This window comes from Nicotiana sylvestris, chromosome 12 (genome assembly GCF_000393655.2).
Source record: "Nicotiana sylvestris chromosome 12, ASM39365v2, whole genome shotgun sequence".
NCBI classification, from domain to species: Eukaryota; Viridiplantae; Streptophyta; class Magnoliopsida; order Solanales; family Solanaceae; genus Nicotiana; species Nicotiana sylvestris.
The window spans coordinates 80,551,957-80,619,416 of record NC_091068.1 but is presented as its reverse complement, the minus strand read 5'-3'; the positions used below and the strand labels follow the sequence as shown (position 1 = coordinate 80,619,416).

The following is a 67,460-nucleotide window of genomic DNA, read 5'->3' as shown; positions in this document are numbered from 1 at the left end:
TGTCATCCCGTAGATATACTATTTGATATACCTTGTATCAAATTTAGAAATCATTAAAAAGCCTTAATGCTTTATCCTTGGTACTGAACATTGTCTCATCACGAGAATGGACTAAAAAAAATTTGTTGACAATGTTGAACCGTCATTAATGACTTTGTTTGATCTCCTTGAACCTAGATCTTGGGATCTCCAGTCTTCTAGGTAGAGTTACCGCCACAATGACTTGTTCTCGGCCATAGTCCCATTCCCCTCGATGATTTCTCAACTACCTCTCTAGTTAGGCCTTTTGTAAGTGGATCTGACACATTATCACTTGACTTTACATAGTCAATCGTGATAATTCCTCTAGAGAGAAGTTGCCTAACGGTTTTATGTCTTCGTCGTATATGACGAGATTTACCGTTATACATAACGCTCCCAGCCCTTCCAATTGCCGCTTGGCTATCACAGTGTATGCATATTGGTGCCAACGGTTTGGGCCAAAATGGAATATCTTCCAAGAAATTCCGGAGCCATTCAGCTTCTTCACCGGCTTTATCTAAGGCTATGAACTCAGCCTCCATTGTAGAGCGGGCAATACATGTTTGTTTGGACGACTTCCAAGATACCGCTCCTCCACCAATAGTGAATACATATCCACTTGTGGACTTCGAATCAGTTGAACCGGTGATCCAATTTGCATCACAATATCCTTCAATCACCGCAGGATATTTACTGTAGTGCAAATCAAAGTTTTGGGTATGTTCTAAGTATCCCAAAACTCGTTTCATTGCCATCCAATGAGATTGACCTGGATTGCTCGTGTATCGACTTAGTTTACTTATAGCACAAGCTATATCTGGTCGTGTACAATTCATGATGTACATTAAGCATCCCAACACACGAGCATAATCCAATTGTGATATGCTTTGGCCTTTATTCTTTGCTAGTGCAAGATTTACGTCAATTGGAGTCTTTGCAACTTTAAAGCCCAAGTGCTTGAATTTTTCAAGTACTGTCTTAATATAATGAGATTGTGACAATGCCAGACCTTGAGGAGTCTTTTGGATCTTAATCCCCAGAATTAAATCCGCAATTCCCAAGTCCTTCATATCAAACTTGCTAGTTAGCATACGCTTAGTAGCATTTATGTTGGCAATGTTATTACTCATTATCAGCATATCATCCACATATAGGTAAACAATGACTATGTGATTTGGAACATTTTTAATGTACACACATTTATCACATTCATTTATCTTAAAACCATTTGACAACATTGTTTGGTCAAATTTCGCATGTCATTATTTGGGTGCTTGTTTTAGTCCGTAAAGGGACTTAACAAGTCTACATACCTTATTTTCTTTACCTGGAACCACAAACCCTTCAGGTTGTTTCATGTAAATTTCTTCCTCCAACTCTCCATTTAAGAAGGCCGTTTTAACATCCATTTGATGAATTTCAAGACCATACACTGCAGCTAATGCTACTAATATCCGTATGGACGTAATCCTTGTAACTAGGGAGTATGTATCAAAGTAGTTAAGACCTTCTCGTTGTCTATACCCTTTGACAACAAGTCTTGCCTTAAATTTATCAATAGTGTCATCATCTTTCATTTTTCTCTTAAAAATCCATTTAGAACCCAAAGGTTTATTTCCAGGAGAAAGATCAACCAATTCCCATGTATGGTTGTTCAATATGGTTTCTATTTCATTATTGACTGCCTCTTTCCAGAACAATGATTCCGAAGAAGACATAGCTTCTTTAAATGTTCGAGGCTCATTTTCCAATAAGAAAGTCACAAAATCTGGTCCAAATGAAGTAGACGTTCTTTGACGTTTACTACGTCTTGGATCCCCCTGATTAAATGTACTTTCTTTTGTTTCTTCCCGAGGTCGTTTAGATTCTTCACCAATCGACTCACATTCCTTTTTATACGGATATATATTTTTAAAGAACTCAGCATTATCTGATTCTATAACCCTATTATTATGAATGTTGGGATTTTCTGATTTATGAACCAGAAATCGATATGCTTTACTATTAGTCGCATATCCTATGAAAACACAATCAATTGTTTTTGGTCCTATTTTTACCCTTTTGGGTTTAGGAACTTGCACTTTTGCCAAACACCCCCACACTTTAAAATAATTCAAGTTGGGCTTCCTTCCTTTCCATTTTTCATATGGAATGGATTGTGTTTTGCTATGGGGTACTCGATTTAGTATTCGGCTGGCCGTAAGAACGGCTTCCCCCCACAAGTTCTGTGGCAAACCAGAACTTATCAACAATGCGTTCATCATCTCCTTTAATGAACGATTCTTTCTTTCCGCAATCCCATTGGATTGGGGCGTGTAAGGGGCTGTTGTTTGATGAATAATTCCATATTCTAAACATATTTGTTCAAAAGGAGATTCATATTCACCACCCCTATCACTTCTTATCATTTTGATTTTCTTGTTAAGTTGTGTTTCAACTTCATTTTTGTATTGCTTGAATGCGTCTATTGCTTCATCTTTACTATTAAGTAAGTAAATATAGCAATATCGAGTACTGTCGTCAATAAAAGTTATGAAATACTTCTTTCCACCGCGAGATGGTATTGACTTCATATCACAAATGTCTATGTGAATTAAGTCTAAAGGATTTGAGTTCCTTTCTACCGACTTATAAGGATGTTTAACATACTTAGATTCCACACATATTTGACATTTTAATTTTTCGCATTCAAACTTAGGCAATACTTCCAAGTTAATCATTTTTCGCAAGGTTTTATAATTGACATGACCCAAATGTACATGCCATAAATCATTTGACTCAAGTAAGTAAGAAGAAGCTGAAGTTTTATTATTAGTTTCAACAACTATTACATTCAGCTTGAAAAGGCCCTCAGTAAGGTAACCTTTTCCTACAAACATTTCATTCTTACTAATCACTACCTTGTCAGATACAAAAACGCACTTAAAACCGTGCTTTACAAGAAGTCCAGTAGAGACTAAGTTCTTTCTAATCTCGGGAACATGAAGGACGTTGTTCAAAGTCATGACCTTGCCAGAAGTCATCTTGAGAAATATCTTACCGTATCCTTCAATGTTTGCTGTAGCAGCATTTCCCATAGAGAGCGTCTCTTCGGGTCCAGCAGAAGCATATGTAGAAAATGCTTCCCTCACAGCACAAACATGGCGAGTGGCTCCAGAATCAATCCACCACTCCTTTGGGTTTCCTACCAGGTTGCATTCAGAAAGCATGGCGCACAAGTCATCAACATCATCATGCTTTTCTACCATGTTTGCTTGACCCCTTTGCTTGTCTTTCTTCCGAGCACGACACTCCGTAGATTTGTGTCCGGTTTTCCCACAGTTGTAGCAGTTTCCACTGAACCGCTTCTTGCTTGGGTTGTATTTCGGACCAGAAGCCTTCTTTCTCTTTTTGTTATCTTCAACAATATTTGCTCCCATTATTGTTGAATTTCCACGGCCTCTCCTTTCAGCAGCTTTATTGTCCTCTTCGATTCTCAATCGAACAATGAGATCTTCAAGGGACATCTCCTTTCGTTTGTGTTTCAAATAATTTTTAAAGTCCTTCCACAATGGAGGCAACTTCTCAATTATTGCTGCTACTTGGAATGTCTCATTGATGACAAGACCTTCAATGAAAATTCTGTTAGTAAAATTACTAAAAATTTTACTTTCAACATTAGCATTCATTTGAAATATACCTTCAGCAAGTAGATCATGAATAATCACTTGTAACTCCTGTGAGCACGTGATTTTTGCTTTACGGAAACTACTCCAAAAGAAATCGGAAAAGAAATAAAACAGGTTACCTTCGGGTACAATTTTGAGGGTTTGTGTAACATTTTTTGATAATTGTTTTGTCCGTAAATGCTCACCTTGCTATAGTTAAAAAATACAAAAAATACATGTTGCATGCATTTAGGGAAAATGGTATATTTACGAATTAATTAACCATAATTTGGTTTTGAAAGCGAAAATCACAAAATATGCATTGTTATTCTATTTGTTGTCATGGTAACTTTATTAGATGTTTTAATTCATGTGATAATTGTTGTTAGGTATTAATTAATATTTGTGTGTTTAATTTTGGTTTTTAGGAATTTTTATCAAATTATAAAGAAGGAGAATACCGGATTTGGGCCAAAATTTAAATGAAAAATCAGGCCCAAACCAATTACCACAACCCAGTCCAAACCCAGGCTTCCCAGGCATGCCCCCAAACGACGCCGTATCAACATCCCCATCCTGAGCCATTGATTGATTCAAATGAACGGTCCAGATCAGGCCATTCACTTACCCAAACGACGCCGCATAGGGCATTTGATCTGAACCCTCCCTCCAGTCCAATCCAACGGTCCAAGATCCCTTTCAGCAACCCGTTTCCAAACCCAACCCAGTAATCGATTCAAACCGACCCCCCCCAACCAATGCCAAACGGTGTCGTTCCCCATTAAGTGAAAGATCCTGGCCATCGATCTCACTTCATCCAACGGCCAGGATCTAACCGCCCACTACGTATATAAGCTTAAACCTTTACCCCACGCCCCTATCCGAACACCCCCCTTCCATCGTCCCAAACACAAACCCAAACCCCCGTTCCAAACCCTAGCCGCCCCCATACACTCTCACCGTGAACCCGGCGACAACGATGCCGGTGGCCACCAAAGTAACACCCTTGATGCACCCAACCACCCTGAACACGGATCTGCAAACCGTTGGGTTCGAATCAGTCCCCATCGTCTTGAATCTTCGTTTGAAGGTTCGAGCAAAACCCTAACCTACACCAACCCACCCCAGTTTCACACCAGTCACCACCCTGGCCTCACTCGTGACCAAACCAAGCTTGGTTTGGTCCGAATCTAACCACAAATCCTCAAGCCCTAAATCAGACTGGTTCGAACCCTAGAACACAAGAACCCTGGAATCCGGCCAGATTAAATGGAGGGTTGGGGTTTAATAGACCTTAATCGAAGTGTTCTCGGTTGGGAACACCTCGATTAAAGTCTGTTCGACCTTAAATGGGCAAATCTAGTTCAGGCCTGGGTCGTCTGTGTTTGAGCTTCCAGAGTGAGTTCCCTTTCTCTTTTCTGTTTTTGTTTAAATGTTGTTTGGGTTTGTCAGCATGTTTAATTGGTTTGTTTGGTAATTTCTGATATTTCCTTCCAATTTGTTCTCTATCTTCGTAAGACCTTTTATTTGGTCGATTGTTCTTCTGTTTATGTTTGAATACGTATGATAAGATGCATATTCGATTTGATTAATATCGTTGAACAGATAATTCATATGGGTTCCCTGTGTCGTGCAAAATTGTTGAAGGCAGTTGATGCCTTATTTGTGTTGTTTGCTTGATCGACTGATTGTTCTATGTTATAATTAGTGTAGTCGATTAGATAAACGTCGTCGATTAGTTTTATAGGACTGAATGTGCAAATATTCTGATTCGTATGGCTTCTTATGACTGATCGAATCATTGTCGTTTAGCTGATTGTTTGACATTATATGTGAATGGTTTGTAGCTGCAATTGTAATAGCTAGAGTTTAGTTTAGGGCAGCTTGAATTAGAACTTTCAGAAAGTTCAAAAGTTCCTGCTGCTGAAGTAGGGTAATACAGTAATAATCAAGGGTTGACAGGGGTAGTTTGGGGGTGTGAAAAGAGCAGAAATGATTAGTTTAAGTGAGCTGACAATAGGGTACTGAAATAGCATTAAACTAATACAATAGTGGGGAACAAAACTTGATAGCATGGGGTAATGGAAGACTGTCAGCTCCCCATACCATTTGGGGGCACAAAACACATGATATTGGGGAATAAAGGGGTATGGGCAGAGTTGAGAGCTGGGGGGAAACGAGGCAGCCTGGGGGCTTGCTTGTATTTTGCCTATAAATAGGCTCATTTAAGGTAGAGTAAGGGGTTAGACATCAGAGTTTAAGGGGAGAAAATCAGAAATTAAGGGCTGGACAATTTTAAGTGTTGAGAGTTAAAAGAGTGCTGGAGTTCTGAACATAACAAGCAGAAATCACTGTGTTTCTGCACCTGCTTTCTTTCTCTGTTTGGTATGGTTTGGTTAGGCACACTGCTGGGTTTCAGTTTAGCTCTCCTAGGTTCTTTACTTGCTAAAACTATTTCAGTTGAGTATCTTGGTTCTCTGTTTGGACTGAAAGTCCACTGGTTGTTGCTGTTGGGTTTGTCTGAAATTGCTGCTGGATTTTCTTCTAAGTTTGCTGTTGAGTTTTGGTCTATTATTGGGCCATCCCTATTGTTGTTGTTGTTGTGTTGTTGCATACTATCCTGCTGATCATTCTCCTTCTTCTTTTGCTTTCCTATACCAGGTACACGATTGATACACTGTCAATGTAAGCTGAAATTTGAGGCATGAATACAAAGAAAGTTGGAAGAGTTGAAGTTATTTCGAATTAGCTTTAGAAAATGTATTGAAACAATAGGTTGCCTGCATGATAGTTTACTTTCCCTAATAGAACTATGTGGTTAGCTATGATGTAATTGAACTTTTATACCTATCATTCAGTTGGAAAACTCTATGTGTTGCTTATAATTGAAAGGGATTAATGTTGTAGCAGCCATGTTCTATTAATTCATTATTGTGTTTGCCAAGAAGCATGTTAGGTACCCAATAGTTCCTTCTTTAAACAAATGGTCTGTTTTAAGTTGTTAGGAATATGATTTGATTAAGGCAAGCAATACATTGCATTTCAGCTTCCCCCCCCCCCCTTTTTCGTTTATAAATGTTAAACACATATCAAATAAGTTGAATAGGCCCAATTGGAATAAGAGTGGCCTAGGCCGAATTTAACTTCATGCACATTAGACCTGGGCCCATAACTGCCAAACGGACTACCCGTATCTCGTCCCTCTTTCAACAAATCACGTTCGAAACTTAACTATAACAACTCATAAGTATGTAAATACAGTAGGACCTTTCCATTTTTTAGAGACAAACAAAGATATGAAATCATAGTTGCTTTTAGGTTTGCCTTTAAATAAAATTGAGATGAGCCTCGCCCAAATAAAATGCATAAATTGCGGGGCCCTCGTTAAATGTATATATTAAATATTTAGATTTTGGGACGGACCGTTTATCAAATTTCACGACTTTTCCCCAAAGTAATAACACGTTAGTCACTGTTAGGCACGTACTTTTAATAATTTACGTTCCTAAAATTGGGTGCACATTTATGTGACCCAAATCCATATCTCAACGAAGTCGAGATGTGTCGTTAATCACGGGTACATTAATTGTGACGTGGTTTGAGATGTATTTCCATGACGTTGCAAATTCCTTTTTAAAAATAAGGAATGAGACGAGCCTCGACAAACAAGAATACACAAATTGCGGGGCCCTCAACGGACAGTTATTTCAAATGCTTAGATTTCGAGACAGGCCGCATAGCGAACTTTACGGCTTTTTCTCAAAAAAAAATAACGACGCGTTAGTATCCTTAGGCGCGTATTTAATAATGTTATCTTCCTAAACTCGGGTGCACATTTATGTGACCCAAATCCAAATCTCAACAGAGTCAAAGTGTGTCGACGACCACGGGTACATTGATTGTGACGCGGTTCGAGATACATCTTCACAACGTTGCAATTCCCCGTAAAACAATAATAAATAATAATGAAAGCGGTAAAGAGTTAAAATCTGCACATAAGTTCATATTTGCATAAAATCAGATAATCAAGCCGAACATAACAGTTGAGCGACCGTGCTAGAACTACGGAACTCGGGAATGCCTAACACCTTCTCCCAAGTTAACAGAATTCCTTATCCGAATTTTTGGTTCGCGACCTGTAATATGGAGTCATTCTTTTCCTCGATTCGGGATTAAATTGGTGACTTGGGACACCCTAAATCTCCCAAGTGACGACTCTGAAACAAATAGACAAATCCCGTTTCGATTGTCCTTTAATTGGAAAACCTCCTTCACCCCTGCGGGGCCGGAAAAAGGAGGTGTGACAGCTCTGGCGACTCTACTGGGGACCTTTAACCCAGAACCACTGGTTCAGGGTTAAGAATTCGAGCTTAGATTATTATTTGGCTTTATTTATTATCTGATTTTATTACATGTTTTAGCCTAAATGTGCAAAATGTTGCTCTTACCGCTTTGATATTACTTGGACTGTATATATAAACTATGCCGAAACCCCTCTCTTCTCTCTCTTGAGGAGTGCACGCTGGTCGTGACTTCTTTCTGTTAGTGTCATATACCAAAATAGAATGAGGATTCGGAGGAGTTGCAAAACCGGATGGCCCTTTGGTTACCGGTACACATCTCCCATCCTCGGCTCGAGTTGTCCGCTCGGGTAAGCCAGGTCTAGAACAAACACCCAAGTTTTAAAACTTAGTATAACGAAGCCTCATGCCGGATCCTTAGTGGGAACGCTTATTTGCATCATGTGCATTTGACTTAGGGGACTCAACACAGGAGTTGAGTCCGTCTAGGACTAGCAACCTGAAATGAAAAGACCATCCCGCTACATCCTGTTTGCGTTATGCATTTATTTGCTTCAGACTTGAATGCTGACCGGTTTTGAAAGATCTGGAGTGTGGGAAAATTGTGAGGAAAAAGAGAGTAAGGTAATAGTATAGAGAGTTAATTGCCTATTTTAGAAAAACCATGCCCAAATGTTGTCGAAGTTTTGCCGAAATTTTGGGAAAATGAAAAAAAAGAAGGGAAAAATGTTTATATATATATAGTTTGTTTCACTCAAAAAATCAAAACAAAATAGTCTTTTATTTTGGTTTGGAAAAAAAATAGTTTGTCACGTTTCCAAAATTTGGTTTATAGTCTCTACCCGAACTACGCCAGTTTGATTCTCGCAGGGTGTGAGATACGTAGGCAACCCCCATCGAGTCCAACTTTCGTTCGGCAAGAATAATCCAAAAGAACAAAAATTTTACTTTTATTTGAAAATAGTTAGGGTGATGCCATTCTTTTCAGAAATAGCCGAATGTCCCTAAAAGGGCACCGGAAGGTTGTTTTCGCGAGAACAACTGCATATGGTCGTTTTTCAAGTTTTTCATCGGTTAGCCAACACAGCCTTAAAATCTTCGTCTTCGAGGTATTGAAAGGCCGTATTCGCAAAACCGGATTTTATTTTTGAAAAAAAGGGGAAAAGAAAAAGTGTGTCAATTTTGTCTTTGAGTCAAATGAGTCTGGATTTTTGCTTAATCACCCTAATAAACATGCAGAATGAGCACAAGTCCAAGTTTGCCGGTAACAGTTAGGAGCAAGATCCCTTTGGAGTTGCGCTTGTGGTGGGAGGATTTGGAAAAGTCAGAACAAGACAAGATCAAACTGCATCTGGGAGGTCTGACCAGTTTGTTGAATGTCAGGCCCAGATGCGACATCATAAAGGCTTTGGTTACATTTTGGGACCCGGCCCACAATGTATTCCACTTCTCGGATTTTGAACTCACCCCAACCTTAGAAGAGGTAGCAGGCTACATGGACGTTACTGAGGGGTTAAGGCACAAATATCTGATCGCTCAGAGAGCCGTAAATTCGCACAAGTTCATGGATCTACTGAAGATAAGCAAGAGAGTCCTGTACTCTGAATTGGATAGGGGTTTTTCTACTTTGCAATTCACATACCAGAGGTATGGGCATATAGGAGGGTTCGATGATCCGGAAAGCGGTGTTTGCAGCAGAGGGAATCAGACAAAGTGGGATGAACATAGGCAGTTCGCCTTCATGGTAGCATTCTTGGGCATTGTGGTGTTTCCCCGGAAAGATAGAAATATCGATTTGAAGGTGGCTGGAATTGTCAAGGTCCTGATTACCAACGACAAAAGCATGCTTGCTCCTATGATAGTGTCCGAGATATACCGAGCTCTCACAGCCTGTAAAGCAAGGGCAGATTTCTTCGAAGGGTGCAATTTGTTATTGCAGATGTGGATGATCGAGCACTTATGTCATCATCCTCAGTGTGTGCGCTATATATCTACGAACGAAGGCTGCATCGAAGGATATAACCTGAGGGTTTCAGGGCTCAGATTATCGGAAGGGTTTGAAGACTGGGTATCCTATCTCCGTGCCATCACCGCAGTACAAATAGATTGGACATTGGGTTGGCTTCCTGTTGAAGAGATTGTGTACATGCCCGCCACTAGTCCTTACTTCCTCTTAATGGGACTCAGAGGTGTTCAGCCTTATGCTCCTTATCGGGTGATGAGACAATTGGGAAGATGTCAGGTGGTACACCCAGACGAAGATCTCAGTATTTATGTAGTCGAGGTCAGCAATGACGGCCAATTTCATGAAAAAATAGTTCGTTATATATGGAGCGAATGCCAGTATTTGCCGGCGAATACTTGAGTGTGTGACCTATCCAGAGGTGAAGTCTCACCTGCTTATCTCGCTTGGCATATAAAGAAGAGCACTGCGAGAGACGAACCAGAACGGCCAACCAAAAGACCTCACCTCCAAGATTTTGTTGAGTCATCGCAAGAACAATGGGGCTGGTTTGCAAAAGAAGAAAACTACAGGGCAGAAATAGGCAAGCTAAAGCAACAGATTAGGGACCTGGAATTTGAAAATGATGTGCAAGTTGCTGCCAACAAAAGGGAAAAGAATAAGTTGGCCCAAGAAAACAAGGCCCTGAGAGCCCGAATCCGCCAAGACAGAAAGAATGTCGGTGACCAACAGAAAAATCGGTCCAATGAGAGGTTGATAGCAGAGCTAAGGAGTCAGGTCAGCAAAAGCTGAGAGGACTTGGAGAGATCTGAAGCTTGCATAGCAAGAATGAGGGTCAGATGGGCAAAAAGTACAATGACCCGGAGGAAGCATTTGCAACAAGTCATAAGGGATTCTGAAATGAGCATCGGGCTATTAAGGAAAACGAACTCCACTCTTCAGGAGCGGATCTTCAAACAAGCCCGAGATGCCCAAGCTGACAGAAGGCGCTGTTATGATGTGATGACCAGAATGGAAAAACAAATGGAAAGGTTCCAGGATCGACTCGCCGACAATGCTCAAACACTGGGACTGAAAAACCGGCGAATAAAGCACTTATTCAGGGAAAGGGACAACATCCGAGATAAGATTGACGAGATTGGGCACTACATTTACAAGAGATGCTTGGCGTGTGAGCAGATGCCTCGTGATACCCTACTCGCCTCTATCATGGGCTATGTTCACCGGATCATGAATGAGTTGAAAATCTTACAAAGAGGTCTCACACCAAAGCCCGCGGAAAAGTCGAACGATGCCTCGCGAGCACCTAAGTTGAAATCCTTAATGTATCCCTAGTTCGAGTCTTGTTTGTTGACTTTACGGGTCTGTTATCTTCCCCTATGTTGTTTTTTGTTTCTTTTATCGAGTCAGGTTGGGAATTTTGGAATCTGTACTATTGCTGTTCTTTGTTTAAAATAAGTAGTTTGTAATAGCAAATTTTGGTGATGAATTGAATGATTCCAAAAGAGTTTTGCGTCTTTTACTTTGTGGCAGAACTATGCCCGGTCTGATTTATGCGGGGACGTGATACGTAGGCAATCCACATAAGATTTGACCACCACTAAAAGAAAAGAAAAAAAAAGAAAAAAAAAGAAAAAAAAAAGAAGGAAGAAAGAAAGAATAATAGAGAGAAAAATGGGGGTCCCCAAAACACTTTAAAGGCACAAATAAAGCAAGCCGGGATGACGCATGCGTTTGGAGCAAAACATGTTAGAAATGATTAACTGCCTAGGAGCATTGCATCCCCAATGTGCTATTATTAAAATCTGTTAAACTCTAACGCTAATAAGTTTGTTGTTTTCCACAAATACCAGATAGTTAGTCGTTAAAGCGTTCTGACAACACACCCTTATCAGACCAGATCCAAGGGACTTGTACCAACAAGCATGACTACTTCAGAAAATAGTGTCGAGGAAGAAAGGCCGGTAAGCCAGTTGTTGAAAAAAGCGATGGAGAAGATAGAAAGAATGGGATTGGAGATGAATGCGATGCAGTTAGCCTTGGCTAAAGTACAAAAGAGCTCTGAACCACCCGTTGCTCTTACACCAGGGCACATGCCGGAATACCCTCACTCTGGCCCTTCAACAAGCCTCCCGAATCACCGCTATTATCAGGAGAGAAGCCCCCATGATTCCCAAGCTCCACCACTCCATCAACCTTTCCCACCACCAAATGTTCTCACCTTTATGGGACCCCCACCAGCCACACTGCAAAGATCAACTAGTGAGCCGTTGTTTCAGGCTCACGATGCGTAGTACTATCCCCCTGAACCCACATTCAATGCACCAGAACCCCATACCTATAATCCACACTTGGAGGTACCGGCGGAGATTGAAAAGCCGGTTAAGGTCTCAGAGCAAGATGAGGTAATGAGGAAGTTTAAAAGCCTGGAGCAATCCTTCAGGAGCATGCATGGATTGGGTAACCAGGTCAGCGTGGCCTACAAGGATCTATGCCCTTTTCCGGACGTCCAACTCCCGGCTGGGTTCAAGATGCCTAAGTTTGACTTATATGAAGGGCATGGTGATCCTATGGCACATTTACGGGGTTTTTGCAGCAAAATGAGAGGCACAGGCGGCAAAGATGAGCTACTGATAGCTTATTTTGGTCAAAGCTTGAGTGGATCGGCATTGGAATGGTATACTAGGCAAGATCCCAGCAGATGGTACACTTGGGATGATCTAGCGCAGACTTTCGCGGGTCACTTTCAATACAATCTCGAGATAGTCCCTGACCGTCTCACATTACTAAGGACCGGAAAGAAGCCTGGGGAAAGCTTTCGAGAGTTTGGTTTCCGCTGGAGGGAACAGGCAGCCAGGGTTGATCCTCCCATGAGAGAGGGAGAAATGATGGACTACTTCCTATAAACGCTGGATCCAACTTACTTTGGTCACTTGGTGATGACGGTTGGAAAATCCTTCAATGAAGTAGTAAAGATAAGGGTCATGATAGAGGAGGGACTGAGATCCGATAAAATCCTGAATTACTCAGCGCTCAAGGCAACGACCCAGGCTATTCAGAGCGGCACGGGAGGTGCGCTAGGAAGGAAGAAGAAAGAAGAAGTCGCCACAGTTGAGGCAGGCAGTTGGTCCAGGTCCAGCAAACCATACTACAACCAACCCAGACCCCACATGCCAAATTATCCATACAGCCCGCCACAACACTACTATCCACCTCAGGAACCACACTTCTCCTTACACCAAGCCCAAACATACACTCAGCCTCTGGTTCGCCTGCAATGGCGCGCGCCGGCTCCCCAAAACACATATGCACCACCACAAAACACATACCCTCCACCACAAAACGCCTATCCTCCACCAAGATCATACAGGAACCCTCCAGGGGCGGGCTTTCGAGGAAATCACGCTGCTAGGAATGACAGGCTACAGAGATAGAGAGCTTTTACTGAGTTGGGAGAGACCTATACCGCCGTGTTCCACAAATTTAGGCGGCTAGGTTTGGTGAGTCCTGTCGAGCCTAGAGAGCCAAACCCTCCACCCTAAAATTTGGACCGATCAATAAGCTGCGAGTACTGCTCAGGAATGCTAGGGCATGATACTGAAAAATGTTGGAGGTTGAGGCAGGCCAGACAAGATCTTATTGATACCAACAAGATCGAGGTCCAGGCGTCGGAGGCACCCAACATCAACCAGAACCCATTGCCAGCACACCACGAAGCTCACATGATCGAGTTGGTGTATAAGGGAGTAGAGCCGAGGAAACCCTCACAGGCAGTGATGATGATCCAGGCCACTCCGAAAGAAGAATCGACCAGTGGGAGACCAGAGGCACAGTTGAAGGGGGAAGATGTCAAGCCAGTGGTGATATTAGGGAAAAATCCGTCCACCACAACAAAGAAACCAGAGCCAGCCAAATTGGTAATATCAGGGACATCATCCACACCCGTAGTTGTATTGAAAGGGGTCTGCAGGGAACTGGTCACCATAAAGCCAGTAGTCCAATTACCAGTGATTGATAGCAAGGTCGTGCCATGGAAATACGAAAAGGCTGTGGTGATGTACAAAGGAAAGCAAGTGGAGGAGGATAGTTGTGATATGCAGGGACTGACTCGATCGGGATGGTGTTTTGCTCCAGTGGAGTTGAGAAGGTCCAACCCAGCAGTAGCAAAGAAACCCGTGTTGGAAGAAGAGGCAGAGGAATTCTTGAAAAAGATGAAAGTGCAGGATTATTCTGTTGTTGAACAGTTGAAGAAAACACCGGCCCAGATCTCGTTGTTATCATTATTGATCCATTCAGATGAACATCGCCGGGCCCTGATGAAGATACTGAATGAAGCTCATGTGCCCAATGAAATTTCAGTAAACCACCTTGAAACGATTGCCAACAAAATTTTTGAGGTGAACAGGGTAACGTTCTCTGATGATGATCTGCCAGTGGAAGGCACGGAACATAATAAAGCTCTCTACTTGACTGTCAAATGCGAAGATTCGGCAGTTACTCGGGCATTGGTGGATAACGGCTCAACTGCCAATATTTGTCCATTATCCACCCTGAACCAGTTGAAGATCGACCACGGTAGAATCCACAAGAACAACATTTGCATCCGAGGATTTGACGAAAGTGGAACAGTCACCGTGGGGGATATTATACTTGAGTTGACCATCGGTCCGGTCCAGTTTACCATGGAGTTCCAGGTATTAGATGTCGCGGTATCTTATAACCTTCTGTTGGGACGACCATGGATCCACGCGGCTAAAGCGGTACCATCCACCTTGCATCAAATGGTCAAGTTCGAATGGGATAGACAAGATGTCGTGCTGCACGGGGAAGACACTGCATGCACCATGAGAGGCGCCATTGTGCCCTTCATAGAAACCAATGATGACAAAGGTCCCTGGGTTTACCAGATTTTTGATGCAGTGTCAGCAAATAAGATTCCCGAGGGTGAAATCATTCCACACCCCAGGTAGCCTCCGCAACGGTCACGATAGTTTCAGAGATGCTGGGTAATGGGTTTGTGCCAGGAAAAGGCCTGGGGGCTGAGCTTCAGAGGATTGTTCAACCTGTCTCCTTGCCCAAGAATTTAGAGACCTTTGGATTGGGGTTCAAACCGACTACGGCAGATGTAAAGCGAGCACGGAAGATGAAGAAGAAAGTTTGGGTTCTTCCCATACCCGTTCCGCGTCTCTCAAAATCCTTTATTAGAGCAAGTGCCAAGGGGTCACCGGTCCCGAAAATTCTCAGACCATTGATTAGGAGGGACGGGGATTTGAATCAGAGCTTCGAAAGGCTGTTCGCTGATGTCAATATGGTAGAAGTTGGAGAGGGTTCCAGCGTAGCAGACATACAGTTTGTGGGGCCTGAGGCCAAAACCAACAATTGGACGGTTACTCCTCTTCCTATCCGGGGGAGTCCTGGTAGTAGGCTTTGATTTTTGCTTCTTTGTTTTCGGATTATTCCAGGGTGTAATCCAAATCTCATTTTATTTTGTAAAAGTGTGAACCCTGTTATCCCGCATTTTTAATAAAATTCTCTTTTTTTGTCTCATTTTAATTTTGTTTTGTTCTTTTTTCTTTCTGAACAGTTCTCTTTTTACTGGTTCTAATGACATGGCATGCACAGCGGATCTTCGACCTAGTCTAATAAATCAATCTGACTCCGACTTAATTATACAAGAGATCGGTTATGACGATGAGTCTGAATATGATGAGGATGAAGCCTTCGAAGAAATAAACCGAGAACTGTGCCAATTTGAAGAGAAACCCAAGCCTAATCTGAATGACACCAAGGCTGTAAATCTAGGGGATGCAGATAATTTCAGAGAAACCAAAATCAGCATCCACATTGAGCCAAACGTCAGGGAGGAATTAATCAAAACCCTCATTAAGTTCAAAGATGTTTTTGCATAGTCATATGATGATATGCCGGGATTAAGCACCGATCTAGTGGTTCACAAATTGCCCACTGACCCGACATACCCTCCGGTCAAGCAAAAACTGAGGAAGTTTAAGACGGATATAAGTGTAAAGATCAAAGAAGAAGTGACCAAGTAGTTGCAGGCAAAAGTTATTCGGGTCACTCGATATCCCGCTTGGTTGACCAATGTGGTACCAGTGCCGAAGAAGGATGGAAAAATCAGGGTATGTGTCGACTATCGCAATCTCAACAAAGCAAGTCCTAAGGATAATTTTCCGTTGCCCAACATCCACATCCTGATCGATAATTGCGCTGGGCGCGAGATTGGATCCTTTGTGGACTGCTATGCAGGATATCATCAAATCTTAATGGACGAAGAAGATGCGGAAAAGACGGCTTTCATTACGCCATGGGGAACTTACTGCTACCGGGTAATGCCATTCGGATTGAAGAATGCTGGGGCAACGTACATGCGAGCAATGACTACTGTGTTTCACGACATGATACACAAAGAAATTGAAGTATACGTAGATGATGTGATCATAAAGTCTTGGCGTCAAGAAAATCATGTAGCAGACCTGAGGAGGTTCTTTCAAAGACTTCGAAGGTATGATATCAAGCTCAACCCGGCCAAATGTGCCTTCGGGGTTTCTTCAGGAAAGCTGTTAGGATTCATCGTCAGTCGACGGGGTATTGAGTTGGACCCATCCAAGATCAAATCCATCCAGGATTTGCCACCGCCAAAGAACAAAACGGAGGTAATGAGTCTATTGGAAAGACTAAATTATATCAGCAGGTTCATCGCTCAACTCACAGCGACTTGTGAACCCATATTTCGGCTGCTGAAGAAAGATGCTGCGGTAGACTGGACGGCGGAGTGTCAAGAGGCTTTCGACCAGATCAAAGGGTATTTGTCAAATCCACCTGTGTTGGTCCCACCTGAGCCGGGAAGACCATTAATTCTTTATCTGACGGTCCTGGAGAATTCGTTTGTCCGCGTGTTGGGGCAACACGACATTACGGGAAGGAAGGAGCAGGCCATTTATTATCTTAGCAAGAAGTTTACAGTATATGAGGTCAAGTACACTCAACTCGAGAGGACATGTTGCGCCCTAACTTGGGTGGCTCAAAAGTTGAAGCACTACTTGTCCTCGTATACTACTTATCTCATTTCCCGTTTGGATCCATTAAAGTACATTTTCCAGAAACCTATGCCTACACGGAGGTTAGCAAAATGGCAAATTTTGCTCACAGAGTTTGATATCGTCTATGTGACGAGGACGACCATGAAAGCTCAAGCGCTGGCCGACTACTTGGCTAAGAATCCCGTTGATGAAGAATACGAGCCTTTGAGGACGTATTTTTCGGACGAGGAAGTAATGCATACAGGTGAGCTAGAATTACCCGAGGAACCAAGCTAGAAGATTTTCTTTGATGGAGCCGCAAACGCGAAGGGGGTTGGAATAGGAGCGGTACTTATTTCGGAAACATGACATCATTATCCTGTTACAGCTCAACTACGTTTCTATTGTACCAACAACATGGCCGAGTATGAAGCATGTATTTTGGGTTTGCGACTAGCTACAGACATGGATGTCCAGGACGTTTTGGTCTTGGGAGACTCGGACCTCCTGGTGCATCAGATTCAGGGTGAGTGGGAAACACGAGATTTGAAACTCATACCATATCAGCAATGTTTGCACGATCTGAGCAAGCGATTTCGATCAGTGGAATTCAGACACATCCCGAGAGTTCATAATGAGGTTGCCGATGCATTGGCCACCTTAGCATCAATGTTACACCACCCCGACAAAATGTATGTTGACCCGTTGCACATTCAGGTTCGTGATCAGCATGCTTATTGCAACATGGTAGAGGAGGAAATGGATGGCGAGCCATGGTTTTATGACATAAAGGAGTACCTCAAGATGGGGATATATCTGGAGCAGGCCACCGGAGACCAAAAAGAGCCATTCGGCGTTTGTCAAATGGATTCTTCCTCAGTGGAGGAGTGTTGTACAGAAGAATCCCAGATTTGGGATTGCTAAGATGTATAGACGCCGGTCAAGCCACGACGGTTATGGCAGAGGTGCATGCTGGAGTTTGTGGGCCACATATGAGCGGATATGTACTGGCAAAGAAGATTCTTCGAGCAAGGTACTATTGGCTTACTATGGAGCATGATTGTATCAATTTCGTGAGGAAATGGCATCAATGTCAGATACACGGAGATCTAATTCATTATCCGCCGATAGAATTGCATACAATGTCAACACCATGGCCATTTGTTGCATGGGGCATGGATGTCATTGGGCCTATTGAGCCGGCAGTGACCAACGGCCACAGGTTCATTCTGGTGACCATCGACTACTTCACCAAGTGGGTTGAAGCTAAAACTTTCAAGTCGGTAACCAAGAAGGCAGTGGTGGATTTTGTTCACTCTCACATCATCTGCAGATTTGGGGTCCCAAAAGTGATCATCACAGATAATGGTGCAAATCTTAACAGCGATTTGATGAGAGAGGTATGCCAACGGTTTAAGATTACACACCGCAATTCCACCCCATATCGTCCCAAGGCGAATGGAGCAGTTGAAGCAGCCAACAAGAACATCAAGAAGATACTGAGGAAGATGGTAGAAGGATCTAGACAATGGTATGAGAAATTACCCTTTGCCTTGTTGGGTTATCGCACTACAATCCGGACTTCCATAGGTGCAACTCCTTATTTATTGGTGTACGGAACTGAAGCAGTAATACCGACAGAGGTCGAAATTCCATCCCTCCGGATTGTCGCTGAAGCCGGGATTGACGACGATGAATGGGTCAAAGCTCGACTGGAGTAGTTGAACTTAATAGATGAAAAAGGTTGGCAGCAGTGTGTCATGGCCAGTTGTATCAGAAGAGAATGGCAAGGGCATACAATAAGAAGGTGCACCCCAGAAAATTCGAAGTAGGGCAGCAAGTATTGAAACGGATCCTCCCACATCAGATCGAAGCAAAAGGCAAGTTTGCCCCAAATTGGCAAGGGCCTTATGTCGTGACCAGAGTCAAAAGATATTATGCGTAATTTCTTTGATTATGATAGTTATTGGTTCGTTTGCTTGTACTTGGTACCTATTGGATAATGAAATGACGGGGGCAATTCTTTCTTCTACTCAAACACTTTTAACCTTCGCTTTCCCCCTTTGAGCCTTATTTATGCTTTCATACCCCTCCTTTGGAATCACTAATGGAACAAATATATATATATATATATATATATATATATATATATATATATATATATATATATATATATATATATATATATAAGAAGAAAAAGAAAAGAAAAGAAAAATGAAAATAGGATAAAGATCATAAGAAAAACAAAGAAACAAGGGGAACTAAGTTTGACCTGATTCCTCAAAGAGGATACGTAGGCGCCTCACGGCTCGGTCATAGTGCATCATGGTGTGCATAGTATGCATAATGTGCATAGCTCCACACAGCGTAAATATAAAAATCCCCAAGCAAGAAAACTGGGGCAGGAGTTGTATTTTTGAAGTTTCAAAAAGGGTTGATTCCAAGAGTTGTAGTGTCTCACCCGTCGAAGTTATTTTTGAATTTTGATAGCCTTTCTTTAAACCCACACAAAACCAACATCGATGTCCCAAAAAGACCTCCCGATCAATATTCGAGAGGTGCCAAGTCAGGCAAATGAAAACCGAGAATAATACACTGATCCCCAGCAAAGAAGAGGATCATAAACTGGAAATAAATTAATAGCCAAAAAGAATCCTCGGAAGAGAGAGTCATATCGGCAGCACTCCAATTCCCCGATGGAAAATAAAATGAGAGAGTCTTATCGGTGAAAACCTTCACAGGCACTATAAGGCGACGAAAGATGAGAGAAATAAAACGAGAGAGTCTTATTGGTGAAAACCTTCACAGGTACCATAAGGCGACGGGAGCTGAGAGAAAGGAGAGAGTCTTATTAGTGAAAACTCCTCGAAGGGCACTATAAGGCGACAAGATATATTGGCAAAAAGGATTCGCATTTGCGAAGAGGTGGGCACCTATTTATCCCCAGCAAGTGAGGCCGCCAGGAATATTAATTGATACAAATAAACTGGGTCGATTAATCCGTAATGTACGACATGATCGTTGGGACCAGTCATACCGTCCAGATAAGTTCTTTCTTTTTCTTCTCTCCCAACATTTGTTCAGAAAGATTTTTCTCTTTTCTACCTTTTTCATTTCTTTGTCTAAAAAGACTTTTCCAGAAATTTGTTTTGAGAAGGACTTTTCAGAGTTTACTACCAAGGGCCAAAATGGTGCAAAGCGAAATGCGAAGGGCACAGGCCAAAGCCAAGGCAATAGGACAAAAGGCGTTTGTTGCAAAACCAAATGACAAACTGGCTTAGGAAGATAAGAGGAACATGAGGAAAAGCGGAAAACGACGGTTGAAGGACTTGTGGACCAAGTTCCAAGAAGATCCCCCCAGCAAAAAACTTTGATAAATCACGGACCAAGGTCCAAGGTGGTCAGACACCACGGAAAAGGGGAAGGAGAAAGAGAGAATTGATCTGCAGCGAGATAACCCTAACAGTCCTATCCTCAATAGCGTTATCCCCAGGTGATAACATGTTACGCCCTACAGGGCTGAGAAAAAATAAACGTTTAAGGGAGTAGTTTTGAAGGTGAAGAGGACTCCCACAGCATGTTGTGAAACAAAAGAGCGGGGAAGGGGATAAATGGAAAACCATCCCCAGCAGACATGTCATCCCCAACAAGCAACTTTATCCCCAACCAGTTGTGGAAGCAAAGAGCAAGGGAAAGGGAAAGGAAAAATCACCCGCCAGCAGGAATGACACGATCACTCACCATGTTAAAACTAACAAAATTTTCTTTGATTTCTACAGGAAAATAAAGGTTGATGATGGAAGAAAGACACGCCACAAAGAAGGTCACCAAAACCGGGGCAGAAAATTTTCTGCCGTTGTCAAAAAATTTCTCGGGGGAACGAGAAAACAAATCCAAATATTTTTTTTTCAGTCTTTACATTTCATGTCCTAGGTCGCCCGCCAGTATAATGAGGGTATACATTTCTGTTTTTCATTTTATGTCCTAGGTCGCCCACCAGTATAATGAGGGTATGCATTTCTATTTCTCATTTTATGTCCTAGGTCGCCCACAGTATAATGAGGGTATACATTTCAGTCTTTACATTTCATGTCCTAGGTCGCCCACCAGTATAACGAGGGTATACTTTTCTGTTTTCATTTCATGTCCTAGGTCGCCCACCAGTATAATGAGGGTATACTTTTCTGTTTCCATTTCATGTCCTAGGTCGTCCACCAGTATAATGAGGGTATACTTTTCTGTTTCCATTTCATGTCCTAGGTCGCCTACCAGTATAATGAGGGTATACATTTCAGTCTTTACATTTCATGTCCTAGGTCACCTACCAGTATAATGAGGGTATACATTTCAGTCTTTACATTTCATGTCCTAGGTCGCCCACCAGTATAACGAGGGTATACATTTCTGTTTTCATTTCATGTCCTAGGTCTTCCACCAGTATAATGAGGGTATACATTTCAGTCTTTCCATTTCATGTCCTAGGTCGCCCACCAGTATAATGAGGGTATACATTTCTGTTTTCATTTCATGTCCTAGGTCGCCCACCAGTATAATGAGGGTATACATTTCAGTGTTTCCATTTCATGTCCTAGGTCGCCCACCAGTATAATGAGGGTATACATTTCTATTTTCATTTCATGTCCTAGGTCGCCCACCAGTATAATGAGGGTATACATTTCAGTCTTTACATTTCATGTCCTAGGTCGCCCACCAGTATAATGAGGGTATACATTTCTGTGTTCATTTCATGTCCTAGGCGCCCACCAGTATAACGAGGGAATACATTGCATATTTTGGCATTCAGGCGCCCACCTGTATAACGACAGGAATACTTTTCAGTCTTATACTGTAGATCTTGAAATCAACAACCCACCGAAAGGCAGAAGGTTACAACAGGAATCCCCAGCAGGAAACGATAAAAATCCCCTGCACTGGAAAGCAGAAAGTTGCAACAAGAGGTCCCAGCACAAATTCAAGCGCATGAGTCAAAAGGAAGAAAAGACGCGTCTTGAAAGAAGCGGCCTGTGAACATTAAATTATACCCAGCATAACCAATCTGATGAAGAAAGCCGTATCCCTAGAGGAACCGCCGAAAAACTTAATGAAGGAAGCCATATCTCCAGCGGACCGAATAAAATGATGAAAACTGGTATTCAGAAAAGCAAAAGGCCAGTGTCATCCCCAAAGTCTCGGAAGAAAAGCACCGGAAGAAACACAAGCCGACAAGAAAGCAAGGCAACAAGAACAAGTTGAAGATAGATGAGATCTTATGATCCGTAGTCTAGCCTAGCTTCTTGTTTTCTTTTAAGCACGGTGTAACAAGGAGATCGGTAAGCAGTGATAACAGCATGCAACAGCAGTAACATCGCAGTCCCACGGTAGTCCCAGCTACCAAAACTTCCCGAACTACATTAACATGATTCCCCTTTAGCCAGGGATATGTAGGAAACCTTTGAAGCAAAGGTTCGGTTAAATCTTTTTCCAAAAATGCTTCACACGGAGTATTCTAACGGGCAAAAATCGCTCGTATCCGCTCACTTTATCTTTGCACGAAAACTCTTTGTGTTTTCGGCCAAAGAGGGGCAACTGTGAGCACGTGATTTTTGCTTCACGGAAACTACTCCAAAAGAAATCGGAAAAGAAATAAAACAGGTTACCTTCGGGTACAATTTTGAGGGTTTGTGTAACATTTTTTGATAATTGTTTTGTCCGTAAATGCTTGCCTTGCTATAGTTAAAAAATACAAAAAATACATGTTGCATGCATTTAGGGAAAATGGTACATTTACGAATTAATTAACCATAATTTGGTTTTGAAAGCGAAAATCACAAAATATGCATTGTTATTCTATTTGTTGTCATGGTAACTTTATTAGATGTTTTAATTCATGTGATAATTGTTGTTAGGTATTAATTAATATTTGTGTGTTTAATTTTGGTTTTTAGGAATTTTTGTCTAATTATAAAGAAGGAGAATACCGGATTTGGGCCAAAATTTAAATGAAAAATCAGGCCCAAACCAATTACCACAACCCAGTCCAAACCCAGGCTTCCCAAGCACGCCCCAAAACGACGTTGTATCAGCATCCCCATCCTGAGCCATTGATTGATTCAAATGAACGGTCCAGATCAGGCCATTCACTTACCCAAACGACGCCGCATATGGCATTTGATCTGAACCCTCCATCCAGTCCAATCCAACGGTCCAAGATCCCTTTCAGCAACCCGTTTCCAAACCCGACCCAGTAATCGATTCAAACCGACCCCCCCAACCAATGCCAAACGGTGCCGTTCCCCATTAAGTGAAAGATCCTGGCCATCGATCTCACTTCATCCAACGGCCAGGATCTAACTGCCCACTACGTATATAAGCTTAAACCTTTACCCCACACCCCTATCCGAACACCCCCCCTTCCATTGTCCCAAACACAAACCCAAACCCCCGTTCCAAACCCTAGCCGCCCCCATACACTCTCACCGTGAACCCGGTGACAACGATGCCGGTGGCCACCAAAGTAACACCTTTGATGCACCCAACCACCCTGAACACGGATCTGCAAACCGTTGGGTTCGAATCAGTCCCCATCGTCTCGAATCTTCGTTTGAAGGTTCGAGCAAAACCCTGACCTACACCAACCCACCCCAGTTTCACACCAGTCACCACCCTGGCCTCACTCGTGACCAAACCAAGCTTGGTTTGGTCCGAATCTACCCACAAATCCTCAAGCCCCAAATCAGACTGGTTCGAACCCTAGAACACAAGAACCCTAGAATCCGGCCAGATTAAATGGAGGGTTGGGGTCTAACAGACCTTAATCGAAGTGTTCTCGGTTGGGAACACCTCGATTAAAGTCTGTTCGACCTCAAATGGGCAAATCCAATTCAGGCCTGGGTCGTCTGTGTTTGAGCTTCCAGAGTGAGTTCCCTTTCTCTTTTCTGTTTTTGTTTAAATGTTGTTTGGGTTTGTCAGCATGTTTAATTGGTTTGTTTGGTATTTCTGATATTTCCTTCCAATTTGTTCTCCGTCTTCGTAAGACCTTTTATTTGGTCGATTGTTCTTCTGTTTATGTTTGAATACGTATGATAAGATGCATATTCGATTTGATTAATATCGTCGAACATATAATTCATATGGGTTCCCTGTGTCGTGCAAAATTGTTGAAGGCAGTTGATGCCCTATTTGTGTTGTTTGCTTAATCGACTGATTGTTCTATGTTATAATTAATGTAGTCGATTAGATAAACGTCGTCGATTAGTTTTATAGGACTGAATGTGCAAATATTCTGATTCGTATGGCTTCTTATGACTGATCGAATCATTGTCGTTTAGCTGATTGTTTGACATTATCTGTGAATGGTTTGTAGCTGTAATTGTAATAGCTAGAGTTTAGTTTAGGGCAGCTTGAATTAGAACTTTCAGAAAGTTCAAAAGTTCCTGCTGCTGAAGTAGGGTAATACAGTAATAATCAAGGGTTGACAGGGGTAGTTTGGGGGTGTGAAAAGAGCAGAAATGATTAGTTTAAGTGAGCTGACAATAGGGTACTGAAATAGCATTAAACTAATACAATAGTGGGGAACAAAACTTGATAGCATGGGGTAATGGAAGACTGTCAGCTCCCCATACCATTTGGGGGCACAAAACACATGATATTGGGGAATAAAGGGGTATGGGCAGAGTTGAGAGCTGGGGGGAAACGAGGCAGCCTGGGGGCTTGCTTGTATTTTGCCTATAAATAGGCTCATTTAAGGTAGAGTAAGGGGTTAGACATCAGAGTTTCAGGGGAGAAAATCAGAAATTAAGGGCTGGACAATTTTAAGTGTTGAGAGTTAAAAGAGTGCTGGAGTTCTGAACATAACAAGCAGAAGTCACTGTGTTTCTGCACCTGCTTTCTTTCTCTGTTTGGTCTGGTTTGGTTAGGCACACTGTTGGGTTTCAGTTTAGCTCTCCTAGGTTCTTTACTTGCTAAAAACTGTTTCAGTTGAGTGTCTTGGTTCTCTGTTTGGACTGAAAGTCCACTGGTTGTTGCTGTTGGGTTTGTCTGAAATTGCTGCTGGATTTTCTTCTAAGTTTGCTGTTGAGTTTTGGTCTATTATTGGGCCGTCCCTATTGCTGTTGTTGCTGTGTTGTTGCATACTGTCCTGCTGATCATTCTTCTTCTTCTTTTGCTTTCCTATACCAGGTACACGACTGATACACTGTCAATGTAAGCTGAAATTTGAGGCATGAATACAAAGAAAGTTGGAAGAGTTGAAGTTATTTCGAATTAGCTTTAGAAAATGTATTGAAACAATAGGTTGCCTGCATGATAGTTTACTTTCCCTAATAGAACTATGTGGTTAGTTGTGATGTAATTGAACTTTTATACCTATCATTCAGTTGGAAAACTCTATGTGTTACTTATAATTAAAAGGGATTAATGTTGTAGTAGCCATGTTCTATTAATTCATTATTGTGTTTGCCAAGAAGCATGTTAGGTACCCAATAGTTCCTTCTTTAAACAAATGGTCTGTTTTAAGTTGTTAGGAATATGGTTTGATTAAGGCAAGCAATACATTGCATTTCAGCTTCCCCCCCCCCCTTTTTGTTTATAAATGTTAAACACATATCAAAGAAGTTGAATAGGCCCAATTGGAATAAGAGTGGCCCAGGCCAAATTAAACTTCATGCACATTAGGCCTGGGCCCATAACTGCCAAACAGACTACCCGTATCACGTCCCTCTTTCAACAAATCACGTTCGAAACTTAACTATAACAATTCATAAGTATGTAAATACAGTAGGACCTTTCCATTTTTTAGAGACAAACAAAGATAGGAAATCATAGTTGCTTTTAGGTTTGCCTTTAAATAAAAATGAGATGAGCCTCATCCAAATAAAACGCATAAATTGTGGGGCCCTCGTTAAATGTATATATTAAATATTTAGATTCTGGGACGGGCCGTTTAGCAAATTTCACGGCTTTTCCCCAAAGTAATAACACGTTAGTCACTGTTAGGCACATATTTTTAATAATTTACGTTCTTAAAATCGGGTGCACATTTATGTGACCCAAATCCATATCTCAACGAAGTCGAGATGTGTCGTTAATCACGGGTACATTAATTGTGACGTGGTTTGAGATGCATTTCCATGACGTTGCAAATTCCTTTTTAAAAATAAGGAATGAGACGAGCCTCGACAAACAAGAATACACAAATTGCGAGGCCCTCAACGGACAGTTATTTCAAATGCTTAGATTTCGAGACAGGCCGCATAGCGAACTTTACGGCTTTTTCTCAAAAACAATAACGACGCGTTAGTATCCTTAGGCGCGTATTTAATAATGTTATCTTCCTAAACTCGGGTGCACATTTATGTGACCCAAATCCAAATCTCAACAGAGTCAAAGTGTGTCGACGACCACGGGTACATTGATTGTGACGCGGTTCGAGATACATCTTCACAACGTTGCAATTCCCCGTAAAACAATAATAAATAATAATGAAAGCGGTAAAGAGTTAAAATCTGCACATAAGTTCATATTTGCATAAAATCATATAATCAAGCCGAACATAACAGTTGAGCAACCGTACTAGAACCACGGAACTCGGGAATGCCTAACACCTTCTCCCAAGTTAACAGAATTCCTTATCCGGATTTCTAGTTCGCGGCCTGTAATATGGAGTCATTCTTTTCCTCGATTCGGGATTAAATTGGTGATTTGGGACACCCTAAATCTCCCAAGTGACGACTCTGAAACAAATAAACAAATCCCGTTTCGATTGTCCTTTAATTGGAAAAACTCCTTCACCCCTGCGGGGGTGGAAAAAGGAGGTGTGACAACTCCTGGACTTGGGTAATAACAGACTTGCTATCTACCATTTTGTAGTCCAAAATTTTTGCAGCGACGAATTTCTTCATCCCGGCATCTTCAGTTTTGTATTTCTTTTCAAGCGCATTCCACAATTCTTTTGACGTCTCCACGCCACTGTATACATTATACAGATTATCCTCCAGTCCGCTAAGAATATAATTCCTGCACAAGAAGTCAGAATGCTTCCACGCCTCAATCACGAGAAAGCTATCATTCTCTGGAGTTTCATCTAGAAGATCAGGAACATCTTCATTGATGAACTTCTGTAGACATAACGGAGTCAAGTAGAAGAACATCTTTTGCTGCCAGCGCTTGAAATCCATCCCGAAATTTTTTTCGGGTTTCTCTGCCGGTGCCAACGCCGGAGTTCGACTTGTCGATGCGTTGGCAATCATCATCGGAACAGCTTGATTTCCGTCATTCGCCATTTTTACTGTAAAAATAACACAAACAAACGTTTAATAAATGTTTAAAACTGGAGTGAAAAATCACGTAGATTTTAATCTCCAACAAAACGCCACGAAGGCTTTACTCTCCAAATAGGAGTACACAAAACCACAAAGGTTTTAAGTTTCCAGAATAATAAAAGTAACACAAATACAGAAATTAAAATTATTAAATTCCTTAAGCTTGTTGCTGTTGAATTCTTATAGTACTTCTTATCTGGTATAAATATGGAATGATGGAAGATCAAGTTTTAACTTTTCCACTCTTAGATATATATTATCCTCTTTATCAGCTACCTACAGCAGTAACATACGTAAATATAAATGATATAACTGAAACAAAAATTAATTCGAGCCCACTGAATTCACAGTGTTTCCTTAAGGAATTTAATCCCCTCCTAGTACCCAAGGTTATGGATTATTTCCTCCCAGGATAGAACGAATTACACACTGGTGTAGCGGTACTTCAAACCCCAGTATTTCAGCGAACGCAAAGTTCGACAGCAAATCACACTTACAGTTGCTTTGTTTGTAGTTTTAAAACAATGCAGAACAAGGGAGGAGAACTCAAAAGTCGAATGGAAATTCTGAGAGGAAGGAATGCAATGTATAGCCGATGTTGAATTCTTACTGAAAAGGATATCAGATTGCAATTCGTTTTTCCAGTGTATACACAGTGTATACAGAGTGTATATCAATTATATACAGAGTGTATATCAATTGTATACTGAGTGTTTCGAGTGTTTTTTACCGGTGTGTTCTTCTTTCTCTACAACTTCTGCTCTATTTATAGCAGTCATGTGAGAGAAATCCGCCCCCTCCATGGTGGAACAAGCATTAGGATATCATAGAGGAAGCACTTACATGGTGGAATGAACACTTGCTTGGTGGGAGGAGCACTTGGCCATGGTGGGAGGTGCACTAGGCATCTTGTTGCTTTCTTGGTGCAACACAATACACGGATTGGAAAACATCCGTTACAAACATGGATTATATCACGTTAATATTCATTATTAACAAATAAATTTGGTCCAAATAATTAATCAATCGATCGATCATTTGATCAAATCCAAATCCAAATCCCATTTCCCATTCACTCTCATTTTAAGACTATTTCATCTTAAACAAAAACTCAACAATTCAAAACTCTAACATTTACATGTGTAGAATAATATTCCTTGAAATTTATATTGACATTTGTAGGGTATAAAATGTATGACAGCTAACGTACATCGCCACATACTCCCATTTTATATCAATACAAATCAGTGAGCCTAAAGGAGAGTGTACACATAAAAAAAACGAATGGTCACAAATACAAATTAAATTAAATAGATACTTATCCGCCCAATGTGATATTTACGTCAAAATTAAACAGTTTAACATTAATAGTTTGGAATTAAAGTAAAAATACAAACGAATACTTAACCATAATTTTTGTTTTCATTTGTTTGGTTAAATAAAGTGTAAGTAAATTTTTTTCATGCAGGTTTGCTTAGCTTAATTGGTTAGCACTCTGAATAGAAGGAAACCCAAATTCTTTCCTTTCCCTTAAAAATCCCACACTTTGCGGCATCTCTCAAGTCGGTTTCTGTCCACCAACACAACATTTTCTTTCTCTTTCTGGTTTCCTCTCTTTTCTTTTTCGTTTTCTTTCTTCTTTTCTTTCCTTCTGCATTCCAAAGATTCAACCTTTTCAAATTTGATAAATTGTCATTCTCGTAGATATCGGATAAGGTAAAAAGTTAGTTACCAAATTATTGTCTTTCTTTTTTTAGTGTGATATGCGGAAACACTATCAGATCTTTTAACATTGTTTCATGTTGTTTTTGGATTATGCATTAATATTGTGTCGTTTACTTTATTAATAATATGTCAGCTTCAACCTTATATTCATGTATTCTATTCAGAATTCTTGTGACTTAAACCTCTCCATTTTCCATGTTGCTCTTCATTTTTGCTTATTTTTTGTTATATTGCTGCTGTAGCTTTCAAGTTTAATATGAGCATATTGTTTTCAGGAGATGGATCGGATTGTACAATTAGTCCCATAAAATTACTTTGTTTATCACAATAAAATGTTTATACTTTGATCCTGTTCCTGAGGCATTCATACAGTTATGATGGAATTCCATGCAAAAAAATATGTTGTAGGCCAAAGGCAGAACAGAACCATCTAGCTTATAGTTATGTGTTTTAATGTAATTTGAGTATTGTGTTTTCTTTTTATTTTTTAACTAAAATATGAAGGTTGACCTAGTATATCATATTTTGTAATTGTTCCATCAGATAAAGTAGGTTTTGGGGGTAAGATGGCATTCATCAATGGGGCCATTAAAAATGTGAACCCTCACATCACATGTAAACTGTAATGCCACCTGATTTAGATTTTTATATTTTTTTTCTTTCATTAAGTAGCACCCATTAAGGATAAAATGAGACAAGATTTTTTGAGATGGTTTGTTAATTTCATGCATCGACCTCCACATGCACCAGCTGTAGGTATGAACAATAATGAGTGAAGGTATTAAAACGGGACAAAATAAACCTAAAATCACATTAAAAGCAGTTTTCTTGAAAAATCTACATATCTCAAATCTTTGGAATCCATGCAAAAAAAATAGGGCACTATAGAAGAAAAAGATCTAGGTAGACAATCAGAGGCGGATCCAGGATTTAAATCCTATGTGTTCAATTTTAAGGTTTTTAGTATTGAACCCATTATATTTTTAAAGTTATGGGTTCAAATCTACTTTTTTGTAATTTTATTGAATTTTTACATATAAATTTTTACTCCGCGTCGAAAGTTATGGTTCAATTGTACCCGTAGATACAACACTGCATCCGCCCCGGTAGACAATATCAATTAGTTGGAAATATGTTTTAGTCACGTATGTTTAAATTTGGTCCTATGATTTCTACGAGTCTTTTAGCCTTATGAGAGATTTTTATGCCAATAGAAAATGTGGAGAACTTTTAGTACTTCTTATTTTTATTTTGTGTTTGTAAATGTTGGCCTGAGATAAAATTAAATAGGCATATAACATCCTAGTGACTTTTTTGCAGGGGAGATGGGAATAACATTTTCCTGTCCATTTGCCAATTTTGAGGATTTGGAAACTCGGGTTGAATCTTATTTGGTAAGAACATTAAGTTTAGGAAGTGATGATATGAGGACTGCATTACAGCCCAGGAATTTCAATGACCAAATTACTAGAAAGTCAATCTTGAAATCTTTTGGTTCTGGAAATATGATCCTTGAGGGAACTCTTACCTATAAAAGGAGGGAATTTGAGACCAAGATTGCACTAAAGACTCTTGTATCCGATAAGGAAGATAAGAAGATTATTAGATCAGACATTTTATGGAACAAAGAAGAAGTTTCTCCAAAATTGCATAACATGTCTGAGAAAGATACTAGGATGCTACCAGCAGAGTGCGGAAAACGTAGAGATCAAGCTGCTGTAAAGTTGCAGAAGACATATAAAAGTTTTCGTACCCGAAGACAGCTAGCTGATTGTGCTGTTCTAGTTGAGCAGAGATGGTATAATAGTTCATAGTTATAGTTATGGAACTTTTGTTGTGTATTTTTGTCATGATATTGTCATGCCTTACGCACGTTGAAAGTTTTGTTGTATTTTATAGGTGGAAGCTATTAGATTCTGTTGAACTCAAGCACAGTTCTATATCATTCTTTGACACTGAGAAACCTCAAACTGCTGTTTCTCGTTGGTCAAGAGCATTAACTAGAGCTGCTAAGGTATGGATTAACCTTATAGTTTGCTAACATCCTGTCAGGTTCTTTTCTTTTTCTTTGATTAAGTTATGATTTTAGGACTTTGCGTGTGTTGGCAGGTGGGTAAAGGTCTGTCCAAAGATGGAAAAGCGCGTAAGCTTGCTTTGCAACATTGGCTTGAAGCTGTAAGTTCCCTTCTCAAGAACGAAGTTTAACAATGTCAAAGTTCATTTTTGTTTGTCTTCTTAATCAATCGTGATGAACAGATTGATCCTAGACATCGCTATGGTCATAATCTTCGATTTTATTACACCAAGTGGCTCCAAGCTGACAGTAAACAACCCTTCTTCTATTGGTTAGGTTTCTTAGATTAGCAAGAAATTTAAACAAACAAAGAAACTTCAATTTTGATGTATTAAAATGTGGAATTTCCCCCTTGAATGTTGCATTGCAGGCTGGACATCGGTGAAGGTAAAGAAGTGAATCTTGAGAGGTGTCCTAGATCAAAACTTCAACAAGAATGCATCAAGTATCTTGGTCCGGTGAGTTTTCTCTTTTTTTCTAGAGCATCAAATTTCTCCAATGTTATCAGATATCGTAGGTAAGTGCTTAGATTAAGGTTTAACATGTAGTAAAATTGGTGAACATCTGTATTTTGCATGCTTGCTTCCATTATGCATCAGGGTGAAGCGGTTTTGTGATTTTTTTTTCTTATATATAATAATATAAAGATTAGTGATTGTGTCAAATGGCAGCAGATACTCAAAATCATTTGAACTGCTGTCTTAGCTCCTATTTTATATAACTTGTTTATAGAAGTAATTGTGCATTCTACTGTAAGAAATTCAATTGTTAACTATTTTTGTTGGTAATTTGAGAATAAATTCTTCCACCTCTATATAGATTACACTACTCTAGGCCATATGAAGTAGGACAAGATGCTCAAGAGCATATGTTGTTTGTAACTCACCAGCTATGAATTATCACAGATAGAGAGGGAGGCATATGAAGTTGTCATTGTGGATGGAAAATTCATATACAAGCAGAGCAGAAGGCTGCTAGACACAAGGGGAGGCCCTCCAGATGCAAAGTGGATCTTTGTGCTTAGCGTGTCCAAGATTTTGTATGTTGGGATGAAGCAAAAAGGCACATTTCAGCATTCCAGTTTCTTGGCTGGTGGCGCCACATTGTCTGCGGGGAGATTAGTGGCGGAGGATGGTGTTATAAAGGTAAGAAAACTGCCATGATTTTGCAAGGTAACATTTCTTTCTCTAAAACCTGATTTTGATGAATCTAAATTTTTTGCATGAAATAGGCGGTCTGGCCTCAGAGTGGACATTACCTCCCCACAGAGGAGAATTTTGAAGCATTCATGTTATTTCTTAAGCAACATAATGTTGATGTCTCAGTTGTTCAGGTAGGATATAACACATCTCCACTCTTGAAGTATATCTAAGCATTAGCTAACAAAGTAATCTTTTTAACACAAAAACTTTTATTCGAAAAGGAGTTATTAATTTTATGCAAATGTATATATATGTGCTAAATTCATACGCACTGTCACAAAGGAGTAGTGGATCAATGATACTCTACACTCACTAACATTTAACTTTGAATCCGCCTTTGTTACTGCTTTGACGCTCGGTGGCAAAATGAGATTTGGATAATTGTTAAACTTCAATCCTGATGCTGCAGAAATTCACCAATTATGAGGAGGAAGCTCCCTTTATCAGGAAGGAATGCGGTGTCAACATACGTAATAACTTATCAGCCCCAGATTTCAGCCAATCCAATGAAGAGAGCAACCTCAAAAGCTCAGACACAAAGAAGATTGATTCTACTAACAAGGATGACTCAAGGAAGTCCCGAATATCACGACCCAAAATTGCTGTTGAAATACCAGAAAGGGAGGGCATTCTCGAGTTGTTTAAGGAGACTGGCCAAGAACAAAAAGACAGCATGCTGCAGCCTGTGGAAACTCCAGCAGATGGATATGAAACACCAGATGAATATTTATCAGATACGGAATGTTCAGTTTCAAAGAAGAATTTATTTGATCATGAAAATGAAGACGAGAACAAAGAACCTGTCCCCGAAGAAAAGATAATCAAGAGAATAAATTCACATATAGGTAAAAAGTCATATCAATTGGCTCATCAATTTTCTTGTAGATGGACAACGGGAGTTGGACCTCGTATTGGATGCATGAGGGACTATCCATCCGAGCTCCAATTTCGCGTTATGGAGGAGGTGAATTTGTCTCCAAGAACTGCATTTTCAACTCCCTCAAAATCTGCTCGTCGTTATACTCCTACCATCTTTTCTAGAGAAGCAAATGAAGGCAAAAGACCTAGTTTTGAAGTAGTGGTATTCTCTGAATAAGATACTCCATCAGTAAAAAGAGATGCAAGTTTTGAGTGATTTGTAGTTTCAGAGAAATACAATTATTCTCACAGTAGGGAATTTTCTGCTAGGATTTCTCCTTCAGCATTTCTCTATTCCTTACTAATCGAGAAATTGCAGTTTTGTTTGTTTCTTTCTTTTCCCTCTTGAATCATTTTCCCCCCTGTACAGGCCTGTACAGCAAGATGTAATTATTCTTTAGTCCATTCATTTGAAGATTATTTAGAATAAAAGATCAAATAAAGTCTGTCAATTTTTTTTTTCTCTTACTCAATTGTGTTCATCTGCATATTGATTATCCTTTAATTCAAAAATCTATATGGACTCCAGGAAGTTTCATTCCGCTATGCAAAGTGCATGGAAAGCAATGAAGTTTCTCTAAGATAAATGAGTACTGTTACGCGGCACCTTCCTGAGATTCCTTGGAAGGGTGATGTAAGGCTAAGCAACTGATGTCAATGCAGTTACTGTCCGCCAACTGAGGCCCCCTTCGTACGCTAGACGAGGTTGTCAGGAAAACCAATGTCAAAAGCAATTGAGAGAACAAAAATGAGAATTGAGAATGAAAGAAGCTTGATTGCATTAATGAAAACTATTACCGAAAAGCAATACGGTATCGAGGGAGAGAGACACCAGTACAAAAAGTTGTTTACTTGCTAGAAAGTTTGATTGTTTGATCCCCCTAATAGTGCTTAAAAAAATAAACTGAAGTTACAAGACTAGACTTGACTAAGCTAGAAAAACATAATGGAAGTACATTAAATAAAACTACTCTATATTTACAATGAAAAGGACTTAGTTTTCTACAAGGCAAAAACAGGTCCGTTGTCAGCAAACATTGTCTTTGACACCACGATCTGCACGCGCGACGCTGTCTGCGCGCGCGACTGCTGGTATCTGCCTGCGGCTGGGCGCTGGCGAGGGATATCGGTGAGGTGACAGAAGCACATGCGCGCTTGTCATTTGGCGCAGCCAAAACCACGGGGCCGTCCATGGTGCTAGGGTTGGGAGGCTTGCTAGGACGCCACGGGGCGCACCCAAGGGGTCATGGGGCATGAATGGAAAGCCACCCATGACAGTACTTATGATCAAAATAAAATTAGAATGGGAGTTATAGGAATTACCAAGAGGTTAGTAATATCTACTGATAATATTCTTAGTTTTTTTACTGTTGAGGAAAACTAACCCTTTGATCAGTATAAACTACGGAAAAGGGTCAAAACTGACGCTAGACTATTAGAGTTGGTACAATAATACCTTTCGTCCACCTATTTTGCAAAAATTACCCTTACCGTTATCTTTTTGGCTCAAGACTGCCCTTACGACTAACAACTCTGTTAGGTTAAAAAAAACTTAATTAATTTTCACGTGTCATCATCCCATTGGCCTAACTTAAAACTCGCCTAAATTAAAATAAACACACCCACATTCTAAGACCCATAAACAAAAATACTATTTCCTAGTCTATCATTCTTCCTCTCCCTCTTCCATTTCTTTCTCCTCTTTCTTTTCAAAAATATTCCAACATCTAGAACTCTCGTACACCCTTTTTTTTCCTAAGCAAACAAAACTCAATTTTATAGTTAATCACCTTACTCTTCCTATTTTTTTCTCTATTAAATGTACACATCAATTCTCCTATTTTTTTTCCATCACAGAAATACCATTCATTATCCATTTTTCTTGCTACACTTCACTGCTTCATACAATAAGCTCAATCAAGTGTTTATTACAGTCACATTCTCCAATAAGTCGTATTCTCTCATATTCTCAGGCATAGGATCTGAAAATATTCCTCTTGATTTAACCAATCTCTTTTTTAAAATTGGCGGTGTTGATATAACCTAAAGAGTATCCTTGTACAATAGCTTAATTTATGGACATGATAGGATGTTCAGACTATGGTGAGCTAGTGTAGAAGAAAAAGGTCGAGGTCCGAGCAGAGACCAAGTAAAACTCTGGTATAATCAAAATTGGATGCGGAGTTATCATGAAATATACAACGAAAAATATTGCAAATGCTCAATGACCATTACCATTGACACTCTATTAGTGTTCATATATTCGGGTGAAAATTGTATGACATAAAGTATTGGTAACTAAAAATTTTGGTTGTTTGAAAAAAAACTTTAATGGTATTTGTAGTGATTATTCCAATAGAGTGCAAGGTCAAAAAAGGACGAGAAGAAGAAAAAGAAAAATATATGAATGCACACACGCTAGAGAGGGGTGGAGGGTGGGGAGAGATTTTTTTGAGACGGGGTATTATTGTACCAACTCTAATAGTCTAGGGGCAGTTTTGACCTTTTTCTGTTATTTTAATTTATGTGAGTTTTAAGTTAGGTCAATGAGACGATGACACATGGAAATTAATTAAGTTTTTTTAACCTAACAGAACGGTTAGTCGTAAGGGCAATCTTGAGCCAAAAAGATAACGGTAAGGGTAATTTTTGCAAAATAGATGGACGGAGGATATTATCGTACAAACTCCAATAGTCTAGAGACAGTTTTGGCCCTTTTCCGTATAAACTATAAAGGAGTCTCTAACATATATAAAAATTGAAAGAAAAGCAAATGAAAAATTCCCCTAAAATGCATTCCTAATGAGTCACAATATCCCATAATTCATTATTTAAAGTATATTATGCCCCAATAGCTATTTGAAAAAAGCAAATTTTATCATCAAAATCTCATATATATACTTGTTAGTAGCACTAAAGTTTTCACTCATTTTGAGCCACTACATAATGTCTCTTAAGGGACAACAACAACAACAACATCCCAGTATAATCCCACAAGTGAGGTCTGATGAGAGTAGTATGTACGCAGACCTTACCCCTACCCCGAGGGGCAGAGAGGCTGTTTCCAGGATAATGTCTCTTAAGGGAAGGGCCTTAATTATAGACCAATCAAAGAAAAGGAAAATCCCAATTAAAAATAACAATTTTAGCTATTAATGTCGTTCAAATTCTAGCAAACATAAAAACAAGGTGATTTGTTTCTATGTATCTAAGTTTAGGTGGATATCACTATTCAATATCAATATTTGTGAGAGACGAGTACCATAGAATTGCTCTCTTTATACATATACTCTAAAGGTGTTAATCGGGTTGGGCCGCCACTAACAATCCGGTTCGACCTGGTTCAACCCGATTCGGTAAGGGGTGGAACGGGTTGGCTAGGGTAGAGGTTGTGCCGGATGAGGTCGGGCCTTTTTTGGCTACCGGTGCACCGGAACCCGGCTAGCCTGCTAACCCTTTCAGCCCGATTTATGTTGTAATTTTTTATTATTTTTTAAAAATTCTGACGTCAAAATAAAAAATGACCGTTGGGCAATGGCCATTTTTTTTTTACTTTTAACCATTTCGGCCTACCTCCTTACTAAAATAGCCCCTCCACCCCCTAATAGTTGATAAATTACATTCTTAGCCTTTTAATAACTATAAATAGCCCCCCTCGAGAAATTTTCACAAACCACTATTGTTTAGTGGTTATTAGCTAACTATAGATATCATTTATTAAATTACTTCCTATAGCTATGTTTTCAATTGTTATAGAGTGTATTCGATGTATTTAAGCTACTGTATTCATGAATACAATAGCAAAACTCGGCGTGAAATAGGGGAGTCCAGCTAAGCAACAGTGGTATTTGATTGTATTCGACTGTATTCGCGAGTTGTAATTGTGAATACAGTAACGTAAACTACGTAAAAAATGGTCTTTTCAACTGTTTAAAACAGTAAATGAATCAATTAACGCGATTGACTACTAATATAACTCAACTAACTCAATTATAACACGCACAATCTGTATTTCACGTTAAAGAAAAGATTTTCCAGCCGAAAAAGACCACAAAACAGAGCAATCTCTAGATTTTCAATCCCTCCTTTTTCTATTGCTATCGTTTTGTAGATTTCAAAATATGTACTCATTTTAGATGAATACATGTATTTGGAATACATCACATATTCATAAGTACAACAGTGAAAGCCTTGTAAATATATCTTAATACATCTAAAAACAAACAGTAAAAGTCACTACAATAACTATTTATCAGCAAAATACAGATGAATACATGTATTTGAAATACATAACACAATCATAAGTACAACAGTGAAAGTCATCTAAATACATCAAAATACATCTAAACACATCTAAAAACAAATAGTGAAAGTGTTGATTTTTTTGAATTTCTCAAATTGGGCTTGTTTCGACGTGTCATTGCGTATTTTTGTTCTCTTTTTCGCAACTGTATTTGTTGTTGAACCTGCAAATACATGTTCCGCTTGAGTGATTTGCAAATCGAAAGATAGCCCTTTGAAATTGATTGCTTTTGTCGGTATACCTCGGATAACCCTCTTGTAAGGAGTTTAATCAGTCATTGGAGAAGAAAATCTGAGTTTTCTGTAAAAGGTTAACAATGGTGATTGTTTCTACAAAAAAAAGTACAGATATACAGAATAATACATGTGCCAGTGAAAAACTAACAAGTTTAACACTTACCACAACTTTTTTGGGCAAACAATTTTGAAAATTGAGAGAGAGAATGGAGATGAATCAGTTGATAATGGAGGTTGTATTCGTGGGGAAAATACTGGGTTGGGAGAGAGATAGTGGAGAGAGAACGTGAGTTTAACAAAATTGTATACAATACCGATATTATTGGGAGAGAGAAAATAGAAAGTATGAGAGAGAAAAATATTTCAGAGCGTATTTAAGGGCTTAACAATAGGAAGTGACCATAAATAGATAATTTGCTATAAAACCTAAAAGGTAACTATAGAATATAATTTTATAAAAAGGTATTTATTTATAATAAATAAGGTGTAAAGGTTTGCTATAGGAGGTAAAACTTCCAACGTATACACTAAAAAAAAATTACCCCGACCTGATTCGATCTAATAAGCCCAAACCCGAACGGGCCCACCAAAATTCAGTATATCGCAGCCCACTATCAGCCCGTGATCCCAGCCCATTAATCAGCCCGCTTCACTAACCAGACGGGCATTTTTTTTTCCATGTCCAGCCTCGGTAAACACTCTTAATATTATACTCCTGTATATATTTTTTCTGTCTATTTTGTTGTCTTTTTTTTCTCTGACGCGTCCTTAAATCTACAGCGGTGACAAGGGATACAAAAGTAATTTCAGAAAGCTTCAGTATATAAATATACTCTTTAGGGTTTTACTTCAAAATCCATTAGCGCTGTGTGAGCTTTTGTTGGCCGTCGTAGCTTTCAACTCGTTCTTCCGCTCTTCCAAGGTAAGCTATTTTCCTTTTCCCCAAAAAACAAATCATGTTGTTTCAGTAATCTGTTTTTAAATTTTTTTCGATCAGCTATTTTTCTTTTGGTCAAATTCTATAATAGGACTCAATCTTTTAGCTCAATTTGGATTTGTGTGATTGATCTAATAATAGATGTGTATTGTTATTGGATTTTTCTGACTAATGTTGCATGCTGATAAATTGGGTATTTGAAAAACAAGATTGCATCAATCGAAGAAGAAGGGAACATGTGTATCAAAATGACAAACTCATTGTTCTTTTTATTTTAATTATCTCATTGGTTAAGGTTAGTCTCATTAGGGTCGAAGGTTTGATTTGAAAACAAGAACTTGTTTGTGTGAAAGAAAAGGTGAAGTCTTGCGTTTTGGGTGCACCCATGAGGTTCCAGGAACAATATTGACGATTGGGTATGGTTTTTTTTTAAAACTTTTTGTATACTTGCGGGAATTATAAAAATTATTGCCTTATGGAAAGAAGTTTCATTCTATGCATACAAAAATTGTTCATAGCAGACTGATAAGGAGGACTTATATAAGGAACTAGCCTACAGAGAAAAGAACCATTAACCTAGGTTGAAAATTTGTGAAGTGGACACCCTCCTCAGCCTAGTTTTGTCATTTTAGTTATTTTAGTTGGAAAGGATATGTGAGACCTGCAATAATGGAAGCTCGTACCTTACTTTGTGTTTGTGTCCGGTTACCTCCAATGCTTATTTTCTGTCATTAAAAACAGGAATTTATTCGTCTGAGAAAAGGTAAAGTCTTGCCTTTAAGTGCACCCATGAGGTTCCTGGAACAGTATAGACGATTGGGTGTAGGTTCTTTTACTTTTCATATATCACTTTCACCTGGAATTCTTCCCACCATATTATTTAAAACTATTACATTGTGGAATAGATGGATTCTTGATACAAGAATTGTTCAGAGCAAACTGATCAGAAGGAGGTGTACAAGGATAAGAACTTTGAAGTATTGATCTGCCTCTGATAAAATGCTTTAGTATGTCAACATGTTGAGTGTTGTTTGTTTTGCTTATTGATGGTTCTTAAGTTATTAGATTGCAAGGTTTTAGAGTGCTTTGCTTCTTTCTACTAATGTTTTATTTGAACTCCTCCAAGGTGTTTTCCATTATTTAACTATGGTTTCTTACAAATATATTCTGCATTTGCAGAATGGAATCTGCAACCAAGCATGCGATTGTGGTGAAAGTCATGGGTCGTACCGGATCCAGAGGACAGGTGACACAGGTGAGAGTCAAGTTTCTTGACGACCAAAACAGGTTTATCATGAGAAATGTCAAGGGACCAGTCAGAGAGGGTGATGTTCTCACACTGTTGGAGTCTGAGAGGGAGGCCAGGAGATTGCGCTGAGGGCATAATTATGAATGCCACATTGAAATTGCCTTGAGTACTTGTACTGGCTTTGATTTAGTCTTTGGTTTTGTTTGCTCAGACTCGTAATTTTCAACATGTTTTTAACGATGATAGTCGTGTAAGTTTGGTGCAGTTCAAGGTTTTGGAATAGTTTTTATGATAATATTTTGCTACCTTTTCTGCGGTGTTCCATTTCTGTGAATTGGTTCTGTAGAAGCGATGGTTTCTTCTGACTTATATTTGTGTTCATACTATGTTTTCTGTTGCTGCTTTTGTTCTTGATAAGACTGTTAATAGTCCATAATGCCATTCAAACAAGCTGCCTTAAATTATTTACGAACCAAAGCCTTCAATTTTGAGACTTTAGCAGATGTAGAAGTTCAGTGACCGTAAATGTTCAATCCGGATCTAAGGTGGATTTAGGCAGCTTGAGCAATAATTTCTGGATGCATATGTTTCACACTTTTTTTGGGGGTAATTAAAGATTTTATATACTGCACATACTGCATTTTGCATGTATTGCACATTCTTTATATTAGTTTATTTGTTATTCTGTAACTTTGGAAAAACTGTTCTTCCATCTTTTAATGATAAAACAACACCTGAAAGTTCTTGACTGTCGAGGGTAATCCAGTAACTACATGTAGAAGAGGGGTTAAAACATGAAATTACTTTCATATTGCATGAGGATTGTAGAATTAAATGTAATTATATTTTTGCATTAATTTCAGTAATAAAAGAATCTGTTAAGACCATAACTAAATTAGTAGAACTTAGGAGATATATCAATTAAATGTAGAGTTCAATATTTCCAAAAGCAACGCACGTTTTACTAACATCAATTGCATTAGGGAATATATGGGAATTAAACATACAATGACACGAACAAACGCAACTAAATTAAGTAACGATACCATTCTACCCATCGTTTTATAATGTATTGTATTGTATCATTTTATAAATACAACATTTGAATCAGTGTTTTAAAAGGCTTTTCTGGGACTCGTCTCGGGGCTCGCCCTGGGCAAAGCACTATCAAAACACCTTGAGGCTTATGTGTGGGGCTTAGTTCTATGAGGCTTACGCCCCAAAGCGCCCGACTGTATGCCCTAAACATGCCTAACGCTCAACGCTCGGGACTCGCCCAACAGTTTCTACGTTAATCATGTGTTGAATTCACTAATTAGCACTATTGGCTCGCAAAATTCTTTACCAAATGAATGAGTAGAGTTATTTTTATCTATAGAAATAAGAAAATTGTGAATAACTCAAATAACGAACCATAGTATTGCATATTTATAATTGAGAACATCGAGAGGGTGAATATGGCTTCCGACGGTAGATAACGGAAATTTATATCTTTACTTGATAGATATTCATGTCTTAGTTCTATGTCTCCTAAAATTATTATACATTTATTATTTTACTTTTAAAAATAATTTATATTTACTCATGAAGGAGTAATATTTTAAACTACAGCATAAAATTTATTGAGTATTTACTTTTAAGGGGAAAAATATGCAGTTTGATAATAATTGTTAAGAAATTATGATTTTTAATTTTTTGAAAGTTAAGACGTTGTAGTTAATTTATATTTACATAGTAACTTTAATAGTAGTGCATTATTTATACTTGTAAAACATGCAAGATATTTTATTTATATGAGTTTGTTTAATTCTTTTTAGTTTTCTTGAACTTTTAATGTGTCTTTTATATTTTTTTTGTCTTATAATGCTATATTATTAATTCATAAATTTTAAAAATTAAAGATCCATGGGGCTTACGCACCATGTCTCGAGACTTTTGCTTCGCCCCGTATTAAGTAAAAGCCCTGTCTCACGCCATCGCCTTTTAAAATACTAGTTTGGATAGATTGTATTGTTTGTTGTTGTTAAATAACATTTTATTGTTTGGTTTGACTGTATCATACTGTACTATAATAGATAAGTTTACTAAAATACCCTCAATTATTCAAATATTAAATTTATCAAGAAGTACGCATAAATATAATTTAAGAAAATCCCTTCTACTAATTTATCACCAAACATGTCTTATAAATAGATTAAGCAATTAAATTCATACAAATTCTAACAAAATTAACAATTTTAGATTGGAGTTGGAAGCGGCAGAAGATCTGGAAAAAAGGGACGAAGACAAAGTAGGTTATAGGTGGGAGATTTGGAGTTAAAATTAAAAAAAAAAAGAGGTAAAGGATAAAATAGAATTATGGAGTAATAAGTTAGGGCACAAATAAAAAGAAAAATAAGAAACAATCCCACCACACCAAATCGGTTGTTTAAAACATGAGACTTTTCATTATTCCGAAATAATGAATTTGTCACGATCCAATTTCTCCCTCAGTGAGTTGTCGTGACGGCACCTAGTCTCTACGACTAGGTAAGCCTAACACTTGCGGAAACGAAATAAAAGCATGAACATTAACTACTAACAGTAACAAACATCTAGTAAGCAACTGAATGCCACTCGGCATATAAAATTTTCGCCTCTGAAATGTACCGAATAATTCCCAAAATCTGGAATACCGTAAGTCACAAGCTACTAGGACGTCGTAACTGTTCTATGCATCATCTCTACCGAAAGAAGGAAAATGAACATAAGGGGATAGAGGGGAACTCCGAGGATCTGCGGGCAGATGTACCTTGAAGTCTCCAATATGCAGAAGCAACTGAAACTAGTGATGAAGCTGGTAAGATGAACCTGGATTTGCACACGAAAAATATGTGCAGGAAAGGGCGTGAGTACACCACAACGGTACTCAGTAAGTGCCAAACTTAACGTACACGACGCTCACATATCAAACAGTACCAAATCTTAAGGGGAGTTCTCTCACACAAGGTTAGGTAAGCCTCTTACCTCGAACCAAGCTCAAATCAATCTGAAACAACGCTATTTCCACAAAAATCCGACTCTGAATGGCCCAAATCTAGCCAAAATCAATTACACAACATGAATACAACTACAAGGATCTAATCTAGCTCCCGAAATCAAAGCCAAAACAAGAAATTAAAAATTCGCCCAAAAAAGCCTCCCTGGGCCCACGTCTCAAAATCGAGTAAAAGATACCAAATATGAACACCCATTCACTCACAAGTTCATTTGTACCAAAATTATCCAAATCCAATGTTTAAATCCCACTCAAAACTCAAAAATTCGGTTGGGGAACTTTTCCCCCATTTTTCTAACTTTTCAATCCAAATCCAAAATTAAATGGAGAAAATAAAATTAGATTAATGAAATATAACTAAAAACGAGTAAGGAATCGTTACCCCAAATCTCTCTCTGAAAATCCCTTAAAGAATCACTAATTTTAGAGCTCCCAAGACCAAAAATGGAGAAATGAATCAAATATTCAATTTAGCCCTTTTTCTGCCAGTTAGACCGCACCTGCGGGAGGACCATCGCATGTGCGAAAACAACTTAAATGGGCTGAGACCGCATCTGCGAGCACTGGGACGCACTTGCGAGCCCGCTCCTGCGGTCCCCAGTCGCTTCTGCGGACCCCTCATCGCACCTACGACCCAGCTGGACAAGGCCCATATCTGCATCTGCGGTTCCATAGCCGCTTCTGCGGCTCTGCACCTGCGGCCCAGAGTGCGCAGGTGCGGTTACACCAGATACAACAACTTCAGCCATTTTCCTTAGTCTCAAACCAATCCGTTAAGCACCCGAAACTCACCCGAGGCCTCTGGGACCTCAACCAAACATTCCAACCAATCTTAAAACACCATACAAACTTAGTCGAGCCCTCAAATCACATCAAACAATGCTAAAAACACAAATCACCCTCTAATCCAAACTTAATGAACTTGAAACTTTGATTTTTTACAATCGATACCGAAACCTACCAAACCATGTCTGATTGACCCCAAATTTTGCACACAAGTCATAATCAACACTACAGACCTACTCCATCTTTCGGAATGGGAATATGACCCCGGTATCAAAAATTCCACTACCGGTCCACTTGTCCAAAATTTTGACTTTCGCTATTTCAAGCCTAAATGAGCTACGGACCTCCAAAACCCAATCTGGACATGCCCCTAAGCCAAAAATTACCTAACGGAGCTAACGGAACAGAGGAACTTTATTTCGGAGTCGTCTTTACATAGTTCTGACTACGGTCTAAATCATAAGGTTTAAGCTCCCATTTAGGGACTAAGTGTCCCAAAACACTTCAAAAACCCAAAATGAAACTTCCCGGCAAGTCACAATAGCAGAAAAAATACAGGGGAAGCAGTTAATAGGGGATCGGGGATCTAACTCTCAAAATGACCGGCTGGGTCGTTACATCCTCCGCTCTTAAAACAATCATTCGTCCTCGAACAAGAATAGAGACATACCTGAAGTGGTGAAAAGATGAGGATAACAGCTACGCATATCTTGCTCGGTGTCCCAAGTCACCTCCTCGACCGGATGACCCCGCCACTGAACCTTTACTGATGCAATGTTCTTTGACCTAAGCTTTCGGACCTGCCTATCCAAAATAGCTACTGGCTCCTCAACATAGGGTAGATCCTTGTCCAACTGGACTGAGCTGAAATCCAATACGTGAGACAGATCGCCGTGATACCTCCGGAGCATCGAAACATGAAATACCAGATGAACTCCTGTTGAGCTGAGAGGTAAGGCAAGCTCATAAGCAACCTCCTTAACTTGCCACAACACCTCAAAGGGACCAATAAACCTTGGGCTCAGCTTGCCCCTCTTTCCGAACCTCATGACGCCGTTCATAGGCGAAACCCGAAGTAAGAACCTCTCTCCAACCATGAATGCAATATCGTGAACCTTTCGGTCTGCATAACTCTTCTGTCTGGACTGGTTTGTGCGGATGCTATCCTGAATCACACTAACCTTATCCAAGGCATCCTGAACGAAGTTCGTACCCAATCATCTGACCTCGCCCGACTCGAACCAACTCACTGGGGATCGACACCGCCTACCGTATAGAGCCTCATACGGTGCCATCTGAATGCTGGACTGATAACTATTGTTGTAGACAAACTCCGCAAGTGGCAAGAACTGGTCCCAAGAACCTCCAAACTCCATCACACACGCACGAAGCATATTCTCAAAAATCTGAATAGTGCACTCCGACTGTCCGTCCGCCTGAGGGTGAAATGGTGAGCTTAACTCCACCCGAGTACCCAACTCATGTTGTACGGCTCCCCAGAATCGTGATGTAAACTGCATACCCTGATTAGATATGATAGATACCGACACACCATGAAGTCTGACAATCTCGCGGGTATAAATGCGAGCCAGCTGCTCGGAAGAATAGGTAGTCATCACAGGAAGGAAATGGCTGACTTGGTCAGCCTATCCACAATCACCCAAACTACATCAAACTTCCGCTGAGTCCGTGGGAGCCTAACAACAAAATTCATAGTGATCCACTCCCATTTCCACTCCAGGATCTCTAACTTTTGAAGCAATCCACCCAGTCATTGATGCTCATACTTCACTTGCTGGCACTTTAGACATATAGCCACATACTCTACTATGTCCTTCTTCATCCTCCTCCACCAATAATGCTGTCTCAGGTCCTGATACATCTTCGCAGCACCTAGATGAATGGAGTACCGTGAGCTATGAGCCTCCTGAAGAATCAACTCATGCAACCCATCTACATTAGGCACACATAGCCTGTTCTGCATCCTCAATGCACCATCATCCCCAATAATGACCTCCTTAGCATCACTGTGCTGGACCGTGTACTTAAGGACAACTATATGAGGGTCATCATCCTGATATGATCATTAAGAAAAGACCGAGAGACCACGCAAGCCAATACTCGACTCGGCTTAGAAATATCCAATTTTACAAACTGGATGGCTAAGGCCTGAACATCTAATGCCATGGGCCTCTCTCCTGCTGGTAGATAAGCTAAGCTCCCCAAACTCTCTGCCCGGTGACTCAAAGCATAGGCCACCATATTGGCCTTCCTAGAGTGGTACAAAATGGTGATATCATAATCCTTAAGCAGATATAACCACCTCCTCTGACGCAAATTAAGATCCTTCTGCTTGAACAGATGTTGCAAACTCCAGTGATCAGTGTAGATCTCACAAGGGACACCATACAAATAGTGCCGCCAAATCTTCAAGGCATGAACAATAGTTGCTAGCTCAAGTTTGTGGACATGATAGTTATTTTCATGCACCTTCAGCTGTCTAGACGTGTATGCAATTACCTTACAATCCTACATCAACACTGTGCCGAGGCCAACTCGCAACGCATCACAATAAACTATATAAGACCTCAAACCTGAAGGCAATACCAATACTGGGGTTGTAGTCAAATCTATCTTGAGCTTTTGGAAGCTCTCCTCACACTCCTATGTCTATCTGAACGGAGCACCCTTCTGGGTCATCCTAGTCATAAGCACTGCAATAGATGAGAACCCCTCAACAAATCGACGATAATACCTCGCCAAACCAAAGAAACTCCGGATCTCTGTAGCTGAGGACGGTCTGGGCCAACTCTGCACTGCTTCCACCTTCTTCGGATCCACCTTGGTCCCTTCACTCGACACTACATGACCCAAGAATGCCACAAAATCCAACTAGAACTCACATTTTGAGAACTTTGCATATAACTTGTTTTCTCTCAAGGTTTGAAGCACTATCCTCAGGTGCTGCTCATGATCCTCCCTACTCCGGGAGTACACCAGAATGTCGTCAATAAAGACAATGACGAATGAGTCAAGATAAGGCCAAAATACATTGTGCATCAAATGCATAAATATTGTTGGGGTGTTGGTCAGCCCAAATGACAGCACAAGGAACTCGTAATGACCATACCGAGTCCTGAAAGCAGTCTTCGAGATGTTTTGCTTCCGAATCTTCAACTGATGATAACCGGAATGCAAGTCAATCTTGGAAAACACCCTGGCACCCTGTAACTGATCAAATAGGTCATCAATACGAGCCAAAGGATACTGGTTCTTCACTGTGACTTTGTTCAACTGGCGATAACCAATATACATACGCATAGAACCATCCTTTTCTTCACAAACAAGACAAGAGAACCCCAAGGTCACACTAGGCCGAATGAATCCCTTATCAAGCAATTCCTGTAACTGATCCTTCAATTCTTTCAACTCAGGAGGAGCCATACGATAAGGAGGAGTAGAGATGGGCTGAGTGCCTGACAACAAATCAATGCCAAAATAAATATCTCTATTGGGTGGCATGCCCGAAAGATCAGCTGGAGACATATCAGGAAAATCCCTCACTACTAGGAGTGAATCAACTGTAAGGGTATCAATACTAACATCTCTCACATAGGCTAGATACGCGTCACACCACTTCTCAACCATTTGTTGAGCTTTAAGAAATGATAAAACTATGTTGGGAGTGTAATCTAAGGTAAACCTCCACTCTAATCGCGGTATACCTGGCATAGCCAATGTCACGGTCTTGGTGTGACAATCAAGAATAGCATAATGGGACGACAACTAGTTCATGCCCAAGATAACATCAAAATCTACCATACTGAGCAATAATAAATCGGTTCTGGTCTCAAAACCACTAAGAGTAATCAAACACGACTGATACACACGGTCCACAACAAGATCTCCTACAGGAGTAGACACTTAAACATGGGAACTCAAAGAATCCCGAGATTCGCCCAAATACGAAAAAAATAAGATGACACATAAGAATAAGTGGAGCCTGGATCGAATAGAATCGATGCATCTCTATCGCAGACCAGAACAATACTTGTAAGGACAGAATCGAAAGCAACGACCTCTGTACGAGCAGGAAAGGCATAATATCTGGTCTAGCCTCCCCCTCTAGTGCGACCTTTACCTCTCCAACCCCCACCTCGGGCTAGCTGAGCAGATGGGGTGGCAGCTAGTGCTGTAATCATAGCCTAAGGACCTGGTGGAGCACGTTGTAGCTGAGAAGTCTGTGGAGATACACCCCTCCTAAGTCTGGGGCAATCCCTCGCCATATGACGAGTGTCGCCATACTCAAAACAAGCTCTGGGAGGACGTGGAGGCTGTGGCTGACTCGGACCAGGTCTGCTGGACTGACCGCTGATAGCACCCCGTGCAGGAGGCACACTAGATACTGGAGGTGCATAATAAGGCTCCTGAGGTCTAGGAGGAGCTGGAATACTACTGGCGGCTGGAAGAGCTGAATGAATGGGGCTACTCACATAACCCCTACCATGACGAACTACATCTGGGGTACGAGCACCAGAATAATGGCCCGACTCTTGAGACCTCTTGGCCTATCTCTCCTCCCTATCCCGAGAAAGCATGCCCTCTACTCTCCTAGCAATATTCACCACCTGCTGATACGAGATATCTATCTCTAACTCCCAGGTCATGCTAGTCCTGATGCTGGGTATGAGTCCCTCAATAAACCGACGGACCCTCTCTCGAACTGTAGAAACCAAGGCAGGTGCATGTCTAGCCAAGTCACTGAAACGGACTGCATACTCTGAAATAGTCATAGCACCTTGGCGCAACTACTCAAACTCCGCGCGCCAAGCATCCCTGAGGCTCTGAGGGACATACTCTCTCAAAAACATGTACGAGAACTGAGTCCATGTAAGGGAAGATGCCTTAGCCGGACTGTCCAACTCATAAGTATGCCACCACTAATAGGCTGCCCCTCGAAACTGGAAAGCTGTGAAAGAATCCCCACTCGACTCTGCTATGCCCATAATACGGAGGATACAGTGGCACTCCTCCAGAAATCCCTGAGCTTCCTCTGACGCTAGACCACTGAATGTAGGAGAGTCGTACTTCTTGTACTTTTCGAGCCTACGTTGCTCCTCCATTGAGATTGCTGCCCTACCCTCGGGCTGAGCTGGGGCTACAGGCGGTACTGCTATAAGCTCTGGAATCTGATCAACCTGAACCTGCCGCTCGGGAGTGCGGGTGGCGAGAGTCTGTGCTCCTCCCCCGACCTGAGATGTGGCTAGAGCAAGGGCAATCAACCCTGCATGAGCTAGAGTATTGTACATGCTCATGAACTATGGAGTAGTAGTAGTGGCCGTATTTGTGGCTCCTCGGTAGTAGCTCACTTGGGTGCTCTGGCAGCTCTACCCTGGCCTCGGCCTCTGGCAGCTCTAGTAGGGGGCGCGAGTGCCTCTTCATCTCCAGATGCATGTGTCCTCATCATCTATGAGAGAATAGAAGATAGAAGTTTAGAATTTCGAAGTCAATAATCTAGCACGACCAGGAATCAAATGAAGTGGAATTTTCCTAACAGTTCCATAGCCTCCCGAAGATAAGTACAGACGTCTCCATACCGATTCGCAGGACTCTAATAAACCGGCTTGTGACTCATGACTCCTATGAACCTAGAGCTCTGATACCAACTTGTCACGATCCAATTTCTCCTTTCCGTGAGTTGTCATGACGGTACCTAGTCTCTATGACTAGGTAAGCCTAACACTTGCGGAAATGAAATAAAAGCATGAACATTAACTACTAATAGTAACAAATATCTAATAAGCAACTGAATGTCACTCGGCATATATAATTTTCACCTCTGAAATGTACCGAACAATTCCCAAAACCTGGAATACTGTAAGTCACAAGCTACTAGGAAGTCTTAACTATTCTATACATCATCTCTACAGAAAGAAGAAAAAATGAACATAGGGGGATAGAGGGGGACTCCGAGGATCTGCGGCTGCAGGCAGATGTACCTTGAAGTCTCCAATATGCAGCAGCGACTGCAACTAGTGATGAAGCTGGTAAGATAAACCTGGATCTGCACACAAAAAATATGTGTAGGAAAGGGCGTGAGTACACCACAACGGTATCCAGTAAGTGCCAAGCCTAACCTCTGTCGAGTAGTGACGAGATAAGGTCAGGGCCCTACTGTATAAATATAATGAAAGTAAATATGCAGCTCAACCAACAAGAATAACAGTTACAGCAAGAGAACCTACAGTTTAGACTACGTACAAGTCAAGGAAAGCAGGAAGTTTCACTAAACATGCTGCACAGAGTTCAAATAGGCAGTTAAAAACACGTAGGCGTACTATTCTAATCTAAACATGATAGTTACATATGCTAGTGTAGTTCAAATAAGGAGAAACATGCTATGACTTAGTGGAAAAAGGAGTTTTACAACAAATAGCTTGTGTACGTACTCATCACCTCACATACACTGCGCTCAGATATCAAACAATACCAAATCCTAAGGGGAGTTCCCCGACACAAGGTTAGGTAAGTCACTTACCTCGAACCAAGCTCAAATCAATCCGAAAGAACACTCTTTCCACGAAAATCCGACTTCGAATGGCCCAAATCTAGCCAAAATTAATTACATAACATGAATACAACTACAAGGAACTAATATATCTACCGAAATCAAAGCCAAAACAAGAAATTGGAAATTTTCCCCCAAAAGCCTCCCCGGGCCCACGTCCAGGAATCGAGTAAAAGTTACCAAATATGAACACTCATTCACTCACGAGTTCATTCGTACCAAAATTATCCAAATCCGATGTTTAAATCCCATTCAAAACTCATAAATTTGGTTGGGGAACTTTTCCCTATTTTCCTAACTTTTCAATCCAAATCTGAAAATAAACAGAGAAAACAACTTTAGATTAATGAAATACAACTAAAAACGATTAAGGAATCGTTACCATAAAGCTCTCTCTGAAAATCCCTTAAAGAATCGCCAATTTCCGAGCTCCCAAGTCCAAAAATGGAGAAATGAATCAAACCCTCGATTTAGCCTTTTTTTCTGCTAGTTAAACCGCACTTGCGGTTAGTTGCTTGCATATGCAGCCCCGCACCTGCGGGAGGACCATCGCAAGTGAGAAAACAACTTAAAGGGGCTAGGACCGCATCTGCGAGCACTGGGCCGCACCTGCGAGCCCGCTCCTGTGGACCCTTCACCGCACCTGCGGCCCAGAGTGCGCAGGTGCAGTTACACCAGATACAACAACTTTAGCCATTTTCCTAAGTCTCAAACCAATCCGTTAAGCACCCGAAACTCACCCGAGACCCTCGGGACCTTAACCAAACATACCAACCAATCCTAAAACACCATACGAACTTAGTTGAGCCCTCAAATCACATTAAATAATGCTAAAAACACAAATCACCCTCCAATCCAAACTTAATGCACTTGAAACTTTGATCTTCCACAACCGATGCTGAAACCTACCAAACCACGTCCGATTGACCCCAAATTTTGCAAACGAGTCATATTTAACACTACGGACCTATTCTAACTTTCAGAATCGAATTCCGACCTCGATATAAAAAATTTCACTACCGGCCCAAAACTCCAAAAATTCGACTTTCGCTATTTCAAGCTTAAATGAGCTACAGACCTCAAAAATAAAATCTGGACACGCTCCTAAGCCCAAAATCACCCAACGGAGCTAACAAAATCGACCGAATTCCATTCCAGAGCCGTCTTTGCACTGTTCCGACTACAGTTCAAATCTTAAGACTTAAGCTCTTATTTAGGGACTAAGTGTCCCAAAACACTTCAAAAACCAAAACGAAACCTCCCAGCAAGTCAAAATAGTAGAAATAAATACGGGATAAACAGGTTAATAGGGGATCAAGGCTCTAACTCTCAAAACGACCGATTGGATCGTTACACAATCCTTGAGATCAATTAGAGGAGCACTAAACTGATTAATATTGGAGCGAGCGATACAACTATTGTATAGGTAAAATATCAGGTGAAATAAAAATATCTTGAGCATACAGTAGGAACCTAAATCTAACTTCCAGTTTGCAAAATATTAAGCGGAGACTATTATAATGCCATGAGCATACAACATATGTCTGACGCCTTTAATTAAAATTGGCTTATTAAATTAAGCTTCTTTACATGAGTTATATCTACACATACAGAAATGGGTAGAACTAAGCAAGAATATAACATACTTTTATTCGGATGCTTATCGTGACAGGTGGGCATGAGTATATTTATAAAATAAAAGAGTAATATAATAGTTTTATAGAAGTATTAAGTTTAACTAAGATACTTGCAAATGTGGGTGTGGAAAAATAATTTACAAACAAATTCATAAATTTTCGATATAAGAATACAATTCCACAAACATTTCAATACAACATCATACAAACCATCTGTTGGGAATAAACCCCGTAAAAATAATATTCACGGTATTAGTGATAAACGCGAACCACTAAGTTATGGTTAAATCAGCAAGAATAAAAATGCAGCAAAAATGACACCAAGATTTTACGTGGAAACCCTTCTGAATAAGGAAAAAATCACGGCCAAGAAGAACAACTGATATCACTATAGCGAGAATTTTACACTGTGTAGTAACGAGTACAAATACTCCTAAGACCACTACACCCTCAAAAGAAAGAATACTCTTTTGTTTTTTTCACCTCACTACAATATCTCTCACACTCTATTTTTCTTCACAGACTATTTTCTTATAGTCTATGGAATACCTTGCTCTCTCTCTTCTCTCTCTTTGTTGGTGCGTAGAAATGAGAGTTAAAGCTCTCCTTTTATAGCCAAAATCTCACTCTTTATAGCCTACAATATTTGACAATTTGCACACCCTTTTCACAATTTCAACAAGGTTGACTACCAAACCAAACCAAGTCAATAATTGGCTACCAAATTATAATAATTCAACAAGGTTGGCTACCAAATCAAATCAAGTCAACAAAATTGGCTACCAAATCATTTGAATGAGATGGACACCATATCAATCTCCCCCTCTAGTCTCATTCATCTAGAGGAGGTAGCACTGTCTTCTAGTCTGAGTGCATGCTGACAAGTTCTTTGCATAGCTCGAACTTGTCTCTTGGTACCACCTTGGTCAACATATCATCCACATATAGCAAGAGGATGATAAAATCATCATCAGAAAATCTTTGTACAAACACACAATGATCTAAAGAAGTTTTCTTGTAGCCTTGCTCCCCCATAACAGACTCAAACTTTTTGTACCACTGTCTGGGAGCTTGGTTCAATCCATATAGACTCTTCTTAAGTTTGCATACAAGATTTTCTTTACCTTTTGCCTTGAAGCCCTCAGGTTGTTCCATATAAATCTCCTCTTCTAAGTCAACGTGAAGAAAAGCAGTCTTCACATCCATCTGCTCAATCTCCAAATCAAGACTAGTAGTCAAACCAAGAACTATCTGAATGGAGGACATTTTCACGACAGGAGAAAATATTTCGTCCAAGTCAATACCTTTCCTTTGACCAAATCCCTTGACAACCAATCTAGCTTTGGATCTGGGCTTCAAACTATGTTCTTCAGCTTTAACTTGGAACACCCACTTGTTTTTAAAAGCTCTCATTCCCTTAGGAAATTTCACCAACTCATAAGTATGGTTCTCATGCAGAGATTTCATCTCATCTTGTATGGATTCAATACATTGATCCTTGAGCTCATCTTCTACGGCCTCCTTATAACATTCAGGTTCTCCCCCATCATTGAGTAATACATACTCATTGGGTGAATAACGGGAGGAAGGAGTACGAGGTCTAGAAGACCTCCTGAGTGGAATATCTAACTCGTCCACAACTTCGTGAGTAGGAGCATCTGCCTCATCAACATTAGCATTGTTATCACCATCACTGCCAATATGCTGATTTGCAATATGGTTCTGGGCATCACCATCATCATTGAGCCCACCAACGTAATCCGCATTTGTATGAGGAACTTGATCAAGATTGACTAAACCTTCAGAACTTGGAGATTTTAGCTTCTCTGCTTTGTTAATATCTTTAATGGTTTGATCCTCCACGAAGATAACATCACAGCTTCTCACGACCTTCTTCTCAATTGGATCATATAGCCTGTAACAAAACTCATCAAGGCCATAACCAATGAAGATGCACTGCCTTGTCTTGGCAGTTAATTTTGACCTCTCATCTTTAGGCACATGTACAAAAGCTTTGCAACCAAACACTTTCAAGTGGTCATAGGAAACATCCTTGCCATACCAAACTCTGTTTGGAACATCACTTTGCAAAGAAACCGCAGGGGATAGATTAATAACATGTGCGGCGGTCAACAAAGCCTCACCTCAAAAGGAATTCGGCAACTTTGCTTCAGAAAGCAAACATCTGACTCTTTCCATCAAGGTCCTGTTCATCCTTTTTGCTAAACCATTAAGATGAGGAGTCTTAGGAGTAGTCTTCTGGTGTCTGATACCCTGTTGCTTACAGTATTCGTCAAACGGTCCACAATATTCACCACCGTTATCAGTACAAATACACTTCAGCTTCTTTCCAGTTTCTCTTTCAACTGAAGCCTGAAACTGCTTAAAGACACCCAACACTTGGTCTTTAGTCTTCAAGATGTAGACCAAAGTTTCCTTGAGCAATCATCAATAAAGGTAGCAAAATAAAGTGCACCACCCAAAGTCCTTGGCTTCATTGGACCACATAAATCTGAATGCACCAACTCAAGCAACTTTGTCTTTCTTGAAGGAGGATGAGACTGGAAAGAAACTCTTTTTTGTTTTCCAGCCAACCAGTGCTCACATTTTTCTAATTTTGCACTTTCAAATTTTGACAACAATTTCTTCTTGTCCAGAACATTTAGTCCTTTCTCGCTAATGTGACTAAGCCTCTTATGCCATAACGTTGAAGAGTTATGGCTCTCAACGGCATTCACCATATCAACACAGGTAAAGGCCGTAGTCCAGTATAGACCACGACATTTTTCCCTACGAGACACAATCATGGAACCCTTAGTGAGCTTCCACTTTCCAGCACCATTGGTACTGATATATCCCTCATAATCCAAAATACCAACAGAGATCAAGTGCAAACGAACATCAGGTACATGTTTTACATTGTTTAAAACTAGTTTAGTTTCAATACTAGTTTCCAAACAAATCGTTCCAATACCAGCCACCCTAGATATAGTCTCATTACCCATACTCAAAGTTCCAAAGTCACCCTGAGTATAGGATGAGAAAAATTCCTTCCTTGATGTCACATGAGATGCGGCACCACTATCCACAACCCAGCTTGACTCATCACAAGCAATATTTATCAGATCCGCATCAAGGACAATAACAAGATCTTCTGTAGTGATAGTGGCCACACGATTGCCATCTTCTTTTTGTTCTTCCTTGTCTCTATTCTCCTTTTTCAAAATCCGGCAGAACTTCTTTGTGTGCCCTTTCTTCCCGCAATGATAGCACTCAATATCTTTAAGTCTGCTTCTAGATTTGCTTCTATTATGTTCTCTATTTTGAGAACCCCGATTCTTGCATCTCCCCCTAGAGTCAGTAACCAAGACATCTGATGAGGAGGAACCCTGAGATTTTCTTCTAATCTCTTCATTTAAAAGGCTGATCTTGGCAAGATCCATGGAGATCACACCATCCGGAGCAGAATTTGATAATGAAGTTCTAAGAATTTCCCAAGAATCTGGTATGGAACCAAGTAGAAACATGCCTTGAATTTCTTCATCAAATTTAATGCCCATATCATATAACTGGTTCATGATCCCCTGGAAATTATTCAGATGATCTGTCATCGCGGAACCATCATGGTATTTTAGACCCAACATCTGCTTTATCAGAAACATCTTGTTGTTTCCAGTTTTTTGAGCATACAAACTTTCAAGGTGTTCCCATAGGGTCCGAGCATGTGTCTCCCCAGAAATATTGTTCAAAACATTATCGTCAACCCACTGTCTAATAAAGCCGTAAACCTGTATGTGTAACAAATTTCACTTTTCATCTGATTTATTATCAGGCTTTATAGTGGTGAATGCAGGTTGATGAAAATTCTTGACATAGAGCAAATTTTCCATTTTGCCCTTCCAAATGGATAATTTGTGCCATTCAAAGTAACCATTCTACTAGTGTTGGCTTCCATCGTTTATCACAAATACAAATACTATTTATTAGGAGACCAAAATAATTCTTTTATGATGTGGAAGTTCAGATTGTACTGCAACCACAGAGCATACTCAGATAGAACCTTGACTCTGATACCACTTGTTGGGAATAAATCCCGTAAAAATAATATTCACGGTATTAGTGATAAACGCGAACCACTAAGTTATGGTTAAATCAGCAAGAATAAAAATGCAGCAAAAATGACACCAAGATTTTTTGTGGAAACACTTCTGAATAAGGGAAAAACCACGGCCAAGAAGTGCAACTGATATCACTATAGCGAGAATTTTACACTGTGTAGTAACGAGTACAAATACTCCTTAGACCACTACACCCTAAAAAGAAATAAACACTCTTTTGTTTTTTCCACCTCACTACAATATCTCTCACACTCTATTTTTCTTCACATACTATTTTCTTATAGTATATGGAATACCTTGCTTTCTCTCTTTTCTCTCTTTGTTGGTGTGTAGAAATGAGAGTTAAAGCTATCCTTTTATAGCCAAAACCTCACTCTTTAAAGCCTACAATATTTGACAATTTGCATACCCTTTTCACAAGTTTGAATGAGGTTTTAGGAGGTGTTGGTGCTTTTGGTTGAGGTCCCGGGGGCCTCGGGTGAGTTTCAGATGGTCAATCGGACCAATTTTTATGTTGAGAAGTTGTAGAATTTGAGCAACAGTTTCAGAGAAATTTTGGCCTTCGCGATCGCGTGTGTCACACCTCCTTTTTGCGCCCCCGCGAGGGGTGAAGGAGTTTTTCCAATTAAAGGACAATCGAAATGGGATTTGTTTATTTATTTCAGAGTCGCCACTTGGGAGATTTAGGGTGTCCCAAGTCACCGGTTTAATCCCAAATCGAGGAAAAGAATGACTCTATATTACAGTCTGCGAACCAGAAATCCGGATAAGGAATTTTGTTAACCCGGGAGAAGGTGTTAGGCATTCCCGAGTTCCGTGGTTCTAGCACGGTCGCTCAACTGTCATATTCGGCTTGATTATCTGATTTAATACATATTGAACCTATGTGAGAATTTTAACTTTTAACCGCTTTTGTCATTATTATTATTTTTATCAAGAATTGCAACATTGTGGAAACACATCTCGAACCACGTCACATCAATGCACCCGTGGTTGTTGGCATATTTCAACTCTGTTGAGATTTGGATTTGGGTCACATAAATGTGCACCCGAGTTTAAGAAGATAACATTATTGAATACGCGCCAAAAGCGACTAGCGTATCATTATTTTGGGTAGGGCCGTGAAATTTGCTAAACGGCCTGTCCCGGAATCTAAGTACTCGAAATAACTATCTGTTGAGGGCCCCGCACTTTGGGTATTCTTGTTTGTCGAGGCTCGTCTCATTCGTTATTTATTATTATTATTATTATTATTATTATTATTATTATTATTATTATTATTATTATTATTATTATTATTATTATTATTATTATTATTATTATTATTTTGGGGGAATTTGCAATGTTGTGAAAACGCATCTCGAGCCACGTCACAATCAATGTACCCGTAATTAGAGACACATTTCGACTCCGTTGAGATTTGGATTTGGGTCACATTAATGTACACCCGTATTTAAGAAGGTAAGATTAATTAAGACGCATCCTAAAGAAACTACGTATTGTTGTTTTAGAAAAAGGCCATGAAAAATTCACTAAACGGCCAAATCCAAAGTCTAGTCAATGGTTATGTATTTATTGAGGGCCCCAACGATGTGTGATTTATTTGGCGAGGCTCGTCTCATTTTTATTTTAAAGGATAATCTTAGCATGACTACATTTTCTAATTTTCGTTTTCTAAAATAAATGAAGAAAAGGTCCTACTTTATTTACATACTTTCGAGTTATTATAGTTAAGTTCCGAAAGTGAGTCGTTTAAAGAATTTACATGGCAGCGCATAGAATTTTCTACATACAGACAGTAAAAGAAAAAAAAAGACTACATTAAACTACAACTTCAAATCTTTCTCATTTTTGTTGTCATGCTTCGAGTGGCTTACAAGATGAACCAGTGTATCAGTTTGTGTACCTGGTACTTGGAAAGCAAGGAAAGAAGATGAAGATCAGTAAAGGCAGCAGTTGTATAAATACACAGCAACAGCAGGTTCAGCAACACCGCAAAACCAGTAACGACCGAGAGACGGATACAAGATGCAGTAGTTTACTGATTTTTGAAGAACACTCAAGGAAAGGCAAACGGAAATTATTCAAGTAAAAGTTCAAATTGTCTTTCTCTTTTACTCTCAAATTCTGATTTCTCAAAATTCAGTCAACTCTCTCAACTTTTTTCTTTTAAAAGTCTCTTCCTTTCTCTCTCTCTAAGTAAGTCTTTCAAGTTCAAGTCTTTCAAGTCCAAGTCCTTCTTTAAAATGTGTCAAATGACTCTATTTATAATAAGACTCTTGTCTTGAATCCCCTAACCCGAAATATTCTTTTAATTGCATGCCTTGCCCCCCCCACTACTTAATGTTTTTCTTATTTAATTCCTTTATCCCCCATACCTACATGTTTTGTCCCCCATGCTTAACATAAATAATTACATTATTCCCCCCCACTACATTATGTCTTGTCCCCCATTATATTAAACAATTATATCACATCCCCACTAATTTATGTCTTGTCCCCCACAATGTATTATTTTAATATTGTTAATGCCTAGTGGATAAAGCATTCAGATTAAATAATTGTTCAAATGTTCAATTCCAAAAATACCCCTCTGACCTTACTGAAATTACCAATTTACCCCTGAACGTACTGCAATTTATCAATCTACCCCCATCAGCTATAACCAATTCACCTAATCAATTCCAACCAAAATATAGCAAATATAACCAATTTCTAAATAAATTCAAACAACAAATCACATGAACACAGATTGAACAACATCAAATTAATGGGAATAAGTTAACCATATTGGGAACCAATCCTGGCTAACTTAGACAAAAAATGAATGAGCAAGGAGACCACAATATTCACAACAACGATACATGATTCAAACTAAAATCAAAAAATTAAAAATCAAAACATAAACTCAAATTAAATCACTGGATTAAAAACGAACTTTAAACAAAAATGAACATGAATTAAATCTATATTAAACAACAAACATGACGGACTCAAACGATTTAAACTAACACTTTTCTATATTAAAACTAAATCCTTTTAAATTAATAAAACAAACTAAAGAAATAATTAATCGAACTTCAACTTAAATCTAAAAACATTATAATTACTAACAATTTCTACCTAAAAATAAACAAGAAAAATGAAACAAACTGAAGAAAAATAAAAAAAATGATAAACACGAATTGGTTAAACCAACTAACCGGATCGGAACAACGATGAACTTGAACGAAAACAAATCTGCCCGGAAACAATTATCGCGCCAAAATAACTTGACGCCGAAGACGACCACGAACGGACGACCAAAGAAGATGGTCGTTTGGTATCGTTCGAAAATGAGGCAGTGGCAGCCCGTCAAAGAAGATGGACGAAGCAGAAGGCAGCAGCACCCCGGAGAAACAGCGGTTGTTGTTGCTGCGTCGCGTGGAGGTCGACTGGGCATTGTCGTGGTGGAGCTTGGTGTTGAAGGACTGTGGTCGTTTGGTTGAAGACGATGAACGTGAAAACGCAGTAACGCAGCAGCTCAGCTGGACGTAAAGCAGAAGATGCAACAACCAGCAGCCATGGGAGCTCAAGCTCGAGCTCGACGGAGATGAAGAAGACGAAGCAGCAGTGACGGGGTCTGTTTGGACGCAGCAGAAGCAACAATGGTGAAGCAGAAGAAGAAGAAAGAAGACGTTTTGTTTTTGCTTTCACGGTTTTCTTCTCTCTTTGTTTTTACCTCTCCCCCGTGTGTGTGCATTTTTTAGCAGTAGAGAGGTGTGAAAAGAAGCACAGGAGTCAGCCTAGTGGCGGGGAGCTGGTGACGAGGCAGTTGCTCATTTTCTAAAGGTGTGGACCGGTCATTTGGACTCACGAGGAGATGGGGTCGCTGGTTAGTGTGGATCTGGAGATTGGTCGTTAATGGGGTCTCAGGGTTCTGGTGTTGGTGGTCGTTAATGAAGTTTTGGTGTTCTCTTGGGTTGTGTTGATGGTGAGGTGGGAAAGCAGCCATGGGTGTCGAGCTTGGGGTGTTGTCTTGGAGAAGAAGAAGAGAGGGTGGGGGGCGGATTGGTTAGTGTTAGGTTTAGGAAATGAAAAATGAAGATTAGGAGGGGTTAGGTCTTTTGGGGTTATGGGGCGGACCGGGTCGACCTGTGTTGAGATGGACCGGGTCATGGGGAAGGTTGGGTATTTTTTTGGGTCTCGGTTCAAAATTGGAGAAGAGCCCAATTCCGATTTTCTTTATATTTTTGCTCTCTTTTCTTCTTTTATTTTTCTAAAACTAAATTCTAAAAATCCTTAAATTATCATATAGAATTAAATTAATTATAAAAGCGTAAATTAACTCCTAATAATAATTAACACATAATTAATTAATAATTATGCATAAAATTGTACAATTGGATATTAAATGCTAAAAATGCAAACGATGCATATTTTTTTGTAATTTTCATTCTTGTAAAACAAACTTAATTATTCTTAATTGTAGAATTACATCCTAAATGCAAATGCGACATATTTTTGTATTTTTTATTAATTTAACAAATAAACATGCACAGACAAACACAAATAATTATCCAAAATGTCACAAAATTCTCAAAATTGCACACAAAGGAAAATCGTTTTATTTTGAATTTTTGGGAGTAATTCTTTCATAGGGCAAAAATCACGTGCTTACAGCTGCCCCTCTTTGCCCGAAGACACGAAGGGTTTTCGTGCAAAGATAAAGTGAGCGATTTTGCCCATCCGAGTAGTCTGTGTGAAGAATTTTTTTTTTTTTTTTTTTGAAAAAGATTTAACCAAACCTTTGCTTCAAAGGTTTCCTACATATCCCCGGCTAAAGGGGAATCAGGTTAATGTAGTTCGGGAAGTTTTGGTAGCTGGGACTACCATGGTACTGCAATGTTACTGCTGTTTCATGCTATTATCACTACTTACCGATCTCCTTGTTACACCGTGCTTAAAAGAAAACAAGAAGCTAGGCTAGACTACGGATCATAAGATCTCATCTATCTTCAACTTGTTCTTGTTGCCTTGCTTTCTTGTTGGCTTGTGTTTCTTCCGGTGCTTTTCTTCCGTGAATTTGGGGATGACACTGGCCTTTTGATTTTCTGAATACCAGTTTTCATCATTTTGTTCGGTCCGCTGGGGATATGGCTTCCTTCATTAAGCTTTTCGGTGGTTACTCTGGGGATACGACTTTCTTCATCGGATTTGTTATGCTGGGCATAGTTTAATGTTCACAGGCCGCTTCTTTCAAGACGCGTCTTTTCTTCCTTTTGACTCATGCGCTTGAATTTGTGCTGGGACCTCTTGTTGCGACCTTCTGCCTTCCAGCGCTGGGGATATTTTTTGTTTCCTGCTGGGGATTCCTGTTGTAACCTTCTGCCTTCCGGCGGGTTACTGATTTCAAGATCTGCAGTATAAGACTGAAAAGTATTCCTCTCGTTACACAGGTGGGTGCCTAAATGCAAAAATATGAAATGTATTCCCTCGTTATACTGGTGGGCGACCTAGGACATGAAATGAAAAACAGAAATATATTCCCGCATTATACTGGTGGGCGACCTAGAACATGAAATGAAAACAGAAATGTATGCCCGCATTATACAGGTGGGCGGCCTAGAAATGAAAAAACAGAAATGTATGCCCGCATTATACTGGTGGGCGGCCTAGAAATGAAAAAACAGAAATGTATGCCCGCATTATACTGGTGGGCGACCTAGAAATGAAAAACAGAAATGTATGCCCGCATTATACTGGTGGGCGACCTAGAAGTGAAATGAAAACAGAAATGTATGCCCGCATTATACTGGTGGGCGACCTAGAACATGAAATGTAAAGACATGAAAGTATTCCTCTCGTTATACAGGTGGGCGCCTGACACATGAAATGTAAAGACTGGAAAGTATTCCTCTCGTTATACAGGTGGGCGCCTGACTTCAACAACAACTTTGAAAATAAAATCCTATTTGAGGGCGGATGAACCCAACATATCCTATTTGAGGGCGGATGAACCCAACTTCGAAAAAGTAAAACAACTTTGAAAAATAAAACGCCTTTCCTCTCTTCAGGCGGGCTCCTGACTTCAACAAACAACTTTGAAAATAAAATGTCATTCCTTTCTTTAGGTTGGCGAGATTTAAACAACTTTAAAAATAAAACGTCTTTCCTCTCTTCAGGCGGGCTCCTGATTTCAACAACAACTTTGAAAATAAATCGCCATTCCTTTCTTCGGGCGGACGAAATTTCAACAACTTCGAAAATTAATCGCCATTCCATTCTTCAGGCGGGCTCCTGACCTTAAAAACAACGTTGAAAATAAATTGTCATTCCATTCTTCAGGGGGGGCTCCTGACCTCAATAACAACTTCGAAAATAAATCGTCATTCTGTTCTTCAGGGGGGCTCCTGACCTCAACAACAACTTTGAAAAATAAATCGCCATTCCTTTCTTCAGGCGGGCGAGATTACAACAACTTCGAAAAATAAATCGCCATTCTGTTCTTCAGGGGGGCTCTAGACCTTGACAACAACTGAACATTGATAATCTTAAGAAAACTAAAAAAATGACTCACTTTTTTTCAAATTCAAACTTCTTCTTTTTTCAAATTATCCTAGGAAAAAATTCATCAGACTAGATTTTGATCCTAGGAGAAGATTCATTCGACTAAGATTTTGTTATATTATCTTGGGAGAAAAATTCCATCGGACCAAGATTTTGACTCTAGGAGATAAATCGTCAAACTAGGTCCATTTTGTTGTGATCTTAGGAGAAAGATTCATCGGACTAAGATTTGATATCTTAGGAGAAAATTTCATCGGACTAAAACTTCTATCTTAGGAGAAAAATTCATCGGACTAAGATTTGATATCTTAGGAGAAAAATTCATCGGACTAAGATTTGATATCTTAGGAGAAAGATTCATCGGACTAAGATTTGATGTCTTAGGAGAAAATTTCATCGGACTAAAATTTCTATCTTAGGAGAAAAATTCATCGGACTAAGATTTGATATCTTAGGAGAAAATTTCATCGGACTAAGATTTGATATCTTATCTTGGGAGAAAAAAATTCCATCGGACCAAGATTGTGACTCTAGGAGATAAATCGTCAAACTAGGTCCATTTTGTTGTGATCTTAGGAGAAAGATTCATCGGACTAAGTTTTCTATCTTAGGAGAAAAATTCATCGGACTAAGATTTGATATCTTAGGAGAAAATTTCATCGGACTAAGATTGTATCGGGAGGGAAATTCATCAGATTAGGACTTTTTATCCTAGGAGGAAAATGTAAAGATCAATGATTTGAGAAACTTACCTTTGTAATTTCTTATTTTCTTTTCTTTTTCCTTTGCGCTGCTTTGTTCCTGTTTTAACTCTCAAGCAAAGAAAAATTTATCAGTTTTAAAATGGTGCCTGATTTGTGGCCTTGCTGGGGATGGCTTCCTCCTTTAAAAGCTGGTGTTGTCTTCCCACGAGACTGCTGGGGATAATGATGTTGGAGAATTACTTACTTGCTTGCTGGGGATAATACCACTGGGGGATTCTCCTTTCTTCCCCTCCTTCAAATTTTTTTTATTTTCTCTCAACATTGCTGGGGATAAAAGTGTTATCTTCTTGGGATAACGTTGTTGAGGATAACACTGCTGGGGAATTTTATCCCTTCAAATCGATGCTTCATTCTTCTGGAAGCTGCTGGGGATGATAATGGCTTTTGCTTTTTCTAAACACCAGTTTCATCTCTTTGGTTCTGTCCGCTGGGGATACAACTCCTTTTATTAAAACTCGTTATTTTCTTTCTTTCAACACTGCTGGGGATAACACCGGTTCAAAACCCACTTCCCTTAAGACTGGTGTTATCTTTCTTCCTCCCCATGTGGATACCTGACTTCTAGAAAATTTTCAAAATGAAAAGAAAATTTTCTGACCCAGTTTGATAATCTTCTTTATGGCATGCCTTTCCGCCATCAATGCCATTTCCTTTAAGATTTGACTGTGGTGGTTGGTTGTGATACTCCTACTGGGATGGCTTTTCCCTTTCTCCTTCCCTGCTCTGCGTTCCAAAAAACTTGCTGGGGATGATATTATTTGCTGGGGATGATCCCTTTCTGCTGGGGATATCCCTCTTCTTTGTGGCACAGCTCGGAAACTGGCATTTCCCTGACCTTTTAGTCTCATATGAATTTCCCAAATCATTCTCATTGCTCTCCTTGATTTGTCCACGGGCCTTGGCCTTGAGGTTTATAACCTTTGATTTCGGCAAGGGTATCCCTCTTGACACTCGTCAATCCTTTTGTCAATTCCCTTTTGCTGGGGATATCTTTCTTGACACTGGCCCCGCGCTTGTTCCTTGCTGACTATACCACTTGGATGTACTAGTCAGATCTCATCTTGCATAATTGGAAAGCTGATGGCATATTTTGAAGTCATTTCTCTCTTGTTCTGACCAAACAGACTCTACTGGGGAATTTTTCTATGAAAAGAGAAAGATAAAAAGGAACAGAATAAAAGACAAAGGAAAAAGATGACTTTTTAATAAAAGAAACTATAAATAAAAACCTATCAAATGCAGATACCGACTCTAATGGTCATGACATGCACATGTGGCATATCCTCCGCCGTCAATCATCTTTCAAGATCTTCATTTGGCGATTCCCCATCTGATTCTCAATCTTATTCGACTTGTAGTGCCCGAAGGGGTTTCACTATCAAGTCTCTCTCATTTTGGTTTTTCTCTCAATTTTCATCGCCTTATGGTATCCGTGAAGATTTTCACCGATAAGACTCTCATTTGTATCATTTTCTTGCTGGGGATTTGGAGTGCTGCCGATATGACTCTCTCTGCTGGGATTCTTTTCGGCTATCAATTCATTTCCAATCCATGATCCTTTTCTCTGTTGGGATTCGGGGTGCTATCCCTAACTTCCGTTTGTATGACTTGACATCTTTCGAAGACTGGTCAAAAGGTCTTTCTTCGGACCTTAATGTGTAGTTTTGGATAGGCTAGAAAGAAAGGGTATTAAAGGCTCAAAAACAAATCAATTTGGGGTTCAAAATTACAACCTTCAGAACCATATTTGTTTACAACAAACGCAACCCTTGCCCCAGTTTCTTGCTTGAGGATTTTTTAATTTATATTTTTTTTATATACTATGTTACATTATGCACACTATGCACCCTATGACCGAGCCGTGAGGCGCCTACGTATCCTCTTTGAGGAATCAGGTCAAACGTAGTTCCCAATTCCTTTGTTTTCTTCTGACTTTCTTTTGTTTTTGTTATCATTTTTTCTTTTCTTTTCATTTTTTTTGTTTTTGTTGCTTTCTTTTCTCTTTTTTTTTCTTCCACGTTTTTGTTTCTAACCTTTGCTACTGATTCCGAACGAAGGGTATGAAAGAAAATAAATAAGGTTTAAAAGGGGTAACGAAGGATAAAGTATTTAGGTAGCAGAACAAAATGCCTTCGTCATTCCAGTCTTCAAAACATGCCAAGTGCAAACAACACAATTAAACATCGCAACATTAAATATCCACGAATTCACCTTTTTATTTGTCATTTTTAAAACAACGCTGGGCAATGCTCTCACTTTCATCACCACGAACGGCCCCCTTGTCAATATGGCCAATTTGCTTTTACGGTTTTCTTTATGTTTTACCTCACCCCAGTTTCACACGGTTCGGGCTTCAAATGATCTCAAACTGTTCTTATTTTCAAAGGGGTCTCGATCATCCCCAAATGGCTTTACGATCAACTTTTAAGATTAGGCATAAACTGTGCGTGCATGTCATATCACTAGAATCGGCGTTGAACAAAAGAAAAACAAAAGGGTAAAGAAAACTAAACAAAGAAGATGACTGGAGATAATAAAAGACCGGAATTTGCATTTAGACAAACGGTAGAACTGTTTAAACAACAAAATAAACAGCTACAACCCTAAAACCAAACCAGATAACACCACATTAGGTACTAGATAAATAAAAGGATAAGGGGGTTTGACCACAAGACAATATCCGGATTACAACCCTGAAATAATCCGGACGACAGAAATGACAACAAAATAAACCACCAAAACTCCTCTATGGCTGACCAGGAGATGGAGCGCCTTTCCAATTGCCAAACATGGCGTTTTAGCCATTGAGTTCTGCATCATCATTGCCAAGACCATTACCAACTTCAATATCATTATCATCAGTTAGCAGTTTCCCGGGATGACTCTCAAACTCCATGTCACCAGGCATCCTCCCCACAAAGTGTGCATCATGATGTGCAGGTAAAGGATTCTGCGCGATATTCTGGGTGTCACTATCTTGGATCACAATCAGATTTTCCTGGATCATCCTTTCTATTTCTCTTTTCAAATCCCGACAACTTTCAACATTGTGCCCCTGGGCATTGGAATGGTATTCACACCTTTTAGAAGGGTCAAAGCTTCTTGCACGTGGGTCCACATGATTTGGAGGAATAGATGCAATCATGTCGTGATGCTTTAACCTCTCAAATAAGCTTTCATAAGACTCTCCTATTGGTGTAAAATTATCTTTCAACCTTCGTTCCCCTTTATACCTCTGGCTTGGATGTGGGTTATAGGGCACCTGAAAGTTATGTGGAGGCTTCTGGAGATTTTGTGACGCTCGTGCTCGCCTTCTGGGGTGTTTTGGTGGCCGGGCAACATACTGAGGTGGAACAATAGAGTGTTGTGGGTTCTGAGGGGGATAATATTGCTCAGGGGATTCATAGAAAACTTGAGGAGGCTGCTCATACCTTCGAGATGTTCTCCTGGGACCTCTTCTTGACCCTGATGTCATCATGATTTCTTCAATCTTCTCATTTGTGTCGCAAAAATTATTAGACTCAACCCGGACAGCGTGAGTTACAGCTTTAAAAACTACTTGACTTATAATTTTTCCTGTCTTAAGACCATTCTCTATCATTTCTCCCATTTTGATTGCTTCCGAGAAGGATTTGCCAACTGCGGACATCATGTTATGAAAGTAATCTGGTTCTTGCGCTTGAAGGAAGATAGTTACTAGCTCGTGGTCATCCATGGGTGGCTTAACTCGAGCTGCTTGCTCTCTCCATTTAATGGCATATTCCCTGAAACTTTCACTTGGTTTCTTCTTCAGGTTTGAAAGGGAAATGCGGTCTGGGGCAATGTCGATGCTGTATTGGAACTGTTTGACAAATGCTTGTGCCATGTCGTCCCAGACATACCAGCGAGACGTGTCTTGATCCATAAACCATTCGGAAGCTACTCCCGTAAGGCTTTCCACAAAATAAGCCATCAACAATTCTTCATTTCTTCCCGCACCTCTCAGTTGATTGCAATACCTTTTCAGGTGGGCAATGGGATCTCCATGTCCATCGTACTTTTCAAATTTGGGAGTCTTGAAACCAGG

At 39.9% G+C, this 67,460-nt stretch overlaps 1 protein-coding gene and 1 non-coding gene across 2 annotated transcripts; both read left to right on the top strand.

The window, feature by feature from the left end:
• The first annotated feature begins 28,844 nt into the window (after positions 1–28,844).
• LOC104217862 (IQ domain-containing protein IQM6-like) lies at positions 28,845–33,678 on the top strand. The gene is made up of 9 exons (XM_009768190.2): positions 28,845–29,007; positions 30,337–30,814; positions 30,916–31,030; positions 31,126–31,191; positions 31,273–31,361; positions 31,461–31,548; positions 31,996–32,235; positions 32,322–32,423; positions 32,702–33,678. Exons 2-9 carry the CDS (start codon positions 30,342–30,344, stop codon positions 33,386–33,388), a joined length of 1,860 nt encoding a protein of 619 aa, XP_009766492.1. The 5' UTR covers positions 28,845–29,007; positions 30,337–30,341; the 3' UTR covers positions 33,389–33,678.
• A 4,803-nt stretch (positions 33,679–38,481) lies between these two features.
• Positions 38,482–40,245, top strand: LOC104217861 (uncharacterized). Its single transcript, XR_011404240.1, has 2 exons — positions 38,482–38,671; positions 39,866–40,245. It is a non-coding gene; the product is annotated as an uncharacterized protein (transcript).
• Positions 40,246–67,460: the final 27,215 nt, after the last annotated feature.

Bases quoted from the DNA above. Each gene is read 5' to 3' on its own strand.
- LOC104217862 (XM_009768190.2), top strand. From the start codon at position 30,342: ATGGGAATAACATTTTCCTGTCCATTTGCCAATTTTGAGGATTTGGAA. The intron at 32,236-32,321 runs GTAAGAAAACTG...TGCATGAAATAG, and splicing joins CGGAGGATGGTGTTATAAAG to GCGGTCTGGCCTCAGAGTGG. The intron at 32,424-32,701 runs GTAGGATATAAC...CTGATGCTGCAG, and splicing joins TTGATGTCTCAGTTGTTCAG to AAATTCACCAATTATGAGGA.